Source organism: Rhinoraja longicauda, chromosome 9 (assembly GCF_053455715.1).
Source record: "Rhinoraja longicauda isolate Sanriku21f chromosome 9, sRhiLon1.1, whole genome shotgun sequence".
NCBI lineage: Eukaryota > Metazoa > Chordata > Chondrichthyes > Rajiformes > Arhynchobatidae > Rhinoraja > Rhinoraja longicauda.
In genome coordinates this window covers 70464468-70525415 of record NC_135961.1, presented here as the reverse complement: position 1 = coordinate 70525415, position 60948 = coordinate 70464468, and the positions used below count along the sequence as shown (strand labels likewise).

Below are 60948 nucleotides of genomic sequence, written 5' to 3'. Positions count from 1 at the left end.
TCCCGTTGAATTACTCCAGCTTTTTGTGTCTATCTTCAGTTTAAACCAGCATCTGCAGTTCCTTCTTATACAAGCCCGAGAGAACACAGTAACACAGGTACAAGTTCTAGAGACCACAGTAACCGAAGTCCAAGCTCTTGGGGACATAGGTATAAGCTCTAGAGACCACAGTAACACAGGCACAAGCTCTAGAGGACACAGTAACAGAACTAGAAGCTGTCAAGAATACAGTAACACAGGTACAAACTCTAGAGAACATGGTAGCAGAGGTACAATCTCCAGAGAACACATCAACATAGGTACAATCTCTAGAGAACACAGTTCAGAGGTACCCAGCGGAGAACATGAACAGGGGGCAACACAGGTACAATCTCTAGAGGACACAAGTACAATCTCTAGAGAACACGGGTACAATCTCTAGAGAACACAGGTACCCAATGGAGAAAAGCAGTCAATACAGGTACCATCTCTAGAGAACGCAGTAACCCAGGTACCATCTGTGGAGAACACAGGAACAATACAATATATCTTTATTGTTACAGGGGTACAACGAGATTGGGAATACAACTTTCATTCGATGCAATAAATTAATTAGCTAATCTTTAAACAGTCCAGAGAAACAAAATTAGAAACAGTATAAAGTGCAATTGTCGCTGTGCGACGTGACCATTCGAAAGAGACAGTTCATGGGAGGGCACTCAGCCGGACCGGTTCAGAGCAGCTATAGCTCTGGGGATGAAGCTGTTCCTAAGTCTGGAGGTGCGGGCGTAGAAGGCCTTGTAACGTCTTCCGGATGGTTGCAAGGACTATTGCAAGGGTGTGAGGAGTCTTTATGAATGCTGGTGGCTTTCCTGAGGCATCGGTCCTATCTCGAGAGAACACAGAAACTCAGGCATCATCTCTGGAGAACACAGGCAGGGAGCTACAGGGACACCTTAACACAGTGCTGGAGTAATTTAGCAGGTCAGGCAGCATCTGCGGAGGAAGTAGATGGGGAGCTACAGGGATTGCTTCACACAGTGCTGGGAGTAACGCGGGACGGAGCTGCAGGAACAGATTCACACACAGTGCTGGGGTAACTCGGGGATTGAGATATGCAGGCTTACACCCAGGTCTCAGATACAAGTGTTGAGGTTAACCTGGTCAATGTTTTTTCACATGGAAAGAGAAGGGCTGGTGGTGCAAGGAAGAGAAAACATCTGTGAAAAGTAAGTAGGTAAAAGTAAAATAAAAATACTCCATTTATAAATTGTAAATTGGTCATTTTTAATTTACAGTAAAAATGCCGGAACTCTGAGGAACAAACATCTGAATTTAAAATCCATATTCAATTATAAACCACCATGATTGAAAAAAACAATTAGGTCTTACAAACTATAAACATTAGACCATACCTGTAAATTTCACAAAATACACAGATCTATACATATTTTCTCAGTGCCAAGTGTCACCATTTATTGTTGCACAGAATTTAATATCCCATCCCTGGTGAAAGGTACTTAACAATGAAAAAAAAGAGTCAACTTTAAGGGTCCAAAAAGTTAGAAAATAGTTAAACGCTGAAGAAGGGCAACTTCAGCTATTGAAAAGTTTGCTTCCTTCTTTTCAAGTACTCAGTGTTAAGACATGGCCCATGCACAATGACACCAAGGCCAATCCAGTGCTATGAGACGAGTGTGACTGGGATGAACCTCTCCTGGTTCCAAGTGAAACAACTGATTTGTTTCTCTGTCTACCCTAGTCCACAGAAGGGATTATATATTCCCAATGTGCAGAATCTGCTTACCACTTATGCAGTAGTCAATCAAAACTAAAGCATATCTGTGCCCCCTGAATTGTGATTTTATTTTTTGGAAAGTAGGCTGGGGCAATGTTATCAACATTTAGACATGATTAGGCATTCAAAACAAATCTTTGACTGTTCTGAAAAATAGTCTGCTTTTCCACAAGTTTTCGAAACAATCCCTTGGAGTTTGTGAGCAGTTGCTGGTGTGGGCCACACTCCACAATTTTGCCCTGGTCCAGGACAGCAACAGCATCAGCATTCTGAATGGTTGACAAGCGATGGGCAATGATCAGTACTGTTCTTCCTTCCATCAATCGATCCAAAGCTTCTTTTACCAAATATTCATTCTCTGAATCCAGTGCACTGGGGTGGAAAAAATTACAAGGTGAACCAAATCCAGAAAATATTCTCAAGAGGTCAGGCAGCATCCAGAGAGGCATTTCATGGTCATACAGCATGGAACAGGAACTCTCATTCTACTTGAACCAATTACAGTAATCCTACATGGATTCCATTTCATTCTCCCTACATTCCCTTCGACCCTCCTCGGATTACACCACTCACCTTCACATTAAGGATAATTTATAGTAGGTAATTAACCCTAGCAACACTAAGCAGCATCTGGGGCTTTTAGGCTGGCTATCAGAATTGGCTTATTACTGTATCTTCCTGTTTCTGCAAATAGTTATGGATCTGAAATTTTAAGGATCTCTTTCTTGAAACAATGCTGAAATCATGAAACAATGCTGCCTTATCAGTAATTCCACCATTTTCTGCTTTTACTGGAGATATGCAGAAAAAAAGCGAAGGTTTCTTCAGATGTCTTAACTCACCAGATTCAGGTACAGTTTCTTCCCCTCTGTTAACAGTCTTCTGATCGGTCCTTCCATAAACTAGGGTACTGCCTGATTCACCTCTACCCCATTGCGGACATTGGCCTTTGTGGCGCTGATGCGCTGCAATGCTGAGAACTACATTCTACACTCTATCGGACTCGCGCTGGAACTGATTGTTACTATATACTAGACCAAGTGGACCCGTTGGGCCCATTCCTCGTAGAGGGGGGGGCAGGGAAGGGGAGAGGGTATGATTGAGTGAGGCCTAGACCCAAAGCCTCTCTTGTATTTTGGCACCCTCAATCCCCCACTCAATCCCCCCTACTAACCCACTCCATCCCCCCTAGCCACCCCCACTTGCCCCTCCCCTGCCCTCACCCGGGAACGCGGGGGGATGGAGTGGCTGAATGTTAGACCAATGCAGTAGAGGTTTGGGAGAGTTTCAAAGGGGGTTCAGGGGGGATGAATTGGGTGAATGGAGGGTGGAAGAGAGGGGGGGATAATGGGGATGGAGTGGGTGAGAAGAGGATAAGGGGGTGGGTTGTGGGGGGGGATGATAAGGAGTTGATGGGGTGTGAATGGAGTGGGTGAGTGGGGCTCGTAAAAAAAAAACCTGAAACCAATTTAAGTTAATGCAGCACAGGTTTGGGGGAGTTTTAAGGGGGGAATGGAGTGCGTGAGTGGGGCTCTGAAGAAAAATCCTAAACACAATTTCAGTTAATGCAGGAACGGTTTGGGGGAGTTTTAAGGTAGTTGGGGGGGGGGGGGGGGTTTGAGGTGGGAATGGAGTGCGTGAGTGAGGGGATGTGGTGGCTGAGTAAGGGTAGGGTGTTAGACCAATGCTGTCGAGGTTTGGGGGAGTTTTAAAGGGGGTTCAGGGAGGATGAATTGGGCGAATGGGGGGTGGAAGAGGGGATAAGGGGGCTGAGGGGAGGATAAGGGGGTTGAGGTGGGTTGTGTGGGGGATGACAAGTGGGGTTGAGGGGGTGTGGGTGAGTGCGGCTCTTTAAAAAGCCTGAAGTCAATTTAAATTAATGCAGCACAGGTTTGGGGGAGTTAAGGGGGATTGAGGGGGGAAAGGAGTGCGTGAGCGGGGCACTGAAAAAAATTCTAAACACAATTTCAGGTCATGCAGGAGAGGTTTGGGGGAGTTTTAAGGGGGGGGGTTGAGGTGGGAATGGAGTGCGTGAGTGAGGGGGGGCTGAGGTGGGAATGGAGTGCCTGAGTGAGGGGGGGTTGAGGTGGGTATGGAGTGGCTGAGTACGGGGAGGGTGTTAGACCAATGCAGTGGAGGTTTGGGGGAGTTTTAAAGGGGGATGAATTGCCTGAATGGAGAGTGGGGGAGGGGGGATAAGGGGGCTGAGGGGGATGGAGTGGGTGAGGGGAGGATAAGGGGGGTTGAGGGGAGGATAAGTGGGGTTGAAGGGGTGTGGATGGAGTGGGTGAGTGGGGCTCTTACAAAGGTTTGGGAGTTTTAACGGGGGGTTGAGGTGGGAATGGTGTGCGCTCCCCCCCTCCTCCTCCTCCTGCCCCCTCCACCCTCACCCAGTCCATCCCCCCCCTTCACCCACCATCCCCCCTCAGCATTGCCATCAGTCGGGCGGGTCCCCCCCCCCTTCACGGCGCGGGAGAGGCGACTCCACCTCCCTTCGGTCAGCGCGGCCCGATCTGAGGAATGGCAGGCGCGAGGCATGCGGGGATGGGCGGCTGTGCTCGGGGCGGGGGAGCGCATTAGTGAAAGGTCCGGGGGGGGGCGAATCAGTGAAAGGTCCGGCGGGGGCGGGGGCGGGGGGGAGCGCATCAGTGAAAGGTCCGGGGGGGCGGGGAGCGCATCAGTGAAAGGTCCGGGGGGGGGAGGGGAGCGCATCAGTGAAAGGTCCGGGGGGGGGCGGGGAGCGCATCAGTGAAAGGTCTGCGGGGGGGGGGGGGGGGGAGGGGAGCGCATTAGTGAAAGGTCCGGGCGGTGGCGAGAGCGAGCTGGTCTGTTGAAGACGTGCGGGTCGCATTGCATTGTGACGTCACACGCTGAACACCGGCGGGGAGCGCGAGCTGATCTCTTATAGGTGCACGGGTGCCATTGTGACGTCACACGCTGAAGCCCTTCAAGAAAAGGGTTAGAAATGAAAATTTTAAACTTTAATATCTCTCTAGCTTTAAAAATGTAGCTTCAATTTGAATGAAAGTAATTGCATTATATGGCCAGGATAATGGTGAATATGGTGGTGCAAAAATTGTAGCGCAATGGTGTACCGTTTTGGCGGAGTAGTCGTCAAAAGTTAAGCTGTGCACATACACACATACGGACATACACACGGACATCAGAGTTTTAGTAATATAATAATAATAATAGATAATAGATGGTATATCTGATCTGATTGGATAGTACGGAAAACAACGTTTTTCATTGTACCTCAGTACACATGACAATAATAAACCTAAAACCGGCCAATAGATCGGTGGACGATGCAGTCAATCTAGGCCTGCACTTCATCCTCCAGCACCTAGACCGCAAGGGGACCTATGCCAGGATTCTGTTTGTGGACTTTAGCTCTGCATTCAACACCATTGTGCCAGAGCTACTACACTCCAAACTCTCCCAGTTGACTGTGCCTGAACCCCTCTGTCAGTGGATCATCAACTTCCTGACGGACAGGAAGCAGCATGCGAGGCTGGGAAAGCACATCTCGGACCCGCAGACCCTCAGCATAGGAGCACCGCAAGGCTGTGTACTCTTCCCCTCACCTTTACTCTCTCTACACCAACGACTGCACCTCCATAGACTCCTCTGTCAAGCTCCTCAAGTTTGCGGATGGCACTACCCTGATTGGACTGATCCAGGATGGGGAGGAATCTGCCTACAGATGGGAAGTGACACAGCTGGCATCCTAGTGCCATCGCAACAACGTGGAGCTCAATGCTCTCAAGACAGTGGAACTAAAGAGATCCCCCACTCACCATCAACAACACCATAGTCACATCTGTGGAGTCATTTAAGTTCCTTGGAACCATCATCTCCAGGGACCTTAAATGGGGGGCCACCATCAATTCCACAGTCAAACAGGCCAAACCGAAGATGCGGCAATTGAAGAAACACAATCTGCCACAGGCAATGATGGTCCAATTCTATACTGCTATCATTGAGTCCGTCCTCACCTTCTCCATCATGGTCTGGTTTGGCTCAGTCACCAAGCACGACATCCGGAGGCTGCAATGGATCGTTCGCACAGCTGAGAAGGTTGTTGGCTGCAACCTTCCTCCCATTGACGAACTGTACACTGCAAGGGCCAGGAAGCGAGCGGGCAAGATCATCTCTGACCCCTCTCGCCCTGGCCACAAACTCTTTGAAGCACTTCCCTCTGGAAGGCGACTCCGGACTGTCAAAGCAGCCACAACCAGACGCAAAAACAGCTTTTTTTCCACGAGTGATAATTCTACTCAATAACCAAAGTCTGTAATCCCTTTTTTGCTCTGGTTTATTTTCACCCACATGTTTAGAACGTAATGTTGTATCCTTATTGTTTTGATGTAGTTATGCTTCATTCTTAATTGTTAACTGTATGTTTGTGTTGTCATTTGTGAGCGGAGCACCAAGGCACATTCATTGTATATGCATACTTGGCCAATAAACTTATTCATTCATTCATTCATAACGCTTGGTTTCTTCCACAGACCAGACTAATTGAACAGATCAGAAATTAAACCAAAATATGCCCAAGCGAGGGAAATGAAAATCATCATTCAGAATATTACGTGGCCAGGCACAGTTTAATAGATACCATAATTTTTGCCTTTAAATAACCAGAACATTGGAAGTAGTGAATGTGTTCAGGTTTCTGCTTGTCCCAAATTTAGGCTATATATTTTTTTTAAATCAGAATTCAGCCACCACTCCTTTTACACCGGGGGGGGGGGGGGGGGGTTACAATCTTTAAAAAGCAGTGCGGACCTCAAAAACCTGTAAATTAAACATTTACCCAAAGAATGTATGTAAATGGTACAGGTTAGGTGAAAAGTCATAACTGTTCACCTCACACAATAATTCTCAGCATTGTCTCCAATGCTACGAACAGTGCTCTCACTTAAACCAAACACACAGCCAACCCCGAAACGCCCTCCTCTCTGAAGGCAGTTGATCACATCCAATTTGACATCAATTGCGATTGCTTTTCATGCCTTTTTAGCTTTACATTCCCAAAATGAGGCAAATAAAGGCTTTAAAGATGGCAGTACGTTCCAGGCACTGACTACCCTCTGTGTAAAAAAAAACTTGCTCTGTCCAACTCCTGAAACCTTTCCCCCTCTGACCTTAAAGCGATACCTAGGGACAAGGGAAGGGAAGAGTGGGTGGGTGGGAACAGATGCATAAAAAAATGGAGTTGTGGAAGACGTTTCAACTCCCCAATTCCTTGGTTCACTTATCCCTTGACATCCAAAAATCACCTCCTCTCCAGGTACTTTTCCTTGCAACCACAGGAGATGTCACACCTGTCCCTACACCTCCTCCCTCGTATCCATCCAGAGACACCAGCAGCCTTTCCAGGTGAGACAGGTTTACATGGACCTCCTCTAACTTCATCTACTGCACTCAGTGCCCCTGACATGGCCTTTACATCAGAGAGACCAAGCTTAGACTGGGCAACCTTTTCCCTCCTCCATTCCCAGTGCGAGGCCACACGCCAACTGAAGAAACAGCACCTGATATTCCGGCTGGGTTGCTTACAACCCAAACAGTATGAATACTGAATTCTTCAATTTTAGGTAACACGAGACCAAGTGGACCCATTGGGCCCAAACCTCTACTGCATTGGTGCAGAGCCCTCTCCTCCCCTCTCTCCCCTCCCCTCTGCCCCCCTTCCCCCCCCCCCATTCCATCCCTCTCAACCCCCCTTATCCACCCTCCTCCCCCCTTCCCTAGGAGATAGATTTAAACTTTAAAATGTGAATAACTTTAAAAATATAACACCGATTTCAATTAAACGTCTTCCATTAGCACCAAAAGGATGATGGTGAATAAGGTGGGCCTAAAATTGTTGCGCTATCATGTACCGTTTTGGCTGTGGTTCAGGAACAAACAAACAAGAGTTTTAGTATATAGATAGATGCCATCGTTTTTTACCTCACTATGGTTCCTGGGCCTTCAATTTTGAGCATTAAACAACTTGCCAGTGATCAGAAACTCCACTATTCACATTGTGATCCGCTCGGACGTCCAACAACTCCATATTTTTGCACAATCACTTCAAATTTCTCGTCTTTATCTTAGATACTAACTTTTTGAAACCTCCAAATCAGTATATCAATGTTTGAATCTATTTTAAACCTCTAAGCTATTCAAAACATATTCTCAAACCGCTCCTTATTCACTTCTAAAGTGTTGATGAACCAATGTCATCAACCCTTTCTTTATACACGCAAAGTATTATTTTAATAAATTTCCTTTCTCGTTTGGTTTGTTAACTGTTGCGCAGGTATATAAGATTGCTAATAATTTGAAAGATTTTTTTTAAACAAGATCTTGCCAGCAAAAGATTTCACAGTAAAGCCTGCTCTCACCTTGTGGCTTCATCCAACAATAGAATTCTGGGGTTCTGGTAAAACAGAAAAACAATTGCAATCAGTTAACTCTCTCAGCACTGGCTACACAAGAAGTTGAGATGCTTGCAAGCAAATAGATATTCACCAACAGTGTTGATATTAGGGAAGAGTATGTTAAAAGATAGTGAATTGATGAGATTCAAGTTATTCCAAAGTTAAGATAAGTTAAGAATTTTGAAAGATCTGAACAGGGTGGAACTCTACATGTGCAGTTCCCGACACCCAACTACACGAAGGATGGCATTAAGCTTGAGGTGGTGCACAGGACATTCACCAGGACGTTCTCTGGGCTTGCGGGCTTCAGGAATAGGGAAAGATTGGATGGGCTCGGACTTTGTTCTTTGGAGTGTAGGAGTCCGAGGAGTGACCTTATTGAGGTGTACAAGATCATGAGGGGAATGGATAAAGTGAATGCACAACCTTTTTCCCAGGGTACAGGATTCCATACCTAGAGGGGATAGGCTTAAGATCAGAGAGGAGAGGTTTAAAAGTGACCTTGGGCAACATGAGGGTCCTCCATATCTGGAATGAGTTGTCAGAGGAAGCTATAAAAACATATAGAATAAAACCTTTAAAAGATATTTAGACAATATATGGATAGGATCGATTTGCCCGTATTTGGCATGTTTGCTTTGTGCCAAATGGGGGAATGGGACTCCCCAGAATGCCAACTTGGACAAGGTGGGCCAAAGGCCTGTTTCCATGTTGTACACTATATGACTCTGATTTGGACCCATTGTTGTTTAAAGGAGGATGAGCCTTACCTTCAGCAGAGCTCGAGCAATTGCAACCCTTTGCTTCTGGCCACCTAGGAGAATACACAGTTTTAAATATTCTTTCAACATAACGTCACAGCAAGCAATAAAGATAGCACGACCTAGTTAGCTCACCTGAGAGTAGGACTCCTTTCTCCCCGACCATTGTTTGAAAGCCTTTGGGGAAGGTGCGGATGAACTCGAAGGCATTGGCAACCTTGGCAACCTTTTCAATGTCACGCATCATTAGATCTCCGTCCTTGGTGGCACCATAAGCAATATTCTCTGCAATCGAGCAGGAGAACAGAATGGGCTCCTGAGAACCAAAAACATACTTAACATCAAAAACTTCATTATGAACCTGCTCAATGTACCCCACACCAACCTAATCTGCTCCATTGCCCAACACATCCAATCCCACCCCACCCCCTTCTCTACCTGACTCACTGTTTCTCCACTCTGCCATGTTCCAGGTTTATTCATACCCCAGCTCAACAAACCCTGGTTTACCTGATTTACCACTCCGATGTTCTCACGTAGCCAGTGTGGATTGAGACTCCGTATATTGTGGCCATCAACAGTGATGGTGCCTGAAATGGAAACAGTTTAATTACTTTGACTGTTTAATGCCACGGACTCCCATTGCTCACATCTTTACCCACAGTGCATTATTTTCCAAACTCACCCAAAGCTGGATCGTAGAGCCTGAGCAACAGGGACACCAGTGTTGATTTTCCTGAGCCACTGCTCCCCACTACAGCCATCACCGAGCCTGCTGGGATAGACAGGTCTAGCCCGCTGAATACTGAAAATTCCTGGCGGGTAGGATAGGCAAACTGGACACCACGGAACTCAATGGCTCCTTTAAACTCCTCTGGTAGCAAAACAATGCCCTCTAAAATCAAAAACAAACAGATTTTTTAATAACTAAGTACAAACAGGACAGATTCTAAAATCCTGTATTTCTATTGTTATAAATAAACACTTAAACCCTTTGCACAAGGTTAACATCCCAAAAGGAGTGAACTAAGGAGTCTGAAGAAGGGTCTCGACCCGAAAAGTCACCCATTCCTTCTCTCCTGAGATGCTGCCTGACCTGCTGAGTTACTCCAGCATTCTGTGAATAAATACCTTCGATTTGTACCAGCATCTGCAGTTATTTTCTTAAACTAAGGAACAAAGTTCTGCTCCCTCACAACCATCCACCAGCTCCACCCCTCCCAACCCCCAATCTAAGTGAATTCAAACTACAGCCCGCCTACAACATGTGCAAAAGAAGCTCAAATAACCAAAAGCTGGAGGCTGAAAGTCTCATTTTGCTTTCCTTTGCGAAAACATTGAGTTGTTGTGGACGTACGTTGGTATTGAAGCTTTAATAATTGACAATATTTTGAAACTTGCTACCAATTCCAGCCGGCTTCTATTGTTGAGCAGAGTCTCACTTTGGTCAGCGTGCCAGTCTCGACCCTGCTCCACATATCAGCACGTTGGCAACACTGGTGCACCTCTTCCGTTTCCTGGGACCCTCTCTACTCATTAAATTCTCCAAGTTGTACACTTGGCACATTTCAACATTTTGGGCCATCAAAGCAACATGTTTACAGGCTGTAGAACAAAATGCTGGAGTAACTCAACGGGACAGGCAGCATCTCTGGAGAAAAGGAATAGATATTCTAGACTGGGTATTGAGTAATGAGGAAGGGTTAGTTAGCAGTCTTGATGTGCATGGCCCCTTGGGCAAGAGTGACCATAATATGGTTGAGTTCTTGGATAAGGGAGAACCAGTGGATGTGTTATATCTGGACTTCCAGTAGGCTTTCGACAAGGTCCCACATAAGAGATTAGTATGCAAACTTAAAGCACACGGTATTGTGGGTTCAGTATTGATGTGGATAGAGAACTGGCTGGCAGACAGGAAGCAAAGAGTAGGAATAAACGGGTCCTTTTCAGAATGGCAGGCAGTGACTAGTGGGGTACCGCAAGGCTCAGTGCTGGGACCCCAGCTATTTACAATATATATTAATGATTTGGACGAGGGAATTGAATGCAACATCTCCAAGTTTGCGGATGACACGAAGCTGGGGGGCAGTGTTAGCTGTGAGGAGGATGCTAGGAGGCAGCAACGTGACTTGGATAGGTTAGGTGAGTGGGCAAAGGCATGGCAGATGCAGTATAATGTGGATAAATGTGAGGTTATCCACTTTGGTGGCAAGAACAGGAAAGCAGACTATTACCTGAATGGTGGCCGATTAGGAGAAGGGGAGATGCAACGAGACCTGGGTATCGTGGTACACCAGTCATTGAAAGTAGGCATGCAGGTGCAGCAGGCAGTGAAGAAAGCAAATGGTATGTTGGCATTCATAGCGAGGGGATTTGAGTATAGGAGCAGGGAGGTTCTGCTGCAGTTCTACAGGGCATTGGTGAGACCACACCTGGAGTATTGTGTGCAGTTTTGGTCTCCTAATCTGAGGAAAGACATTCTTGCCATAGAGGGAGTACAGAGAAGGTTCACCAGATTGATTCCTGGGATGGCAGGACTTTCATATGAAGAAAGACTGGATAGACTCGGCTTGTACTCGCTGGAATTTAGAAGATTGAGGGGGGATCTTATAGAAACTTACAAAATTCTTAAGGGATTGGACAGGCTAGATGCAGGAAGATTTTTCCTGATGTTGGGGTTGTCCAGAACAAGGGGTCACAGTTTATGGATAAGGGGGAAGTCTTTTAGGACTGAGATGAGAACGTTTTTTTTCACACAAAGAGAGTGGTGAATCTGTGGAATTCTCTGCCACAGAAGGTAGTTGAGGCCAGTTCATTGGCTATATTTAAGAGGGAGTTAGATGTGGCCCTTGTGGCTAAAGGGATCAGGGGGTATGGAGAGAAGGCAGGTATGGGATACTGAGTTGGATGATCAGCCATGATCATATTGAATGGCGGTGCAGGCTCGAAGGGCCGAATGACCTACTCCTGCACCTATTTTCTATGTTTCTATAAGCCATTCCTTCTCTGAATTGAATTGAATTGAGATGCTGCCTGTCCCGTCGAGTTACTCCAGCAATTTGTGTTGATCTGCGGTATAAACCAGCATCTGCAGTTCCCTCCTACACCTGTTTACAGGCTGGTTATGCTGCTGCATGTCAGAGTTTCATTGCCATATGCCAAGTAACCACTTGTCCCCCTCGACTCTTGACGTGTCATTTGCCATGTTGCTGCCAATTTTTGTACACCAGTTTTCATATTTTATCACCAGTATCTGCTATCAATGGGAAAGATGGGTTTGAACCCTGACAGAGAAATGGGCAGCCAGTGCCAGAGTAGAGCCTGTGGAAAAAAAATCAACACTACTCACCGTTAAGTGGCATTGCTGGTTTCCTTTCAAGTAGCTCCCACAGTCGGCTCCCTGCTCCAAGTCCCTTCATTAATACTGAGTAGAAGGAGCCAAGGCCTGGAAAAAGGATCAGACTGAAACTAACAGTGCCAAGTCAAACACACATTCAAAACAAATACATAGATTACCTTTCCACTGACAATTTAATTGATCATACTGAGCAAAGCAAGCCGGCCGAATGACAATTACCACTGCTGATAGATACTTTCCTTTTTCCAGTGTTTCATTTCCCACTCTTCCCTCCTCCTGGTACCAGTGACCCCATCAATAAACAATAATCTTACCCATGCTCGGGAAACAAAAGGCAATTTGAAAACACTTAAAACTTTAGCAAAGTTCAGTTTAAAAAAGTGTATTTACCTCCAATGCTTATTCCCACCCAGAAGGCATACATCATGAAAGAAGTGAGTCCCCCCACTGTCATGTGGGCTTCACCCATCATCAGGCCTCCCTTGTACAGCACCGTCAGAACAATCATGTTTCCGGTCAGCCCAGTCTGAAAAGATCAAATGACCTGAGATCAGTATCAGTAGAATCAAGGAAGAATAGACAATAGGTGCAGGAGTAGGCCATTCGGCCCTTCGAGCCAGCACCACCATTCAAAGTAATCATGGCTGATCTTTCTCAACCAGTACCCCGTTCCTGCCTTCTCCCCATACACCTTGACTCCGCTATCCTTAAGAGCTCTATCTAGCTCTCTTTGCAGATGCTGGTTTACAAAAAGAAATACAAGTTACTGGAGTAACTCAGCAGGTCAGGCAGCATCCCTGGAGAACATGGATAGATGACTTTTCAGGTTGGGAATCTTCTTTAGACATTGTGGGGCGAGGGGGGAAGAAAGCTGGAAGAAAGGAGGGGCAGGGCTATTTTCTATCCACGTTCTCCAGCAATGCTGCCTGACCCACTGAGTTACTCCAGTGTTGTGTCTTTTCTCGTACACCCACAACTGCAGGAGATGTAACACCCGTCCTATGCCTCCTTCCTCGACTCCATCCAGGGACCTCAGCGTTCCCTACAGATGAGGCAAAGGTTCATGTGCACCTCCTCTAAACTCATCCACTTCATCCGGTTTTCCTGTTGAGGGCTCCTGTACATCGGCGAGACCAAGCATAGATTTGGCAACGGTTTCACCGAACACCAAATGTTAGGTCTCTGCGAAACTGTTCCCTCCGTAATTCTCTGGTCCACTCGTCTCTTCCCACCCAAACCACCCCCTCCCCAGGTACTTTCCCCTGCAACCACAGGAGGTGCAATACCTGTCCCTTTACCTCCCCCCTCCATCCAAGGACCCAAACAGTCTTTCCAGGCGAGGCAGAGGTTCACCTGCACCTCCTCCAACCTCATCTATTGCATCTGCTGCTCCAGATGTCAACCTCTTTACATCGGCGAGACCAAACGCAGGCTCGGCGATTGTTTCGCTCAACACCTTCACTCAATCTGCCTTAACCAACCTGATCTCCCGGTGGCTCAGCACTTCAACTTCCCCTCCCACTCCCAGTCTGACCTTTCTGTCATGGGCCTCCTCCAGTGCCATAGTGAGGCCCACCGCAAATTGGAGAAACAGCATCTCATAGTTCGCTTGGACAGCTTAGACCCTAGCGGTATGAACATTAATTTAGATAGCTCCTGTCCCTCTCTTTCCCCTCCCCCTACCCAGTTCTCCCACTGTCTTCCTGTTTCCAACTACATCTTTTCTTTGTCCCACCCCCTCCCCTGACATCAGTCTGAAGAAGAGTCTCGACCCGAAACGTCACCCATTCCTTCTCTCCTAGCTATTTACAATATATATTAATGATTTGGGGGCAGTGTTAGCTGTGAGGAGGATGCTAGGAGGCTGCAACGTGACATGGATAGGTTAGGCGAGTGGGCAAATGCATGGCAGATGCAGTATAATGTGGATAAATGTGAGGTTATCCACTTTGGTGGCAAGAACAGGAAAGCAGACTATTATCTGAATGGTGGCCGATTAGGAAAAGGGGAGATGCAACGAGACCTGGGTATCGTGGTACACCAGTCATTGAAAGTAGGCATGCAGGTGCAGCAGGCAGTGAAGAAAGCGAATGGTATGTTGGCATTCATAGCGAGGGGATTTGAGTATAGGAGCAGGGAGGTTCTGCTGCAGTTGTACAGGGCATTGGTGAGACCACACCTGGAGTATTGCGTACAGTTTTGGTCTCCTAATCTGAGGAAAGACATCTTGCCATAGAGGGAGTACAGAGAAGGTTCACCAGATTGATTCCTGGGATGGCAGGACTTTCATATGAAGAAAGACTGGATAGACTCGGCTTGTACTCGCTGGAATTTAGAAGATTGAGGGGGGATCTTATAGAAACGTACAAAATTCTTAAGGGGTTGGACAGGCTAGATGCAGGAAGATTGTTCCCGATGTTGGGGAAGTCCAGAACAAGGGGTCACAGTTTAAGGATAAGGGGGGGAAGTCTTTTAGGACCGAGATGATAAAGGTTTTTTTCACACAGAGAGTGGTGAATCTGTGGAATTCTCTGCCACAGAAGGTAGTTGAGGCCAGTTCATTGGCTATATTTAAGAGGGAGTTAGATGTGGCCCTTGTGGCTAAAGGGATCAGGGGGTATGGAGAGAAGGCAGGTACAGGATACTGAGTTGGATGATCAGCCATGATCATATTGAATGGCGGTGCAGGCTCGAAGGGCCGAATGGCCTACTCCTGCACCTATTTTCTATGTTTCTATTTCCATGAAGCATGGAGCTATCATTGCTGCGATGTAGAGTCTGCTCACATTTGCTGCGTCTTTTTCCAGTTTGCTCACTGAATTTCAAGATCAAACTGAGAGAAATTTTACTCTATTGCTGTTGGTGGTAAGAAATGCCATGTGGCATAATTGGAGGTTGGGAGAATGGTCTTTAACTGTACAAAAGAGGTGAAAGAAAATAAACCAACATCCTAATAAGATTGTACTTACTGCCCAATAAAACCCTGCCCGGGCCACTGCTTCTTTCTTGGCAAGCTGCAGAACGTGGCTGATCTTGTTCATGTACAGCTGCAGCTCAGAGTTCTCTTTGGCAAAAACACGAACAGTCCTTATATTTCCAATGCGCTCTTCAGCAAACTGTGAATGAAAAGTCAAGGTAGCTGTAAACATTTGAAATATTTGATAATTAGCCAGTTCCTGCTGACTGTGCATAAAGCATTCTACACAGACCCAGGGTGTGCTATGCACAGTTAGTCACTTCAGCTGATGTGATGGGAGAGCTCTTATGCCAGCCTGTGGAGGGGAAGCCCAAAATCTTGTGATCATCTCTTCAGTAACCTCAATGGCAAGTACATGGTTGCGAGCACAAAACCAAGACTGAGGGTCCAGAGATATTCAACCAGTGAGAAATCATGCACTACTTTATTGGAACCATACACTAATTGAAAGAAAATGGAAATAAAATTGAAGCTCGCAAGGTGCCATTGTAATACCAGGCTGCAGCAAATACACTAGGAACCTCATCAGAAATAGACATTCTCCTTTTAGTATCTTTGGAAAAAAAAAAGAATTGCTAGTTAGATACAAGAATACAAAAAATATCAAAAATACACATCTTATATAGAATTTGCACTTAACCTGAATTGCGCGATTGTCACCTGCTAATGTTACTATGGAAGATTTAATCTTCTGTGAATATTTTTTGAAAGACAGCATCTTCCAATTTTGATATGGAAATGTGCTGGTTTGACTGCTTTGAGTTCAGCACAGAAAAACCTGGGGAAAAAACCTTTAGGAAAGAACTGATTTTATTCCTATTGAACCTCTGTGCAATCCCTCTACTGCTAGACCCTCCTGCCCTTGGGGGGGGGGAAACTGTATATCTTTCCTATCTACACCCCTCATAGTGTTATAAATCTTTATAAGGTCACCCCTCAGCCTCCTACGTTCCAGTGAGAATAAATGCAGTCTATCTAGTCTCTCCTTCTAATTACAGCACCACTCCAGGGAACATTCTGGCGAATCTCTTCTGCATGCTCTTTCTTCCTATCACATCTTTCTTGCAGTATTGTGACCAGATTGTATGCAATATTCCAAATGCAGGCTAACTAATGTTTGGTACAGCTGCAACATGACATACCAACCTTTACATTCAGTCCATGAAGGCAAGCATACCAAAAGCTTTCTTCACTACCCGATACACCAGCTTTGCCACTTTCAGCAAACTATAGACGTGCACTCCAATATCCCTGTGCATCAAAGCTCCCAAGCTCACTGCCATTTCCTCTATATTTCCGCCCAGTTTCACTTTGCAAGGTTATATCCAACTCCAGTCCTTCTGACCATCATGGGTTGGTCCAAGCAAATATGGCCTTGCCTTGGCACCCACATTTGGAGGACAATTTGGTATTAATTTACACAACTGACACAACAGGTAGATCCACTGATCAAATTCTTTGTTGTTCCCCTTGAATTACTGATTAGAAATGAATTAAATGTAATCTCCCACCACTCCGCACAACTTTCTAACTGATCTATGTCCCACTGTATCCTTTGAGAACTTTCTTCACTATCCACGACTTCACTTTTCATGTTATCTGCAAATTACTAACAAATGGTTGCTGACAATTGCTTCAGTTCACAAATAACTGCAATTTGATTGGTTTCTCAATTGTGAACATAAAGTGAATATAGAAAGCTATCATAATCAGGCAACTTGAAACATTTGGGACACACACTGTAAAGCAACTTAAAGACCATAATTTTATAAACTGCTTTAAATGTTCTTTTTCACAGAGTACCAAGGTGAAATCCAAGCCTTGGTGGGTCTAATCTTGGCAAGAGAGAGAGTTGGGAACTGGCAGGTTATAGATTAGCCAGTTACTTACTCAAGTAAGTAGGGTGGGCCTCGTCCAACCCTGTTTTCAACCACTGAGCTTTTATCAGTCGTGAAGCAATAATGTTCTCTAGATCCAACAGCTAAGTTTTTTTCTAGACCTGCAGAACTTGTTAATTCCTTAAGGTTTGGCTTCAGAATCAGACACTAAAGGTTAATGGGTTACAGGACAATTAAAAGCTCTCTGGCCATCTTCCCATTTGGGCATACCAGATGTCCAATGTTGAGCAAGTGTTCCTGTCCTTCAGGTGGGAAAGGCAGGATAACACATTTATGAGTAACACCTCATATTTTGCTTGGGTAGTTTGCACCCCAGCAGTATGAACATTTACTTCTCTAACTTCAGATAGCTAGATTCTTGATTAAACATAGAAAATAGGTGCAGGAGTAGGCCATTTGGCCTTTCGATCCAGCACCGCCATTCAATATGATCATGGCTGATCATCCAAAATCAGTATCCCGTTCCTGCCTTTTCCCCATATCCCTTGATTCCGTTAGCCCTAAGAGCCAAATCTAACTTTCTCTTGAAAACATCCAGTGAGTTGGCCTCCATTGCCTTCTGTGGCAGAGAATTCCACAGATTCACAGGTGTCAGAGGTTATCGGGAGAAGGCGGGGGAATGGGATTAGAAGGGAGAGATAGGTCAGTCATGATTGAATGGCGGAGAAGATGTCATGGGCCGAATTGCCTAATTCTACTCCTATTCCTCATGACCAAATGTCCTGGACCTACTTGTGTAAATTAACAGCAAACTGTCCTCCAAATGTGGGTGACAGGCAAGGCCATATGTGCTGCCAATTCAGGATGGTCAGAAGGACTAGAGTTAGATGCAAACTCCTGGGTTGTTAATGCTAAGCTTGACTATCATATAGACTTCCAGATATCATCCTGATGACAAAGGGAATCTATGTGAGTGAATCTATTTCTCATCTTTCCCACAATCCTATTTCACTTCTTTCAGGCACTACATTCCAAATCATATCAAGAAAGAAATGAAATTCTCATTGCTTCAAGTTCTTTGGAAATTCATTGCTTTCCACTGCCCACCACATTCTCTATTAATCCTTCAAAACACTAAAGCTCTTTAAAAGTCCCTCTTAACCAAGCGCAGACTCGGCGATCGTTTCGCTGAACACCTCCACTCAGTCCGTCTTAACCTACCAGATCTCCCAGTGGCTCAGCATTTCAACTCCCCCTTCCATTCCCAATCTGACCTTTCCGTCCTGGGCCTCCTCCATTGTCAGAGTGAGGAACAGAGGAGCAAATTGGAGGAACAGAGCCTCATATTTTGCTTGGGTAGTTTACACCCCAACAATATGAACATTAACTTCTCTAACTTCAGATAGCCCTTGCTTTCTCTTTCCATCTCCTCCCTCTTCCCAGTTCTCCCACCAGTCTTACTGTCTCCAACTACTGTACATTCCATCTTTGTCCCGTCCCCTCCCCTGACATTAGTCTGAAGAAGGGTCTTGACCCGAAACGTTACACATTCCTTCTCTCCAGAGATGCTACCTGACCCGCTGAGTTACTCCAGCATTTACTCCCTTAACTCTTCTCAGCTTGATGTGGAACCATCCCAGCTTTCAGGTTCCAAAGACAAAAGGTCTCACCACCTTTACGAGACATGTTGCCTCCCATGATGAACAAGTTGCTAAGTTTCCAGGAAGATGAACAAAGGGAGAGGCCAGGGTCTTTATCGTGTTTCACCCAACAATTAGAGACTAAAGAATACATGACACTTTACCTGTGTCGCATCAGCTAGTGAATCCTGAGTCACTCCAGAAAGCTTGCGAAGGTATCGTCCATAAAACACTGCTAATGTGGCGACCGGGGGAACAATACCCAGGACGAACATGGCCAACTGAGGTGACACCCAAAACTATTCATAAGAAACAAGTGGATAATTAAAATTTGCAACAGCACCAATGTTCACTCAAAAGCACACCAAGATTTTAAGTTATATTATTTTAGCAGACAAGTCTAAAACAATAAATAACAACAGATGAGATGTCACGTTCAGTGAAGGGTCAGATCAGGGTCCTGTTCATTCCCAGAAGTTGAACGGTTTCCTGTATTCCTCATTGGGTCTTTGAACATTTAAGCTGTCTTCAACACAGGTCACACTGTACAGATGATTTAAACAACCTCCTAAATTAGTAAATGGGAGACTATCTGTAGATTCATTCGTTACTACCACATTCAATATGTTTTAATTCAGTCAGATAATATCAAAAGGCTTTTCAGAAATAAAACAAAGTAAGATGAAAACATTCCAACAGCAGTAAAGGCTAGCGAAACAATTTACTTTACAGGATGCTTCACCAGTCTTTCAGAAGTGCTATGCTGCAGAATGTCCAAGTTTTACTTTAGATTTCCCGCATTTGCAGTGTTTTTCTTAACGGGTGGCGTAAGGCTTTCTGTTATGCTTTACGCAGCTGAATAGCCAACTAGCAGTCGCATTCGTTGGAATCAATGGGTCTGTTGCTAGTCAGAGTTCTTGGCTTCAGATGATAAGGGCAGGGGGAGATGGCACAGAGGGCCCAACTGAGCTGCAAAGCAGTTAGATGTACCAGCAACACTGCCTGCTATTATGTACAATCCTTGAACATTTCATGTCTCAGACAGCTGTTGTTGATCAGACACTACAAAACCATGTTTCACATCATAATTAACATAGAATGCAAATCTCTTCAGATTAAAAATTGAACAATTAAAATTATTGAATATATTCCAAGAACTGATAAAATTAAGCAATATAAATATATTTTAAAAATAAACAGAATGTGTTCTTTGGGTTTATCCCCACCTTCACGCACCATCATGCCAATGCCAGCTGATGCCTGGCCCACAGCTCTTAGTCCATCAGACAGGTTCTCTGTGACTGAGTTTCCAAGAACAACGGCATCAGATGAAAGTCGGTTTATCAGCTCTCCTGTGCTGGTCTTATCGAAAAACCCAACCTCCTGACAAAGAATCGAAGAAAATAGTCTTCCCCTCAAGCGCCTGACAATCTGCTGTCCTGTAATAAATACACACAAGGGCAATCAAATGACCTGTGTCAAATAGTAGAGGACGTGAGAGCCGTTAGTACGAATGCCTTTCTATCTTTGTCAGGCACGTTTCAGCAAATTGCACCTCAGCCTTCCCTGCATGTCAAATATTTTTCCAACTCACTACAGTTCTCTACATCTGCTTACATATCTTGCACTGATTATGTAGTTACATCTTTGTTCACCTGAGATCAGCATGAGGTAGACACGGGCACCATTGGCAGCAGCTCCACAAAGGAAGATGCCACTTAATACGGCACACAATGACGTCAAGTTCCCAGTCACGTCCCCTCCGGCAGGATTTGTGTAAATTGTATCGATAACCCTTCCGAGAAAGAACGGTGCAGACATGGTCACCATGCTGGATATGCCTAGAAAGCCCACGGCAGCTGGAGAAAAAACATAAGCAAAGCTGCAGATATGGGAGTAACACAATACAGTTTAACTGTACTGCTAAGATAAGAGAAAAGACTGACAGCATTTACATAGAACAAGCTTCAAAACAGGGCCAGGACAAAACCCTCTGAATTCTTACATGTTTTTCCACACATTAAGCAGAATGAATGCTTCCAGGGATTTGTTTTCAAAAACAAAAAACGGATAGGATAAAAATATGATAGGAAAAGAAACAACCTTTTCTGGAGAGCGAGCAGACAAAAAACACTTCTTTATACAAAAGTTAATACATGCTTTGAACTCTCTCTGTTTCAAAAAGCTGTCAAGAATGTAGGTGCCAAGCAGAGAGGACTGTTGGGGAAGAAAGATTAATTTATTCTTTTTAAGGTGAATGTATTAAGGAAGTTATAAAACTAAAACAGGTACAGATAAGTCATTAAAGACAATCTTGTACAGCTGAATTGACTGCTCTTGTTCTTCTGATTCCTGGGCGCAAAGGTTAGACAATAGACAATAGGTGCAGGAGGAGGCCATTCGGCCCTTCGAGCCAGCACTGCCATTCAATGTGATCATGGCTGATCATTCTCAATCAGTACCCCGTTTCTGCCTTCTCCCCATACCTCCTGACTCCGCTAACCTTAAGAGCTCTATCTAGCTCTCGCTTGAATGCATTCAGAGAATTGGCCTCCACTGCCTTCTGAGGCAGAGAATTCCACAGATTCACAACTCTCTGACTGAAAACGTTTTTCCTCATCTCAGTTCTAAATGGCCTACCCCTTATTCTTAAACTGTGGCCCCTTGTTCTGGACTCCCCCAACATTGGGAACATGTTTCCTGCCTCTAACGTGTCCAACCCCTTAATAATCTTATACGTCTCGATAAGATCCCCTCTCATCCTTCTAAATTCCAGTGTATACAAGCCTAGTCGCTCCAGTCTTTCAACATATGACAGTCCCGCCATTCCGGGAATTAACCTAGTAAACCTACGCTGCACACCCTCAATAGCAAGAATATCCTTCCTCAAATTTGGAAACCAAAACCGCACACAGCACTCCAGGTGCGGTCTCACTAGGGCCCTGTACAACTGCAGAAGGACCTCTTTGCTCCTATACTCAACTCCTCTTGTTATGAAGGCCAACATTCCATTGGCTTTCTTCACTGCCTGCTGTACCTGCATGCTTCCTTTCAGTGACTGATGCACTAGGACACCCAGATCTCGTTGTACGTCCCCTTTTCCCAACTTGACACCATTCAGATAATACTCTGCCTTCCTATTCTTACCACCAAAGTGGATAACCTCATACTTATCCACATTAAACTGCATCTGCCTTGCATCCGCCCACTCACACAACCTGTCCAAGTCACCCTGCAACCTCATAGCATCTTCCTCACAGTTCACACTACCACCCAGCTTTGTATCATCTGCAAATTTGCTAATGGTACTTTTAATCCCTTCATCCAAGTCATTAATATATATTGTAAATAGTTGCGGTCCCAGCACCGAGCCTTGCGGTACCCCACTAGTTACTGCCTGCCATTCTGAAAGGGACCCATTTATCCCCACTCTTTGCTTTCTGTCTGTCAACCAATTTTCTATCCATGTCAGTACCCTACCTCCAATACCATGTGCTCTAATTTTGCCCACTAATCTCCTATGTGGAACCTTGTCGAAGGCTTTCTGAAAGTCACAGTTCTCAAAGTCAGAGGTTCTCAGTAAAGCAAAGATTAAAGGCACAAAAAGTTTGGCTGTACTGCAAAGATAAGGGAACATGTTTTCCACAGATGCTGCCTGCTAAGTTACTCCAGCTCTTTGTCTTTTAAAAACTATATATACTAGCTCCAGCAGTTCCTTGTTTCTACAGATTATTGCCAACTGGTTATGAATGGTCTTTCTAGATACTGCAAATTCATCCCTCAATCACGAATTCAAGACCATGTAAAATAATAACAAAATTGGAAGCCTAAATGGAAATGTAATATTATATTAAATGTAACTCAATTACAAGAAGAACTGCCACTTTGAGCTCGTATTTCCATCTACAATATTAGGAACTGGTTATTGTTTGAAAACTGGGAAGATCCACTGGGCTCAGAAAATGCTGCTCCTGTCACTCACTTTACACATTCTACCTGATAATCTCACAAGCTGCAATGGGAGATAATTAACATATTTGGGAGAGATAGGATGAGAGTTGAAGCTCCCTTATCACACTGCCACATGACATTTCTTACCAGGTGCAGCTCCGACACATGAGATACAAGGAACTGTAGATGCTGGTTTACAAAATACTGGTATTTTATTTTAATTATATTTTATTTCAATACTGGTATAAAGCAGTATTTGCTGAAAGTAGTGTGACAGCTTACATTTCATACATTAGAAAAAAAGCATAGTTTTTGATGTGTCAAATCAAAAATGTTCCAAATATTTGATAAAACCGTCATTGGTTGTGGAACCAGTGAAATAGTTGAGATCCGTTTCAAAGAAATAATTAACCTTTTATGAAAACAAGAAAAATCGCCCTTATTAATTCTGACTTTTTTAATGCGACTTCAAATTCATGATTAACACATTCATGTTTAAAACATATCCACGTTTGACTCATTCCTTACCAACTTGATAAAAATCACATATCCTCAGCCTTAAAAAGCTCACTGCAAGTTAAGCCAACAGTTTTCACTGGCATCCAAGTTTTAAAAAATATTTCCTTCAAGTTTTTGAGGTAGATAAAGAACAAGTCTATTGGCACTCAACTATCTACTTCGTATAGAGGCACAATCAGAACCAAACAGATCATGAGCCAAAGAAGATACGAAGAATTCCAAATAAAGCTAAATAGGATCAGGCTAAATTGATAAACGAAGCACAAGGGTTTATGGAAGAAACTACAATACTTAGAAACTGTTGGCAAGACTCTCACTGATGAGGGAATTGGCGATTTTAACCAGAGAGGGCAGGTGAAGATAGAGCTCTTGAAATTGGAGGAAGTTAAAGAGAGACAGAGCAATCCAAAGTGTACCTGGGAATGGAAGTTTATAAATAATTCAGTTGAGGATTGAGAAGAAGTCATGAACCTCCTCCTAATTAGATCTTTGGAAAACAGTTGGTGTTCAAAAACAGCGGGAGAAATCTAGAGGCCATGGTATCAGACTGGGAAGGAAAGCCACTGCTAAGGATTCTCGGATGAAAATAATCTCCAACAGATAAGGAAAAGGAGTTAGCTGCAAACTATTGCGAAAGATAATGTAAAGGGATGTTTGTTACCGCAGGGATGGGGAAGTGGAATTGGGGACAAGGGAAGGCAGGGGAGTATCGGAAGACGTGCAGAGAATTTTTGGAAGAGGAGTGGCATGTTGACAGGGTGGAGATATATGAAAGGAATGAGGATGTCCAGGCCGGGTGCGAATGGCAGACATTTGGGGGAAATTGAAGATGCGCCGAGTCCTGATCAGCGCCTGACCCGCCCCGATCACCCCGCGATTCAGGACTGTCGTCGAACAACCTTCAGCCGCCGAGCGGTGTCTACGACACCCCAGCGCACTGTTCCGCCAGCCGGGGACACCGGTCCCAGCCCCCGGCCCTGGGCTTACCTGCGAGCGGCCACCGCTGGGGGTAGGCCAGAGCCAGCAGCCTCCTGACATCCGCGGCCCCAGCGCCGGCCTGGTTGCGCTCAGTCTCCCCGCGCTGCTGCTGTACGGGCCCGGGATCGGCGCCGTGTGCGAGCGGAGGCCGGTCCCCGGCTACAGGCGGCGGGGAGCCGGCGCTGAGGCAGAGGCAGCGGCGTGGGGGAGGCTGGGCTAGGCCGCGGTTGCCATGGTCACGGCCGCCGGGCCCGAGGGTGAGGGTGAGGGTGCGCGCCAGGAGCCCGGGGCTGCAGAGCGGGAGCCGCAGCTGCAAGATGCGACCCGCCATTCGCACAAGGCCGTGCCCGTGTCAGAGGGAAGAGAGCCCGGGGAGATGCCAATGCCGGGTCCACGCCTCCAACATTGCTCCAACCCAGCCTCTTACTCCGTGCGAGAAGTTCGCGGCCACTGCTTTTATTGCGTTGGGTGGAGGTTGCGCCGCCCCCGTAGGGTCAGCAGAGTTCAAACAAGCCCTCGGCTCAGCAGCCTCCAGCACTACCTGCAGCATTAACTCATCACTTGTAGGTTTAAACTTAAGGAACGCTATGCTGCTCATCATACAGCATGAAACAGGCCATTCGGCCCAACTTGCCCGTGCCAACCAAGACCCACCTGCCCACCAAAACCTATCCCTACCACCTCTATACACCATTCCCTCCACATTTGTTGCCTGACCCTCTGAGTTCCTCCAGCATTTTGTTTCATTCTAGACAGTTGTTCTCCTTTTCCTCTGATGAAAAGTTTTATTTTAATTTTATTTCAATATGAAACTTGATAAAACGCCAAAAGTGGAAAAAACACAAGATTCCTGCCTGAGGGCCATCGGGCTACCATGCATGTGACGGGAAAGATGCCATGGTGTTGGCTACTGTTGAGACAATTTTTCATATTTTTAATGCTGTGAAAATCATGCCCAGAATGCCATTAGGTGGAATTCCAAGATTCAAGAAAAAGCATTTCACGTGAGGATCCTGGAATTATTTTCCTTGTGGCAGACAGAGATCTTGATGTAGTTACCACTCCCTGATTTGGCACTTTTCTTGGAGACATCCGGCACGTCCTCTTTGTATGTATACAATACAACATCTTGTATTGTAATTGTACAAGTACAACGAGATTGAGAATGTCACTTCCATATCGATGCTATCAAATATATAAATAAATCACAGGATTTTAATATGTATGAATTTCTCTGACATTTCAGCAGGAAAACCACCTGCTTTTAACTCAATTTGTTTTCAAGCTGACATCCTTCCAGCTGATGGGTGCAAGAGTGGTCAAATTGGTTGCTATAGAATGTAGTCACAGTAGCAACAAGTAGTTCTGAAAATTATAGGAAGGAACTGCAGATGTTGGTTTAAAGATAGACACAAACAGCTGGAGCCTAACCCTAACCTCCTTCCAAGTGCCATCACTCATTGGTAGCCCTTAGAGGATGAGACCTTCCAACACAAATCATCCAGTGGTTTCAAACAATTCATATAGGTTGTGGTCATGGACAAGTTGCTGAATCTCCTGCACTCTTCTGACTCAGTGTTTTCCATGTCAGTTTTTTTTAACATTTGGCTTAGACCTTCTGCTGTTTTGTTCTCATTGATGTGAAATTTATATTCAGACACCATGTATTTACAGTTAATTAGTCCTTGGATCACCTGATAACTCTTATCTTCACTTTATGTGACAGCAAAGCCTTTGGCTGTCTGAACAAGGCTGTTTGAACATCTGACCTCAAATCAAGCACAACACTCAAAGTCAAACAGGGAGCAGTGATTCCCATTCTCTTGTGTACCTGAGGCGGCTCGGCCGGGGGGCCTTCCACCCCCTTGCGGGGGCTGTGCGTGTCGTTTGCCTCGGTAGGGGTCGAGCTGCCTGTCCGTGGGTGCGGGGGGAAGAGAGGGGAAGTTTTGTTGCCTCCATCACAGTGAGGGGGTGTTTGGAGTCACTGTGATGGATGTTTGTGTTGGGGTCGGGTGTCCTGTGTTCTTTTCTTTTTGCTGTATTCTGTGTGACTGCTGAAATTTCGCTCGGTGTTGTGCCGAGTGACAATAAAGTGTTGTTATGTTATGTTATGTTATGTTATCTTACAGCACACAATTCAAAACAGTTGTCACCGACACCGACAAAAACTTAAAATCCACTGGCAGAATAGGTGAACCAGAATAAACAATCTCCCGGGCTAACATCCTCTGCATTAATACTCTAATTGTGCAACTTGTCATAATCTCGTTGTACTTGTACAATGACAATAAAGGATATTGTATTGTATCGTGTTTGTTTCCTTACCGAACAAGTAATAGAAGGGTCTCGATGTGAAACGTCACCCATTCATTCTCTCGAGATGCTGCCTGTCCCCCGCTGAGTTACTCCAGCTTTTTGTGTCTATTTTAAGTAATTCCCAAGATCAGCTAAAGTCTTTCTTTGACTGGATAGCACGCCACAAAAAGCTTTTCACGGTACCTTGGTACACACAATAATAAACTAAACACTTTAAATAGCTTCACATTTACCATTATAGCAATGATTCAAGATGTTATCAAAATCTCCTCTGAAAATTTCAACAATCCCACACACACTTGGAATTCACTGGACTATTCTGCTCGAAATGTGAAATATGGGATGGCAATGGCAGAACTCTCTCTTAGGAATATTCTGAAGCTCAGTGAAAACAGCAATACCCAACACCACCGACCCACTAATTAAGCAGCATGGTTGACAAAATACAGTTTTATATTGGCCTTTGCAGTTACCCCAGAATCTGCAGAACTGGAGTGGAATCCCCCAGTGACTGCCTGAGAATACAGGTACCCTCCAAATTATCCAGCTGTAAATGTTGTTGTGCTTCTCACTGACAATTTAATTGAATTGTCAATTAAATTCAATTGAAATACAGGGCAATTACCACACAACCTCCAGTCATACAGCATGAAACCAACATTTCTGGCCCACATCTGTATCAACAATCAATAGCAATTTACATTAATCCCATTTTATTCTCCCCATATTCCCGCCAACTCCCCCACATATTCAACGTAATTTAGTGCCCAATTAACCAATCAACTTTGGGATGAGGGAGGAAACTGGAGTACCCAGAGAAAACCGATGTAGTTACTTGGAGAACATGCAAACTCCATACAGATAGCACCAGTCATGTTTGAACTTAAGTCAACCAAGTTGCGATGCAGTAGTTTCATTAGCTGTTATCATCCCCAAGAACCTGGCTCAATTACAATTTCTTTGAAAACACAAAAATCAGAAATTTGATTCCCCTGCAAACAGTAAGCGTAATTTTTGACTTCCAAACCCTCAAATCAGCAAAGGCAATGAGCAGTAGGTTGGTTCCTACCAAATGATTTACTTCTCAGAGTCATAGAGTGATAGTATGGATACAGGCTCTTTGGCCCAACTTGCCCACTCCGCGCCAACATGTCCCAGCTACACTAGTCCCACCTGCCTGCCCTTGGGGAATTTAATCGCGGTCATATTTCTAATTTGCCAACAATTCCCAGTCTGAAGGGACTCAACCTGAAACGTCACCTATTCCTTTTCTCCAGAGATGCTGCCTGACCCACTGAGTTACGTCAGCATTTCGTATCTAACTGTTCTCAGGAATGGAAACCCATCAAAAGCTGGGGAAGTCCTATACAGGCAACATGAAATTTTGCTAATCCAGTAGGAGGCGGCGCACACAGTTGCAGCGGCTCGATGTCCTCCCGGTCAGTGCTCGTGTTTTTTGTGTATGTGTATGTGTATGTGTGCGTGTTGTTTTGTGCCCTGTGTACTTACTGTCGGGCGAACAACGTCTACGGCCGGCAGGATCTTCTTAGGATTGGAGCCGGTCGCGAATGGGGGGTTACCGCCGAGTTTGTCCGCTCATACAAGATCCCGGCGGACATAGCGAGGAGCCCCGACTCTCCGTGGATCACCATCCCCGCGGGGAGGAGGCGAAGGCGGCGCAGAGAGAGAAGGCAAAAGCGAGGCGGCAGGGCCGGCGCTCTGGTCAGGCTACGGAGGCAGCCACTGAAACCACCGCTTCCCAGCCTGTTTCTAACGAACGCCAGATCCCTCGCTAACAAGATGGATGAACTTAGGCTGCAGACTGCAGCTAACAACGCCGTGAAGGACAGCTGTATCCTGTTGATCACGGAGACCTGGCTTCATTCTTTCATTCCGGACTCTGCTATCGAGCTAGCAGGCTACACAGCACAGCGTCATGACAGGACAAGAGACTCTGGTAAGAGCAGAGGTGGAGGGCTCTGTGTGTACGTGAACAACACCTGGTGTACAAACACAGTGATTGTAGACAGTCACTGCTCCCCGGACCTGGAGTATGTGACTGTTAAATGCAGGCCCATTTATCTCCCTAGAGAGTTTACTGTTGTCATGATAACTGCTGTGTACATACCACCGGATGCTAATGCTAACTCGGCTATCGGATATTTGTATGGTAGCACTAGCAGTCAACAGAGCATATATCCTGACGGTGTTCACATCATAGCAGGGGACTTTAACCACGCGGACTTGAAGAAAATGCTCCCCAAATTCTATCAGCATGTTAAATGTGCTACAAGAGGAGCTAACACACTGGACAAGGTCTACTCCAACATCAAGCTGGGCTACAGGGCTAGACAACTACCACACCTGGGTCAGTCGGACCATATGTCCCTGTTTTTAATTCCTGCATATGCCCCCCTCAGGAAAACCGCTCCTACCATCACAAAGACCATCACAACTTGGCCTGATGGTGCATCTCAGCAGCTGCAGGACTGCTTCGACAGGACCAACTGGGATGTGTTTGAACACCGGGACCTGGAGGTGTTCACAGACAGTGTACTATGTTACATTAAAAACTGCATGGACACTGTCACAGTGGACAAACGCATCCGGGTCTACCCCAACCAGAAGCCCTGGATGACCCGGGAGGTCCAGCGGCTGTTAAAAGAGAGGAACACTGCTTTTAGGTCTGGCGATAGGGCTTTATACAGCATGGCCCGAGCTAACCTGAAGAGAGGCATCAGAGAGGCCAAATTAGACTACAGGAGGAAGATAGAGGACCACCTGGACAGTAACAACAGCAGGCAGGTGTGGCAGGGGATCCAGTATCTAACCAACTATAAGACCAACCTTGGAGCTGCTGAAGGTGACGCCTCGTTGGCAGAGGAGCTGAACCTCTTCTTTGCTCGCTTTGAAGTGGAGCCACCCGAGACAGCCATATCACACCACATGGTCCACAGCAGCCTAACCCTCAAGATAGAGGAGCATGAGGTGAGGCGCACGCTGCGGGCCATCAATCCAAGGAAGGCTACTGGACCCGACGGCGTCTCTGGACGCGTGCTGAAGGACTGCGCTGACCAGCTGGCTGGAGTCTGTACGAGGATTTTCAACCAGTCTCTGGCCCAGTCCACTGTTCCATCCTGTCTGAAGTCCGCAATCATAGTCCCCTTGCCCAAAAAACCCCACATTTCCAGCCTCAACGACTACCGGCCAGTCGCACTCACACCAGTGGTGATGAAGTGTTTTGAAAAACTGGTCCGGGGTCATATCACATCACTCCTGCCCCGAAGCTTTGACCCCCACCAGTTTGCGTACAGAGCGAATAGATCCACAGAGGACGCTATAGCCACAGCCCTCCATGCTGCACTGTCCCACCTGGAGCAGCCGGGGAGCTACGTGCGGATGCTCTTTGTGGACTACAGCTCTGCCTTTAATACAATCCTTCCCCATAAACTGGTGGACAAACTGGGGGACTTGGGACTTCCACACTCCACCTGCATGTGGATAAATAGCTTCCTGTCAGCTCGCAGCCAGAGAGTCAGAGTGGGCCATCACACATCCACGGCCCTCAGCCTCAGTACCGGCTCTCCACAGGGCTGCGTGCTGAGCCCCCTGCTCTACACCATCTATACACATGACTGCACCCCCGCCCACCACAGCAACACCATTGTCAAATTTGCGGATGACACTACGGTGGTGGGACTCATCACCGGGGGGGACGAGTACGCCTACCGGGATGAGGCGGAGCAGCTGACAGTGTGGTGTGGAGAAAATAACCTGCTCCTCAACACCTTAAAGACAAAGGAAATAATAATAGACTTCAGAAAGAATAAAACGGACATGGTACCATTAACTATCAGAGGGGACTGTGTGGAGAGGGTGGCGGATTTCCGCTTCCTGGGAATCCATATTGAGGAGGACCTGACGTGGAGCGTGAACACCTCTGCGCTGCTGAAAAAGGTCCAGCAGAGACTGCACTTCCTGAGGGTGCTCAGGAAGAATAACATCACTCAGAGACTGCTGTTGTCCTTTTATCGGTGCTACATTGAGAGCATCCTAACATACTGTGTATGCGTATGGTACACCAGCTGCACAGCGGCTCAGAGGAAAGCGCTCCAGAGGGCCATTGACAACGCCCAGAGGATTGTCGGCTGCCCTCTACTTACCTTGGAGGACTTACACAGTTCCCGCTGCATCAAAAAATCCCAGAGTATTATAAAGGACATTTCCCACCCCGGACACTCCCTGTTTGAACTGTTACCGTCAGGCAGACGGTACAGATCTACAAGGACAAGGACAAACAGACTTAAAAATAGTTTTTACCCCACTGCTATAAAGGCACTAAATGTAGCCGCCAAGGAACGCAGGGGCGATACATAATAAGAGACTGTGAAATCGACAGAAGGATGTAGGGTTGGGTGTTTATGCGTGCTATTTTCATGATATTTATTTTAGTTGTTTATCTTTTTTAAAATATTTTACCTTGTATGTATCGTTAGCTTTTAGAAATGTTTGAATGGTGCACTGACTGGCTGACATTTTACAATTTCGTTGTACATGGCTCATGTTACAATGACAATAAAGGAACTATTCTATCTGCTTTTTATGGGAAGTATTAAAATATTATCTTGCAAAGTCCATAAATCAAACAACAAAATTAAATGGCTTGCCCAATTGTTTGTTTTTTTACTCAATTTGGCTTTAAATGAAAATGTATGTCTGTGCACATTTTGTCAAGATATCAATTTGCTGCCTAGCTACTGGTTCCAATTTTTTTTTAAATCCCATCAGCCATTAAAAAGTAGAGACCATGCTCCATGCTTAATATTGTCTCAAAACCAAGATAAAAGAACAAAAAAAGTGTGAACACAAACCCTAACAAGTTCCAATCAACATTTTATTAAGTTATAACAGTTTGACAGTTAGAGAAAAACAGACATGGCAAATCTACACAGTTGGTTATTTGCAGAACATGAGAAAAGGATGTCTTCTCGGTCAAGATTTGGTTGACATAGATGATGAGTGCACAAGGAAGTGGACATCTCTCACTTCTGCTGAACGCATTCCCGAACTTATCGTGCATTAACCTGCAAGAAGAAAGTAGCCCAATTTAGTTTGTTGCATTTGTGAATAAACTCATGCAGTTTTTCTTGCATTATTTTTCTCATGAAACTCAATAGAAATAACTTTGAGCAGTTGAGGTATCTGCCCAGAGAATATCAACAAATAGTACCCAACATAAACACATCCGTAAATAGTAATACAACATAAACAACACAAATAGAGTCCAACATAAACACACTTTTTTCAACAAATATCAACAAATAGTACCCAACATAAACACACCGTTTTTTTGTTTACATTTTGTTCAAGAAAATTAAACCTTTGGATCAATATAAAAGGTGAAGAAAATTCCTCCCCAACTGAATCTAGAAATGAAAATTACCACATCATCGATCTTCAGAATACTACGAACTGTTTCTGTAGCCAAGGTCAGGGCACTGAGGGAAACCAATAGAGGCTGAACAACCAGCTCCTCCAGAATGTTAGAAATACCACCCTGAAGAGACAAATTGCTGAATGAGAAACAATTCACAAATATAACACATTTGTCTTCAAATGTACCATTACAAAGATAGAAAAAGTAAAGTATATTTCACCTTTCTAACGTTAATTCCTGCAGTCTTTTCTCCTTGGGCATGTCTATTTCTTAGCTCTGTCACAGTAGAAATGGGATTAAGACCTGCATTTTCAGCCAAAGTAGATGGAATAACTTCCATGGCATCAGCAAATGCCCTCACACAGTAAGCCTCCATACCACTCAGCGTACGAGAGTATTCAGTCAAACGCAGTGCCAACTCAATCTCAGGAGCTCCACCTCCAGCAATCAAAGCCCTGTTTAAAAAAAGTTACATTATGAAATTTGTGATTATTTTCTTTTTATAATTTATTCACCCATACCAGTGAGATGCTTTCATACTGGCTGCAGTACCAGTTTCTTCCTTTACATTATATCAGACAGGGTCCATGGTAATGTTAATTTTAATATTAAGTTTCTGTCATAATTGGTTTCAGTAGGCAAGCCAGTCTTTCTCTCTTACCCGTTTTCTCCAGTATCTCCAATTTAGAATTCTCCTGAGCAACTCATGGCAGAACTCTCAAAGATATGAAAACTGAAGATGTCAAGCAAATGCACTCCATATTGTTAATCATCAGGCTCATATTAATAGGTGTTGCTAAGACTAACAAAAAAAAGTGGCCAGAGACCAAATATTCCGAGACAAATTTCTGAACCAGTATTTTAAAACGTTGCACCCTGAACAACAATTTTTAAAAATCCAGATGTGATTTACAAATTAAACAAAATGTGTTCTTTAACTACCCCTCCGTTCAATAGCCAATACCCATTGGAAAAGCATATTTCTAAAATCTAGACCCGAATTTTAAAAGCTTTGTTATGAATATTTAAAAGAACTTTATTGAAAAACTTCCAATTAACGCTCATCATAAAGGGCCGACGAAAAATTACCTTTTCTTTACCAAGCACCGAATAACACAAAGAGCATCATGAATGGAACGCTCTGCCTCTTCCATGACCAATTTATTGGACCCTCGAACTACAATGGACACCGTTTTTCCTGGATTGGCACAACCAGTAATCTAAAAGACAAGTTACCCATTTTAGGGTTGTTAAAGCAATTGCAATTATACCTAATATTATAGCTTTTGCTTGGCTTATTTGAAAATAAACAAATTTGTTTATGTTTGAAATATGTTCATTATTACCTTGACTAATCTGCCAGAACCGTTCAAATTAACCTCTTCTGCCAACTCTGCAATACCCAACATGTCTGGTGTGAACTGCTCAAAATGGGCAACTGGCTTTATGCCTAAAGTCTACAAAGAAAATATTTAATTGATTTTCAATAAAAATCATACAAATTGAAAACTGACAGGTGATTAATTTGAAAATTAAATCTAAGTAGCTTTACTCTCAATTATTTTATTACTCTTGTACCTTACAAATGAATTCAATATCTTCTCTCTCAATGTCCTTAATCACCATAATCTTCATCTTATTGAGGAAATGGAGAGCCAGGTCACTAAGTGCATCCCTGTAAAAAGCATCAATACTGTCAACCACAAACTGGACTAAGCAAACAAAATATTGAAAAGCTATTATAATATACAAATGCAAGATTTACAAAAGTAGTGCAAAAATTATAAAACCTTCCATTTTTGGAACAAGTCCTTGAAAGAGACAATTGATTAGGAAGGGAATATCCTTTTGAAATAATACATCAATGTCATACTTTTTCCAGTGAAGCACCACTGAGGCTTCGTGATGTAAATATTTCCTCTTTTAGCAAGTCCTATTTGAACATTATTGTAAATTTGTAAACTGCTTGCACTCAAGACTTGCGTCAACTGGAAGCAAGATTGAAAGGGTTCAAATTTACAAGAATTTTCCTGGCAAGTTTATATTGCAAATTTCATAGGGGAAAGTGAGCAGTCAGGTCCTAATTAACTTCCCCAATAACACTTCTAATTCATCTTCAATTTGATAAAATGATTCCCAATCTCCAGTTCCAAATACTGGCTACAATGCATGATTTCATAACATGAATTGCATACAACACAATTAATGAATTAGGGAACAGTTTTAGTATTATGCAGGTTATAACACGATTTTGATCGGGAACTTGAGAACTTGAGTGATTTTGGAAACTGACAAGCAGAAAAATAAAGTTGTTTATATGTAAGTAGTAATCAGACACCATTATCTCTGAAGAACATAGGCCACTAGTTTCATCGCGGGAGACCATGGGTAATTGAAAAGCAATCACTTTTATTGATACTTGAACAACCACTCACTATATTAACCATGTAACATATAGTCTTTAGTATTTTTAGCTTGCTGTGACAAAACGTGTAAAAATCTAGCTATTAAAAACATCTTTCTTTTTTGAAAATCCTGAAAGATAAAGAACTGTTATAGCGAGGCTGAAACACTGGCTCCCAACTCCTTTTTACATTGACATAACCTTTTAAAATAACATGATTATCTATAATGCAAGCTTTCTTAGGAATGCAACTATCAATTACTACTGCTTGTCACATCTTCCCATATCCACCCCTTTCTGCTTTCCACAGAGACCTCTCCCTCCGTGACTCCTGGTCCACTCTTCCCAAACCACCCAAACCACCCCCTCCCCAGGTACTTTCCCCTGCAACCGCAGGAGATGCAACACCTGTCCCTTTACTTCCCCCCTCAACTCCATCCAAGGACCCAAAAAGTCTTTCCAAGTGAAGCAGAGGTTCACCTGCAACTCCTCCAACCTCATCTATTGTATCCGCTGTTCCAGATGTCAACTTCTCTACATTGGCGAGACCAAACGCAGGCTCGGCGATTGTTTTGCTCAACACCTTCGCTCAGTCCGCCTTAACCAACCTGATCTCCCAATGCACCAATAAATCATCTGATAATCTATGTTGTTTTTAAATCCAGCCAAAAAAAACCCATCTTGTTTAAAATTAAAATACCTCAGCACTTCAACTCCCCTTCCCACTCCCAGTCTGACCTTTCTGTCATGGGCCTCCTCCATTGTCATAGTGAGGGCCACCACAAATGGAGGAACAGCATCTCATATTTCGCTTGGGCCGTTTACATCCCAGCAGTATGAACATTGACTTCTCTAACTTCAGATAGTTCCTCTGTCCCTTTCTTCCCCCCCCCCCCAGTTCTCCCACTGTCTTCCTGTCTCCTACTACATCCTATCTTTGTCCCGTCCCTTCCCCTGACATCAGTCTGAAGAAGGGTCTCGACCCGAAACGTCACCCATTCCTTCTCTCCTGAGATGCTGCCTGACCCGCTGAGTTACTCCAGCATTTTGTATCTATCAATTTATAGCAGTTACTCTACCTATTTCTCACGCTGATGCCAGATCAGAATATTTCAATTAATTTGAAATAAAATTTCCACCAATTGACTAAATGTAGTGTTCACTTGAACTAAAATAATATTTTACACTCAGAATGAAAACAGTAATTAGAAAGATAGTCATAAAAGTGAACTTGTTTCTTTTAAACATTCCCTTCCCAATAATTTCAAATGACCCAATCAATTGCAAATACTTTTCCATGTTACCAGAAATTTACCCCGAGTAGCGTCAAGTATGTACAGTATGTATTCAAGAATACATTCTGTGCAAGTCCAATGCACCAATAAATCATCTGATAATCTATGTTGTTTTTAAATCCAGCCAAAAAAACCCCATCTTGTTTAAAATTAAAATACCTCAAAATTGACTTTTGTATCAGCAGTACATTACAACCAGCTTTTTTAATCTGCTTCACCAAGTTCAAAATGTAGGCTCTCTCCTCACGTAAAACACGGTCCATCTGAGCATAGTCAGAAACTACAATCTGATTTTCCATCTATAGATTAAAATGAAAAGGAACTTAGAAAAGAAACAAGAAGACAGTTTTATAAACAAGAAAGGCCAGAAGATACTGGCAATCATAGATAGATGCATTTTACAGAACTATCCTAATCCAATCACGTTGGCATAACTCGTGCTTCAATCCCTGGTCGTTTCTGATGTGGCTGATCAAAGCCAGAGTTCAAAAGAGAGACAAAGAAAAAACTCGAAGACTTGAGAGTGCATTACATAAACATTGATTGATGAGAAAAAAAAAAAGATTCCTCTAATTTGCTCTTTCATTTATATATCAAACCTTCATTATCTAGGCTTGGTTGACAAATAGTAAGAGAGGCAAAGTAGAAAAACAACATTTATGGAAAATAAAATCATTAGTCATAAATATCTCTCGGCAATGTACATCTCAAATAAACAAAGTTCTTTCGTATTGTATTGTAAACCAAATTACATAAATAATTCTTGATGTGCACAGCAACCCTTCCCTCTAGAAGATCATGGGTTCAAGTCACACTCTGTAAATCTGTACACACGTTGTTCACTGACTACAGACAGCAACACTAATATTACGTTTTCTATTAAATTTATGCATAGCAAATCAAATACAGCAGATGGTTTCTAGAATGAGTTTAAAACAAAGTAAATATATTACACCCTGAAGTTTTTCAAGCATAATCTGTCCGAACCATACACCAGCAAGCAACCCAGTGTATCAAAGGATAATGAGTAATAGCGCAAAATCACCATCTAGCAGGCTAAAACAGATGTAAAGTACACAGTAAAATGCATGAAATTCCTGGATATGCAAAACACTTTCATGGGGAATTTGATGTATTTATGCCCTATACGTACAAATTAGAAGGGGTAGACCCCTTGGCCCAGCTGTTGAGAAGATAACTCATCCCATTAAACCACAAAATTGTATTTCCATCTGTGGTAACCTTTCACCCCCCCCCAGTCTCCACATTTCTCAATTATTCAAATATTTATAATTGTGTTATGTAATCTCAAAACAGGAACAATGCATCGCAGGCAAAGTAATCCATTAAATGCACATAACAGTCCAATTAAATTTAAAGGATTGGAAAGTGGTGAGTAGGACAAATGGCACATGAAGGATGTGCAGTTTTACACAAGTTGCATTTTAAGAAGACAATAAGGATATTGAGGGAGTGTTGGAGCTTTAAGGTGAAAGGTGAAAAGTTTTAAGTTGTGCGGAGCGAACTTTTAAAGAGCTGTGCACGGTAGACATTTTTCTTCACACAGGGTGATAGATGCCTAGAACACACTGAAGGAGGAGTGGTGAAGATAGACACAGTAGTGGCATTTAAGATGCTTTTAGATAGGCACATAAACATGCGGGGAATGGAGAAATATAAATTACATGCAGGCAGAGCATATTAGTTTAACTTGGCATCATGTTCGGCATGTTCCTGTGCTTTACAGTTCTATTTAGTCATATCAATGACTGCATGCATGTTGCTAACTCATGAATCAGTCATAGAGCATGGAGACTGGCCCTTCAGTACAGCTTGTTCATACTGACCTGGCTGCCCCATCTAAGCTAACCTCATATTCCACTAAACCTATTATATCCATGTTCATGTCCAAATGGCTTTTAAATGTTATTGACCTGCCTCAACAACTTCCTTAAGTTCTTTTCCTTCTCGCCTTAAATGTACCCCTTGATTTTCCCCTGGGAAAAAGACTGTGCATTCACCCTATCTATTCCCCCTCATGATTTTATACACCTCTATAAGGTCACCTGTTGAGCTCCTGGACTCCAAGGAATAAAGTCTTAACTTGCCAAAACTCTCCCTGCAGCTCAGGCCTTCAAGTCTTGGAAACATATTTGTAAATCTTCTCTGCACTCCCTTTCCAGCTTAACGACATGTGAATAAAACTGAATAAAATACTCCAAGTGAGGCCTCACCATGTCTTGTACAGCTATAACAACTTTGATACATAACTGCCTGACCGATGAAGGCCAGCAGGCCGAAAATCATCTTCCTATCTACCAGGATGCTACTTTCTGGAAACTATGTACTTGTACTCCTCGATCCCTCAGCTCCAATGAGCTTATTGCTCTGCAAGGAGGCGCAGACTTGCTGAGGACCACTAAATGACAAGAATATTCTTTGTGCATGAGTGAAAAATAGCACTCCATATCTTGTAGTTATTATGCTAAGTAAAAAGAGAAAGCCACGGCTTAAAAAAGAAAGGTTAGCAGTCAGATGCAGCTGACAGTAACATAATATGTATAAACCTTTGCAAGCCAGATTTCACTCAAGCAGGGGATCTCCTACACTATGTGGCAGGAGTGAATGCCATGATAATAGCATAACTTAAGCAAAATAACAAGCCTGCTTGCAAAGATATAATCACAAGACAGACACAAAAAGCTGGAGTAACTCTGGAGGGCAGGAATGGGTGACGTTTCGGGTCGAGACCCATCTTCAGCCTATGCAAAAATATAATTACTGTTTAATACTTCACCTCATCTATACCAGGGCAGCCCTTTGCATTTTACGACTTGAATATCAGTTGACACATGCCACCTTACCTCACAGATCAACCTTTTGGAAAAGCAATTTCAATTGAGGATTGCAAGTCAGAAGTCCATTCAGGCACTGAAACATTGACAGTTTATCTCAAACTGCCACCATTTAATATAACAACCATGCAAGGCCATTCAATGTCACCATACATCTTAAACATGCCATCTCATGCATTTCCCCAAGGGATGTAATGCTGAGGTTCTATAAGGCGCTGGTCAGGCCGCATTTGGTATATTGTGAGCAATTTTGAGCACCATATCTGAGGATATGCAGGCCCTGGAGAGGGTCCAGAGGTTGTTTACAAGAATGATCCCTGGAATGAGTAGGTTAACATATGATGAGCGTTTGATGGCACTGGGCCCATACTCGCTGGAGTTTAGAAGAATGAGGGGGCAACTCATTGAAACGTACAGAATAGTGAAAGGCTTGGATAGAGTGGATGTAGAGAGGATGCTTCCACTAGTGGTAGAGTCTACGACTAGAGGTCATAGCCTCTGAATTAAAAGACTTTCTTTTAGGAAGGAGAAGAGGAGGAATTTCTTTAGTCAGTGGGTGGTGTATCTGTGGAATTCTGTGGAGGCCAAGTCATTGGATATATTTAAGGCAGAAATAGAGATTCTTGATTAGTACAGGTGTCACAGGTTATGGGGAGAAGGCAGGAGAATTGGGTTAGTGTAAGGGCTCAAATTCAGCGTAGCCATGTGGGTTTTATTGTAGGGGTGTAAAAAAGTGTAAAAGCTCCAGCTCGATTATGTTGCCAGGACATCCTGTTTATGGCTAAGGGTATCCTTTGATATCGGCAACTGGCTTTAAGGCTTTGATGGTTAGCCATGCTTTGAAGTGTTAAGAAGAACTTGCCATATGGACTGCCCTTTGTTCCCAAGAAAGAAGAGGTCACGATGGACACAACGGACACAGAGGTCCCGAAAGACACATAAAGATTTATAGGACATTGTAAAACTTGCCATATAAGGTAGCAACAGGAAATGTACTGGCACATGTATTTCGGGTATAAATATGTGTAATTGTTAGCATTCGGAGAGAGAGACTACACTAGCTTCCTAAGCGTTTCTAAACGCTTCGGTTTCTAGACTCTCTCCCACCTGGGTGAGTAGAATAAAGAGGTTAAACAAATTCGGTTGTCTGCCTGTTTTTTCTAATAGGCCACAGACTACAACATTAGGAGGGAGTGATAGAACATACATGATTGAATTGCGGACTAGATTTGATGGGCCGAGTGGCCTAATTCAGCTCCTACCACTTATGAATCAACAAAACAGCCTAACTTCTTTACCATTGTTAATACCATGTGTCCTGGGGACCTGGAGGGTCAGGATGTGTATTGTTTTGGATGGTTCAACCAGTCAATAAATAGTTTTTGCACTAAGTTAGCATGCTAACAATAAGGGAAATAATTTATCCAAAGTTAAATTCCTACCCGATTTGAAAAGCAATGTGATCTATCATTTTTGAGTTGTTCTGATTAATTCTTAACAAAAACTGAATCTGTCATTAGCATGTACTTGCAGTATTAATGTGTTTAAAGATCAGAAATACAGTGCATGGTCTGCACCATTAATATAATAGATCCATTTTCGCCCTACATCTCAGATCCTTCAAGCATGTGGTCACGTTTTTGCTCCAAAGAACTGGAAGTTCAAATAAAAACAGAGTCGCGCATGGCCCTTCCCATGGCACAAGAATGGCATGATTACTGCATTCACGTGTACGCATAAATTTAAAATTTTCACCAGAAATACTTTGATGGAATCCTTGCTTCCTGTGGATATTATCTATTACATTAACAAATATATTCAAAATGTATAAACACAACTAAAAACATCAAACATTTGGCAACATGAAAGCTTCAAGCTAATCTATTGCAGATCAAGAAAAATAACATGGAAAATGAGATGAAAACAGATCACGCAAATTTAACCATCCAGTACCAGACACCACATTGCACCTTTGGGGAAACATGGTTCTGGACTTCATTCCTCTATCATTTAATAAGTTTGTAAATGATGGGAGCAGAATAGGACCATTCGACCCATCATCTCCTCTGCCATTCAATCATGGCTGATCTTTATGAAAGTCTGTTTCTGGGTTTGTCAGTCAACACACTGTCAGATCAATTTACAAAAGATTCCACCATCACGAAAAATAAAATAAACCCAGAAACCTGCCATCATCGCAACAGTTATCTAGTTTTGAAACCTAAAAAAAATAATCACCAATGTCATAATTTTTTCTCAGAAATTGTTTCAGGAAATTAATGGCCGATGGCATGGTTTCTTCACACTAAATACAAAAAACAATAACTTACATCTGTCTTTGGAGCAGACAAGCAGAACTGGATCAGCCCAATCTTAGCTTTTTCTACACGACTAACACCTGTATTGACAACTCTCTGAGTCAGAACCAATCCATTCACCAATTCACAGTCGTCAATTGTTCCTCTGCAAAGTAAGTTTTAATCACTGATTAACATTCATTTTGATGCAAAAGGTCAGCTTCAAACAAAGCACTCAAATCTTTATGTACAGTGGTATAAAGATTGTTTTAGACAAGATCAGTTGCGCTATACTAAAAATTCAGATGTAAAAGTTCAAATCCCACACAGAACCAATAGAATTTAGTATTATCTGGACTTTTAAGTAAAAGTTTCAATAACTAACATCATTCAAGAAATACACGTCTTAAAAGCACAGAAGATCATTGGTTCTTAACTGACTTTTAAAATAGCCCAACAAAACACTCAGTTGTATTATAACCATATGATGAAAATTTAAATAGAAAGAGCACATGGCATTGACTGAGGCATAGAATGCAGCTTTCATTGTTATTGTCCCAGTGCTGGGCCAAACTCTCTATCCAACAGCAATGTGGCTTTCACTGCAGGAGAGCAAAATTTCAAGGTTGCAGTTCACCATGTTCTCAATGCCACTCTTGTCTGTGAAAACCAAATCTCAAATAGTAAAATAGAAACATTTAAGTTCTGGGAAGTTATTTTGGCTTTTCTTCTCTCCAGTGACATCAGGCGACTCGAAGATTACTGATATTTGTCCTCCAAGAATTACAACACATTCTTCTAAAAAGATTTGAAATGTAGTATACGAATGATTTTTTAAATCACCAATATTTAATCTCACCCCAGTTTCCTGACAATTTTGATATCTCTGAGATCCACACTTGTTGCAGTTGCAGGATCAATTACACTCATTACTGCACCAACGCTCATTGGAGCAAGAAGACTGGCGTATTGAGAAACAACCTATAAAATAAAGAGTTTTATTTGAGTTGAGCATGACCATGTCCAAGAACAAACCAATTCATCCCACTTCTAGAACCCCACGTCCCTCTATATTTCCCTTTTGAGCACCACAATTACATCTCACTGTCTACACGAATACATCATCACCATCTACTTGACACTGCATTCAGATCATAACCACTAAATAGACAAAAATAAAATCCCATGTCACTTTCGGTTCTTTTCCAAAACATTTTGTAGCTCCCATTCATACCTGGAACACCTCCCTTACATTTACTTGGGTCTAGATGTTTCATAATTTTGAAATATTTCTCAAATCTCCTCTGTTACACAGAGAACTCCCACTCTGCAATCTATTCAACTCCTAGTGCTTGAAAGCATTCCAGTGAACTTTCTAATAACAGCCCTTCACATCTTTATTAAAAACATTATACTCAGGATTAGACAGATGCACTCCTTCTGTTGAGGCCAAACCAGCGTGTCATAAAATACTAACCATAACTTCTTGCACTGGTACCCCAGGATTAAGTATGAAGCCCAATTCCTATGTGTTGTTAAAAGTACAGTATAACCCACTTCGTCACCATCAGTTTTATATATCAGATCTCTGCTCCTGAACCCATTTTACAATTGGACCTCCTCATTTATATTGCCCCTTTTTGTTCATCATTCTGCATTAAACTTAACCATTTATAGAAACATAGGAAATAGGTGCAGGAGTAAGCCATTCGGCCCTTTGAGCCAGCATCGCCATTCAATATGTGGTGTAAGAAAATAACTGCAGATGCTGGTACAAATCGAAGGTATTTATTCACAAAATGCTGGAGTAACTCAGCAGGTCAGGCAGCATCTCAGGAGAGAAGGAATGGGCGACGTTTCGGGACGAGACCCTTCTTCAGACTGATGTGTCTGAATATTTCAATATGATCATGGCTGATCATCCAAAATTAGTACCCCGTTCCTGCTTTTTTCCCCCATATCCCTTGATTCTATTAGCCCCAAGAGCAACATCTAACTCTCTTGAAAACATCCAGTGAATTGGCCTCCACTGCCTTCTGTGGCTACCCCTTATTCTTACACTATGACTCTTGGTTCTGGACTCCCCCAACATCAGGAACATTTTTCCTGCATCTAGCCTGTCTAATCCCTTAAAATATTTTATTTGTTTCTATGATCCCCTCTCATCCTTCTAAATTCCAGTTAATAGAAGCCCAGTCGATCCATTCTTTCATCATATGTCAGTGGTGCCATCCCTGGAATTAACCTGGTGAACCTACGCTGCACTCCCTCAAAAGCAAGTACGTCATTCCTCAAATTAGGAGACCAAGACTGCACATAATACTCCAGGTGTGGTCTCATCAGGGCCCTGTACAACTGCAATAGGACTTCCTTGCTCCTATACTCAAATCCTCTCGCTATGAAGACACACATGCCATTTGCTTTCTTCAGTGCCTGCTGTACCTGCATGCTTACTTTCAGTGACTGATGTAAAAGGACACCCAGGTCTCGTTGCACCTCCCGTTTTCCTAATCTAATACCATTCAGATAATAATCTGCCTCTTGTTCTTGCCACCAAAGTGCATAACCTCACATTTATCCACATTATACAGTGTCTGCCCACTCACCCAACCTGTTCAAGTCACCCAGTAGCCTCACAACTTGTGCCCTCCCATTTCAGTTCTGCTAGATTCTCTTGCGACTTACACAGATTCCTCTCACAGGTCATGCTGACCATCATTTCTAAAGTTGAAATATGTGCTCTGAACACCTAGATTAAAATAATTAATTCTGAATAAAGCAGTTCAAGTACTAACAACTGGGGAACACAATACACTTCCCTCCAGTTAAAACATTTCATTCCTATTAATTCCAGCCACAATGACTAAACTTTATCGATAGTATAAGAAAATAACTGCAGATGCTGGTACAAATCGAAGGTATTTATTCACAAAATGCTGCAGTAACTCAGCAGGTCAGGCAGCATCTCAAGAGAGAAGGAATGGGTGACGTTTCGGGTCGAGACCCTTCTTCAGATCTTATCGATATTACTGTTGTGCCTTTATTGCATGGACTTCAATCTTGCTGATGTCTACTTTGCTAATTTATGAAGTGACCGTTGCATGTGGATACAAATCAAATTAACCAAACAGACCAAACTGTCAACAATCAAAGAATAGCAGCATGGTTAGTATTTGAATAATCTTCACCCAACTAACTTCAAAATCTTTAGCACAATCCAGACACTGGCTTTCCCTAACCCAAATGCTTTCCTCAAATAGACTAAATAACTTTTTTTTAAATCTCATCAAGCATTATTATAACATGGTCCGTTATAACAGGGATTTAATGTAAACGGGAGTGGTGTCCTTTATTGGCGGGGAGGAGGAGGAGGCGGTGGTCAAGTGGGGAGTGGACCAAGCCACCGCCAAAAGCAAGCAAAACCGCAGCAGGTGAGAGGGGCTCACTGGTGCACCTTGCGAGTCAGGAGTGAAACATAGAAAATAGGTGCAGGAGTAGGCCATTCGGCCCTTCGAGCCTGCACCGCCATTCAATATGATCATGGCTGATCATCCAACTCAGTATCCCGTACCTGCCTTCTCTCCATACCCCCTGATCCCTTTAGCCACAAGGGCCACATCTAACTCCCTCTTAAATATAGCCAATAAACTGGCCTCAACTGCCTTCTGTGCAGTTTGAGAATTTTGTAATCTAAAGTTGAACTGTAAATGTAATTGAATAATCTTGGTTTTTGTCGGAAGTCGAGGCTCTAAACAGCCGGGGATGATCAACAGGTCATCCCCACATTTTAGATTTATTATTTTAATTTCTGGATCTCCATGGTGCTTTAGCGACACGAGAGGGATGTTGTTGGCAGGCCAGGGGTGTATTGTTGTTTCATTATAATATGACCTGTTGGTCTGGAAAAATCAGTGTTCAACCTGTACCTCATGACAACATCCTTTTTTAATATTTCTACTTTTCCATCGGTGAGTTGGAGAGAAGGAATGGGTGATGTTTTGGGTCGAGACCCTTCCTCAGTCTGAAGGGTCCATTCCTTCTCTCCAGAGATGCTGCCTGTCCCACTGAGTTACTCCATCTTTTTGTGTCTATTTTCGATTTAAACGAGCATCTTCAATTCCTACACATTATGAATTAGATAGTTTGGCAATCTTCAACTAAAACAAATTAGTGACAGAATTCAAATGAAGAGAAATTTGCTAATTTTTTTATAACATCCAAAAGCATTTTGAGTACAGCCATACAAATGTAATCAAAAATGCCTTTACTTTGGAGTTCAAAGCCGTAGTTGCACTGTTCAGGAGCGATTCTCGGTCACTTAGTTCTACGGGTTGTGCAATGCCATTCAAAATCTCAACTCCCTTTTCCACAGCCTTTTGGAAAGATTCAGATATGATTGTCGGATGAATCCCTTCAATAAAAAATAGTTAATTAGCAAATTTTTATATAACAAAAACCAAGATTATTCAATTACATTTACATAACTTTACTAATTGAGGAAAATAGGAGTAAAAAATAATAAATATTATTTTTAAATATGAAGTAATTAGTTAAATCAACATCAGGCTACTTACTGAATAAGATACATTTATTTGGATGATTTAAAAACAAGGGTGAAAACAACCTGGATAAAGAGGTGAGTGCAGAATGGACAGAGGGCTCCATCATCATGGTAAGAACAGCCTTTTTTAAAGACTCAGACAAAAGGCTGAGGCAGTGAATGATCGAGGAGTGGAGATGGATCTTCACCATTAACTGTTTCTAAAGTGCTTTGAGTTTTTGCCAGTTGTATGGATGGAAAATGCACTATTTTCTAATTGTCTTCTACCTTCAGCAAAATATTTTCAGGTGTCGTGGCAGTACTACAGTCAGGAAGTTTGATAATGATAAGAAGGCAGAGTCTAAAATTCCAAAGTGGCCATGGTGATTTAAGGAATTGGAGAAACTGATATGGCTACGGATGGCAGTTTGTGATACAAGAATGAAAAGAAGGCAGGGAGACACTAGGTTAGATTTACAAACATAGTTGGGCTGGTCAAGACATTATCAAGAGAGGATCATGACCAAATTGGTGACTACAATATACCTTTTTGAAGTAGTTTAGCGCAATAATCGAGCAAGGATCCTGCAATCACCACAACTGAAGTGGTCCCATCACCAGCTTCAACATCCTGGGCCTTCGACAATTCTACCAGCTTAGTTGTATAAAACAAACATTTTTAGTTTACAAGCGTTAAAGCAGTAACAGCTGTTCATTATGCTAAATAATTGCAGTAAACAGTATTTGAAAAATATTTACCCATTACACATGAATTTGACTTGTAATCAAAAGCTGGATATCACAATCTTGAGAGAAAGCATGCAACGTATAACCATTCCTCTTATTTGATCCGGACAGAAAAATACCAGCTTAATCCAAAATGACTTTGAACTCTTACCATTTTTGCTGCTGGATGTAAAACCTGCATTTGCTTCAAAATAGTTGCTCCATCATTAGTAATGGTCACATCTCCTTTTCCATCTTGGATCTATTGTGATGACAGGGGCAGAATCATTAAAAGAGTAACAGAAGTTTGGAGCAACATTAATTGGAAAAACAACACGCACCAACAAAATACCATATAGAGCCACAGTATGCACAATCACAAAAAGCTTTTCCAGCTTATAGTTGAGATACAATCATAGAGTCATACAGTGTGGGAACAGGCCCGTCAGCCCAACTTACCCACACCGACCAACATGTCCCATCTGCATGTGTTTGGCCCATATCCCTCTAAACCTATCCTATCCATGTACCTGTCTAAATGTTTCTTAAATGTTCCAATAGTACCTCATACGACATGTGATAGTAGAATTAAGCCATTCGACCCATCAAGTCTACTCCGCCATTCAATCATGGCTGATCTATCTCTCCCTCTTAACCCCATTCTCCTGCCTTCTCCCCATAACCTCTAACACCTGTACTAATCAAGAATCTATCTATATCTTCCTGAAAAATATCCACTGACTTGGCCTCCACAGCCTTCTTTGGCAAAGAATTCCACAAATTCACCACCCTCTGACTAAACAAATTTCTCCTTGTCTCCTTCCTAAAAGAACATCCTTTAATTCTGAGGCTATGACCTCTAGTCCTAGACTCTCCCACTAGTGGAAACATCCTCTCCACATCCACTCTATCCAAGCCTTTCACTATTCTGTACGTTTCCATGAGGTCCCGCCTCATTCTTCTAAATTCCAGCGAGTACAGGCCCAGTACAGACAAGTGGTCATCATAGGTTAACCCACTCATTCCTGGGATCATTCTTGTAAACCTCCTCTGGACCCTCTCCAGAGCTAGCACATCCTTCCTCAGATATGGTACCCTGAATTGCTCACAATATTCCACATGCAGCCTTACCAGCACCTTATAGAGCCCCAGCATTACATCCCTGTTTTTGTATACTAGCCCTCTTGAAATAAATGCTAGCATTGAGTTTGCTTTCTTTACTACCAATTTAACTTGCAGATTAACTTTTGGGAAATCCTGCACCAGCACTCCAAAGTCCCTTTGCACCTCCGATTTCTGGATTATCTCCCCATTGAGAAAATAGTCTATGCACTTATTCCTACTACCAAAATGCAGGACTCCAAATTTTGCTACATTATATTCCATCTGCCACGTCTGCCCAATCTCCCAGCCTGTCCAAGTCATTCTGCAGAGTCCCTGCTTCCTTTACACTGTCTGCCCCTCCACCTATTTTTGTATAATCTGCAAACAAGGCCACAAAGCCTTGAAATTACTTGTCCAAATCATTAATATACAATGTGAAGAGTAGCAGCCCCAGCACCGACCCTTGTGGACGCCACTAGCCACTGGCAGCCAAGTAGAAACAACCCCCTTTATTGCCACTCTTTGTCTTCTGCCATCCAGCCAACCTGCTGATATCTGCCCGTTCATACCATGGGCTCCCATCTTCCTGAGCAGCCTCACATGTGGCACCTTATCAACGGCTTTCTGAAAATCTAAGTAAACAACATCTACTGACTCGCCTTTGTCTGTCCTGCTATTTACTTCTTCAAAGAATTCCAGCAAATTTATTCGAGCAAGACCTCCGCTTCACAAAGCCATGCTGACTTCGGCCGATTGTAACGCCAACTTCTAAGTACTCTAACCTCATCTTTTTTAATGGACTCTAAAATCTTACCAACCACTGAAGTTAGACTAAACAGCCTGCAGTTTCCACTATTCTGCTTTGCTTCCTTCTTGTGCAGCGGGGTAATATTGGCAATCTTCCAATTATCTGAGACCTCTCCTGTCTCTGGTGATTCTTGAAATATCACTGTCAATGCCTCCACAATCTCTAAACCCTAGGGTGCAGTCCATCTGGCCCAGGTGACTTATCCACCATCAGCCCTTTCAGCTTCCCAAGCACCTTCTCCCTAGTAACAGCCACTCCACTAACTTCCACCCACTGACTCTTGAATTTCAGGCACGTTGCTGGTGTCTTCCACTGTGAAGACTGATGCAAAAAAGTTATTCAACTCCTCTGCCATTTCTTTATTCCCCATTATCATTTCTCCCGAATCATTTTCCAGCGGCCCAACTTCCACTCTTGCCTCTTTCTTACTCTTTATATAACTGAAGAAAATCTTGCTATCCTCTTTTATATTCAGGCATGTGATTGAGGTTAAAAAAAGAGAAGAGCCGAGCGCTTGCGTGAGGCCTTCAACGGGGGTTAAAAAATTGGAACATTTACACACAAAATTACTAGTTTCAAGCCTCTTTTAGTACATTTCAAAGTAAAAACAGACATTACAAAATAATGTGAATATGTTATATAACTAATAACATTTTGAAGTAAATTCGCACATTATTTGATAATCAGCAATTGGCTTTTCTGCTGTGTTTTATATTTTAACCCTGTCTTAATTAATTTAGTTATATAATCTTGCACTTAAATTAAAATATTTACTCATTACAGTTCCACCACTGATTTTCTGGCACTCTTGGTACCAGAGCTTTGCTGGTTTATCCAGCAGGCCAAGGAAATCGGCTATGGGGATAGATTTACTGGCTCAGCTGGGCTGGACATCCAGAGCACCGGCCGCAGGTTGTAAATTCAACCTACCGATTGGCCGTGGAAGTCCCGATGAGGACGAGATTGGCTGCCTTGCCCAGCCTAGGTGCCACATTTTTGGGGAGACTTCCAGGACGCAGGGGATTTCTTGCAGAACTCCTAGCGACCTCTATCAGAACCCTGGTTTTCATTACAAGCCTATACATCGTTTTTTGTTTTTTTTTCTTTTTTTCGATCCGATTTCTCCATTTATTTGGCAAAGTGAAAAACGCGAAAACCATGCAAAAAGCACGGAAAATTGATTTTTAAAACACAGAAATCTGCGGAAATGCGGAAAATTCACATGCCTGTATATTATTGGCTAGCTTACCTTCGTATCTCATCTTGTCTCCCCATATTGCCCTTTTAGTTACCTTCTGGTGTTCTTTAAAAGCTTCCCAATCCTCTGGCTTCCCACTAATCTTTGCTATGTTATATGCTTTCTCTTTTAGTTTTATACTGTCCTTGACTTCCCTTGTCAACCACGGTAACCTCACTCTCCCGTAAGAATCTTTCTTCTTTGGAATGAAAAGATTCTGCACCTTCCGAATTATTCCCAGAAATTCCTGCCATTGCTGTTCCACCATCACCCCAGCTAGGGTCCTTTTCCAGTCAACTTTGGTCAGCTCATGCCTCTGTAGGCCCCTTTGCTCAGCTGTAATACTGACACATCTGATTTTACCTTCGCCTTCTCAAATTACCTAATGGTTTCTTTACCTCGAGTTCCCTTATCAAATCCGGCTCATTACACAACTGCCTCAATTACCTCCTCCAGCACCTCGTTCCATACATCCACCACCCTTTGTGTAAAAAACATTACCCCTCAATAGACAATAGGTGCAGGAGTAGGCCATTCAGCCCTTCGAGCCAGCACCGCCATTCAATGCGATCATGGCTGATCACTCTCAATCAGTACCCCGTTCCTGCCTTCTCCCCATACCCCCTCACTCCGCTATCCTTAAGAGCTCTATCCAGCTCTCTCTTGAAAGCATCCAACGAACTGGCCTCCACTGCCTTCTGAGGCAGAGAATTCCACACCTTCACCACTCTCTGACTGAAAAAGTTCTTCCTCATCTCCGTTCTAAATGGCCTACCCCTTATTCTTAAACTGTGGCCCCTTGTTCTGGACTCCCCCAACATTGGGAACATGTTTCCTGCCTCTAATGTGTCCAATCCCTTAATTAGCTTATATGTTTCAATAAGATCCCCCCTCATCCTTCTAAATTCCAGTGTATACAAGCCTAATTGCTCCAGCCTTTCAACATACGACAGTCCCGCCATTCCGGGAATTAACCTAGTAAACCTACGCTGCACGCCCTCAATAGCAAGTATATCCTTCCTCAAATTTGGAGACCAAAACTGCACACAGTACTCCAGGTGCGGTCTCACCAGGGCCCGGTACAACTGTAGAAGGACCTCTTTGCTCCTATACTCAACTCCTCTTGTTACGAAGGCCAACATTCCATTGGCTTTCTTCATTGCCTGCTGTACCTGCATGCTTCCTTTCAGTGACTGATGCACTAGGACACCCAGATCTCGTTGAACATCCCCTCTTCCTAACTTGACACCATTCAGATAATAATCTGCCTTTCTATTCTTACTTCCAAAGTGAATAACCTCACACTTATCTACATTAAACTGCATCTGCCATGTATCCGCCCACTCACACAACTTGTCCAAGTCACCCTGCAGCCTTATTGCATCTTCCTCACAATTCACACTACCCCCCAGCTTAGTATCATCTGCAAATTTGCTAATGGTACTTTTAATCCCTTCATCCAAGTCTTTAATGTATATCGTAAATAGCTGGGGTCCCAGCACCGAACCTTGCGGTACCCCACTGGTCACTGCCTGCCATTCAGAAAGGGACCCATTTATCCCCACTCTTTGCTTTCTGTCTGTCAACCAATTTTCTATCCATGTCAGTACCCTACCCCCAATACCATGTGCTCTAATTTTGCCCACTAATCTCCTATGTGGGACCTTGTCTCCTATGTGGGACCCTCAGGCTCCTATTAACTCTTCTGCCCCTCACCTTAAGCCTATCTCCTCTGGTCCTCGATTCCCCTACTCTTCGCAAGACACTCTACGTTTACCTGAACTATTCCTCTCATGATTTTGTACACCTCTATAAGACCATTCCTCATCCTCCTGCACTCCAAGGAAGAGTCCTTGTCTGCTCAATCTCTCCCTCTCGCTCAGGCCCTTAAGTCCTGCCAACATCCTCGTAAATCTTCTCTGCACCCTTTCCAGCTTGACATCTTTGCGATAACACGGTGCCCAAAATTGAACAGAATACTTTAAATGTTGCCTCACCAATGTCTTATATATTGTAACATGACCTCCCAACTTCTACTCAACAGGTAGACACAAAATGCTGGAGTAACTCAGCGAGTCAGGCAGCATCTCTGGAGAAGGAATCTATATTCAACACTTTGTCTGATGAAGGCCAGTGTACTGAAAGCCTTTTTTGACCACGCAGTTTCAAGGAACTATGCACCGGCACTCCTAGATCGCGTTGCTCCGAAACACTCCCCAGAGCCCTACCATTCATTTTGTAGGTTCTCCCCATGGTAAGACTTCCAAAAATGCAACACCTCCCATTTCTCTGTATTAAATTCCCCATCAACTATTCCTCAGCCCACCCGCCCAACCGATCAAGATCCTGCTGCAATTCTTGACAACCATCTTCACTTTCTACAATATCACCCACTTTTGTGTCATTTGTAAACTTGCTAATCAAGCCATGTACGTTCTCATCTAAATTATTGATGTAGATGACAAACAGCAATGGGCAGATGAGAATTTACATTTTCCTATCTGAATAATTCACTGGGATGTCTCACCAAAAACTTCCCAGGCAGCCAAATACAGTAGCCAAAGAATGCCCTGCCATCAATTGAGGAAGCTCCGAGTTCCAGACTTAGGAAATCATTGCTCAGTTTGTGGTTTAATCTTAAGCACACTGATTATCAGTATGCCTATGGACACCAGAACATTCTTAAATTGTTCAAAATATAAGACATGGCATGAACTACAAGTAATGTTTGAATATTATTGAACAATTGCCTCCAGCACTGAGAATTATAAAATGTAATTCATTCACCAAAATACTGTCCACTGACAATTTAATAAATAAAAGATTCATAGAGAACCCATCCAATGCTACTCAACCAGTCAACATTTGAATGAATGCAAGCACAAAGACTTCCTCTGTTAGAGTATTTGCTAATAGATTAGAGACTGAAGAAAAAATCACTATTTTCAGTTCTAAATGCATTGTCCATACCATTTTATCCATGCCCTTTGGGCCAAGACTTGTCCTAATGGCATCAGCAACAGCTAGAAGAGAAAGACAGGCATTTCTTATAACTTAATATTGTGTTTCATTAAACCCTACTTTGGCAAGTAATAAAAGATAACATTAAATCCACACAAAAAAAACAAAGTGCTGGCATAACTCAATAGACAATAGGTGCAGGAGGCCATTCGGCCCTTCGAGCCAGCACCGCCATTCAATGTGATCATGGCTGATCATTCTCAATCAGTACCCCGTTCCTGCCTTCTCCCATACCCCCTGTGCATCAGGCAGCATCCATGGAGGACATGGTTAGTTGACATTTTGGATTGGGATCCTCTCTTCAAATCAGATCACTGCAGTGTTTCAAAAATAATTGCCCATATTTGTCAGTTGGACAATGGAACCGAATGACTTATAAATGATCAGCAATGAACAAGAACAAATCCTTAATGAAATCCAAAGCAACAAATCAAAAACATTTGCCTTCACGATCTGCATTCACCACGCCCCCACCCAAACTAAGCACACCCTCACCCCACACTACACATGTCCCCCTCACATCTAATGTGTACCCCTCACCTTCAACCTCAATCACTCTCCCCCCACCATGACCCTTATCTTCACCCCCCTCTGTGTCACCCTCACTCCCTTTACCCCATCTCATCCCTCCGTTTTTACTTCATTCCCCTTGTTTCCAAATCACAAACTCACCCCCTCCCCACATCTCACCCCCCCATCCCTCTCTCACACCCCCCCTCCTCCCCCACCTGTCCACCCCATCTCACCCCTCCCCCTCCCTCCCTCACCCCCCCCCTCCACTCACCTCACCCCCCCACCCTCACCCCCCCTCCCTCCCACCCACCCCCCCCCCCTCACCGTCCCCCCCACCCCACCCTCATCCCCCCTCCCCCCCACCCACCCTCATCCCCCCTCCCCTCCCTCCCTCCCTCACCCTTGGCTGCCGAGATGTTGAAGCGGATCTGCGCCGGTTTTGTCGCGATCCTGGTAAACGCCCTTGGTCATGTTGCCGGCGGTAGGTGATGGCGCCCTCACCCCACTCCACTACACATGTCCCCCTCACATCTAATGTGTACCCCCCTCACCTTCAACCTCAATCACCCTCCCCCACCATGACCCTTATCTTCACCCCCCTCTGTGTCACCCTCAGTCCCTTTACCCCATCTCATCCCTCCGTTTTTACCTTCATTCCCCTTTTGTTTCCAAATCACAAACTCACCCCCTCCCCCCACCTGTCCACCCCATCTCACCCCCTCCCTCCTCACCCCTCCCCCCTCCCTCACCCCCCCCCCCCCCCTCCCTCCCCCCCCCCTCCCTCACCCCCCCCCCCTCCCTCACCCCCCCCCTCCCTCACCCCCCCCTCCCTCCCTCCCTCACCTCCCTCCCTCCCTCCCTCACCCCCCCCCCCTCCCTCCCTCCCCCCTCCTCCCTCCCCCCTCCTCCCCCCCCTCCCCCCCTCCCTCCCTCCCCCCCCCTCCCTCACCCCCCCCCTCACCCCCCCCCTCACCCTCCCTCCCTCCCTCCCTCCTCCCTCCCTCCCTCACCCCCCCCCCCCCTCCCTCCCTCCCTCACCTCCCTCCCTCCCTCCCTCCCTCCCTCACCCTTGGCTGCCGAGATGTTGCTGAAGCGGATCTGCGCTGGTTTGTCGCGATCCTGGTAAACGCCCTTGGTCATGTTGCCGGCGGTAGGTGATGGCGCTTTCTTCGCTCGGGTAATGGCGGCGGGGAGACGGCGGATGGCGGCGGATTGTCCGGAGCTAGGAGCGAATGGCAGATGGAGGCGGGTGACGAGCGAGGAGGGGAGCGCGACACTGGGAACCGAAGCTTCTAGAAAGCGCTAGGACCCCAACCGGCGCTGGCAGTGACGTCAGCGTTCGCCCAGCCAGTGCCTGACTCCACGCTCCAAATACGCGCCAAGCGGTGGCGTTGACGACATGGACCTTCGGCCGGGAACATCTGGCGGCCGGGCCCGGAACATCTGGCGGCCGGGGCCTGTTGCTGGGCCGCAGGCTCTGTGCAGGATTGCTGTTGCCACAATAGACAACAGGTGCAGGAGGAGGCCATTCGGCCCTTCGAGCCTGTACGCACCACCATTTCAATGTGATCATGGCTGATCATTCACAATCAGTACCCCGTTCCTGCCTTCTCCCCATACCCCCTGACTCCGCTATCATTAACTCTATCTAGCTCTCTTAAAAACATCCAGGGAATTGGCCTCCCCTGCCTTCTGAGGCAGAGAATTCCACAGATTCACAACTCTCTGGGTGAAAAAGTTTGTCCTCATCTTCGTCAAGTCAAGTTTATTTGTCACATACACATAAATGTGCAGTGAAATGAAAGATTACCCACAGTCCAACAACAAGAGAAATAAAAATAAGCAATAACACACACAATCAAACAAAAAGAAACATCCATCACAGTGAGTCTCCTCCATCACCTCCTCACTGTGATGGAAGGCGAGAATGTCTTTTTCTCTTCCCTGCCGTTTTCTCCCACGGTCAGGCTGTTGGAGTTGCCACGTTCCAGGCCGCGCCGGACGGTGAAAGGTCCGCAGCGGGCCGACCCAAGCCCGCGATCTGGGGCGGGTGAAGACGCCGCCACTGCCGTTGCTACTGCACGTCGGGGCGGCCGTTCTAAATGGACTACCCCTTATTCTTATACTGTGGCCCCTGGTTCCGGACTCCCCAACATCGGGAACATGTTTCCTGCCTCTAGTGTGTCCAATCCCTGAAGAAGGGTCTCGACCCGAAACGTCACCCATTCCTTCTCTCCCGAGATGCTGCCTGACCTGCTGAGTTACTCCAGCATTTTGTGAATAAATCCCTTAATAATCTTATATGTTTCAATAAGATCCCTTCTCAGCGGCACGGTGGCGCAGCGGTAGAGTTGCTGCCTTACAGCGAATGCAGCGCCGGAGACTCAGGTTCGATCCTGACTACGGGCGCCGTCTGTATGGAGTTTGTACGTTCTCCCCGTGACCTGCGTGGGTTTTCTCCGAGATCTTCGGTTTCCTCCCACACTCCGAAGACGTACAGGTATGTAGGTTAATTGACTGGGTAAATGTAAAAATTGTCCCTGGTGTGTGTAGGATAGTGTTAATGTGCGGGATCGCTGGGCGGCGCGGACTTGGTGGGCCGAAAGGGCCTGTTTCCGCGCTGTAGAATCTAAATCTAAAAATAAATAAATCATCCTTCTAAATTCCAGAGTATACAAGCCTAGTCGCTCCAGTCTTTCAACGTACGACAGTCCCGCCATCCCGGGAATTGGCCTCGTGAACCTATGCTGTACTCCTTCAATACCAAGAATGTCCTTCCTCAAGTTTGGAGACCAAAACTGGACACAATATTCCAGGTGCAGTCTCAACTAGGGCCCTGCACAACTGCAGAAGGACCGCTTTGCTCCTATACTCAACTCCTCTTGTTATGAAGGCCAACATTCCATTTGCTTTCTTCACTGCCTGCTGTACCTGCATGCTTCCTTTCACTGACTCGTGCACTAGGACACCCAGATCTCATTATAAGTTCCCTTATCAAATCAGGTTCATTACACAACACTAAATCCAGAATTGCCTTCTCCCTGGTAGGCTCCAGTACAAGCTGTTCTAAGAATCCATCTCGGAGGCACTCCAAACTCCTTTTCCTGAGGTTCAGTACCAACCTGATTTTCCCAGTCTACCTGCATGTTGAAATCTCCCATAACCACCGTAGCATTACATTTGCGACATGCCAATTTTAGCTCTTGATTGAACTTGCACCCTATGTCGAGCTACTGTTTGGGGGGCTGTAGATAACTCCCATTAGGGTCTTTTTACCCTTACAATTCCTCAGTTCTATCCATACTGATTCTACATCTATGTCACCCCTTAACCTTTGGCATTCCCTTCTTTTTTTCAAGGTGTCCTGGCTTTTTCTCAAGATGAAACCTAATAGAAGTATGGTACAAACTTAACATTTTGTCGTGTAGGAAAAAAAACTGCAGATGTTGGTTTAAATCGAAGGTAGACACAAAATGCTGGAGTAACTCAGCGGGTCAGGCAGCATCTCTGGAGAGAAGGAATGGGTGACGTTTCGGGTCGTGCGAACTGAGTTGCGATCCGTCAACACCAGCTGCAGTCTAACCTCATGACTTCAGGTGGTACAAGTATTTATGCCAGCTGAAACCAAACTCCTCTTTCTGCTGACACAGAAAAAAGATGGAGTTCTAGCTAAACTTAAACTTAAAATTATGCTTATGATACTGTGTGGCACCAGGGCTTGATCTTGAAGCTCCACCGAACCATCCCTTACCGTCATTTAGTGCGGTTCCTTGCCAACATCCTTCCCAACCACAGTTTTGTACTCAAGACCAGCGACGGATAATCTAGCCGACTGCGACGCTTAAGAAACAGAGTCCCCCAAGGCTCGGTACTGGCCCCCATGCTCTTCAATCTCTATCTCAGTGATCTGCCACGCACGACCTCGCGCCAGTATGGATACGCAGATGACTTGGCCCTACTGCACTCGGACAGGAGTTGGTCAAATGTGCTCTCGGCGGATATAGAACTGAGTACGGCAAAAACCACCACAACAGCCTTTCACCTGAACAACAAGGAAGCTCAACGCCAGCTAACCGTCACCCTCAATGGGTCACCCCTACCCTACAACCCATTTCCTACATATTTTGGGGTGAAACTAGATCGGCAGCTGACCTACAAGCAACACCTTGAAGCTCTCCGTGCTAAAGTCTCGGCACCAAACAACCTCCTGCGTTGCTTGGCCGGATCGTCATGGGGCGCCAGGACATCTACTCTTCGAACCAGTGCTCTTGTATTCGTGTACAGAGCCGCTGAGTACGCCGCCCCAGCATGGTGCCGCAGCGCTCATACCAGCAAGCTAGACGCCACCCTCAACAACACCATGCGGATCATCACTGGCTGCCTACGCCCTACTCCGACGGATCTCCTGCCAGTGCTCGCAGGTATCGCACCCGCTAAGCTTCACAGAGAGTTCTTCACTCATAGGCTGGTGTGCAAGGCCCCATCGAACGCTAAACATCCTTTGCATCACCTCACCCTGGATTCACAGCAACTGGGACTTCAATGCCTATCATCTCGTCACCCTTTCTCCCGTCATGCAGCGACCCTCTGTGACTCCAGTTTCAACATACTAGGAGTATGGAGAACCAGCTGGGAACAGACATCGCGACCTCCTCAATTCACTGTCGCACCGAACACCACAGCCCCACCCGGCTTGGACATGCCCCGCAAAGAGTGGGTCGCCCTGAACCGGCTCCGCACAGGGGTCGGCCGGTTCAACGCCAACATGCATCGTTGGGGGTTGTGTTCATCAGCAGCCTGCGTGAGTGGAGCAGACCAGCAAACAGCGCAGCACGGCATTTTCGACTGCAGTCCTCCGTCCCCCTGGTGGAGGGGCAGGCCTCACGGCCCTCAACAACAGCACATTGCACTGCCTACAGCACCTGGAGGGCGTTACATAATTTCTGCTGCCTCAAACGCAAGAAGAAGAAGAAACTTAAAATTGAACGATTGTGTATTGAATCGTTTTCAGAGCTCAATGCAAATAAATATCATTGGCATGCATCCATCCTGCACTGGATATATGGACTAATATATGTTTAATGCTGATATTTAGCAGTTTAATAAATGGGTTTACTTCTATGTGGAAAAATAAAGGCTGCTATTTTTAACATTTTTAACATTTGTGTCAGTCTGAATCATTTACCCATTTACAGATCAAGACTTTTCTGAATTGTCCTTCCATGAGCCTTCATCTCTAACCCTTTAAGGACATCGGACTAAGGAATGCCTAAGAAATTGGTGCTGAGAACAATATTCTGCACTCTATCTTCCCCTTTGCTCTATCTATTGTACTTAAGTTTGACTTGATTGTATGTATGTATGGTATATCTGATTAGATAGCTGGCAAAGCAAAGCTTTTCATTGTGCCGTGGTACATGCGACAATAATAAACATAAACCTAATTATTTACATATGTACAACTGATTTAAACCCTTAACCCTCAAGGAGCAAACAAGTTCTTACTACAATTTGGAAAATGAAAAGCAAACAGTTAAGAGAAGCTGCTGGAAATGCCTGCAGATGTGGTCAGCTGCACCTGTGCTAGAGAAACAGCAAATATTTTAGGTTGAAGACCCCTTATTAGATACAGATGCGGTCTGGACTCTTGAGTATTTCCTTCATTTTATTTTTATTTCAGATATTCTGCATTACAGATTTTTATTTTTTTTCAGTAAATTGGTAACATGAGTAAAATATTTATAATTCAGCCCTATAGATAGATGCAAATGTTAATGCTCCATGCATCTTCCAAGCTTCAGTTTATAAAATGTGTTTAGCAGCTGTGTTTACAAACCTGTTTAGCTGCTGTTGCAAGTAAGAATTTCATTCTTTTTATGTCATCTGTCCCCAAAATAGAACAATCTCTTTACTCCTAGTACCCTGATTCCTCTCACCTCTTCAACAAAGTGAATTCACCTACAAAAAATTGGCTAAATGGAGAAGGAATGGAGATAGTTTTACACAAAAGGACACAAAGTGCTGGAATACTTTAGCGGGTCAGGCAGTATCTCTGGAGAAGATGAATAGGTGATGTTTCAGACAGAGACCCTTCTTCAGACTGATGTTGTAGAGCAGAGGATCTAGGAGTGCATGCACATAATTCCTTGAAAGTGGCATCACAGGTAGACAGTGTAGTCTGGAAGGCATTTGGTACATTGGCCTTCATCAATCAGGGTATTGAGTATAGAAAATGGGATTTATGCTATAGTTGGAGAAGATGTTAGTGAGGCCGCATTTGAAATATATTATGTTCAGTTTTAGTCACCCTTTCTATAAGAAGGATGCCATTAAGCTGAAAAGAGTGTAGAGAAGATTTATGAAGATGTTGCCAAGACTTGAGGGGCTGAGCTATAGGGAGAGGCTGTGCAGGCTCGGACTTTATTCCTTGGAGCGCAGGAGGATGAGGGGTGAACTTCATATGTTCTAGGAGCAGAATTAGGTCATTTGGCCCATCAAATATACGCTGCCATTCAGTCATGGCTGATCTACCTTTCCCTCTTAACTCCATTCTCCTGCCTTCACCCCATAATCCCTGACACCCTTACTAATCAAGAATCTGTCAATCTTCAATCTTGTAGAGGAGTAGGAGAATAACTGCAGATGCTTGTACAAACCGAAGGTATCACAAAATGCTGGAGTAACTCAGCAGGTCAGGCAGCATCTGGGAGAGAAGGAATGGGTGACGTTTCGGGTCGAGACCCTTCTTCAGACTGATGTCAGGGGGGAAGGACAAAGAAAATCCTTTGTCCCGCCCCCCTGACATCAGTCTGAAGAAGGGTCTCGACCCGAAACGTCACCCATTCCTTCTCTCCAAGATGCTGCCTGACCTGCTGAGTTGGCATGGGCAAGTTGGGCCGAAGGGCTTGTGTCTGTGCTTTGTGACTATGTTTCAAGCTTCTCAAAGATCGTTCAAACCATTTGGTGGGTCGGTTTTCATTCTCATACAATTTTAGAGACAAACGTATTCTTCCATTGTTTTTGTTTTTTCTTTATGTTAATTCTAAGAATAATGGGGAGGCCATTTAAAACTGAGGTGAGAAGTAACTTTTTCACTCAGAGAGTTGTGAATTTGTGGAATTCTCTGCCACTCATCTAGTGCAAGCCAATTCACTAGATGAATTTAAAAGAAAGTGAGATGGAGCTCTAGGGGCTAGCGGAATCAAGGGGTATGGGGAGAAGGCAGGCACAGGTTACTGATTGTGGATGATCAGCCATGATCACAATGAATAGAGGTGCTGGCTCGAAGGGCCAAATGGCCTCCTCCTGCACCTATTTTCAATTGTTCTATTTAATTCTTGTTACTAAAGTTCTGCTCTGCAGATTGGGTGCAGTGCCAGCTGTCGGCTGTGGGGGGCGGCAGCGGCGGCTGTGAGCAGCAGCAGCTGTGAGCAGCAGCAGCTGTGAGCAGCAACAGCGGCGGTGCCAGCCAAAGATGCCAGTTGTCGGCAGTGGGGGGCGGCAGTGAGCGGCTGCCGGCGGTGGGGGGCGGCAGTGAGCGGCTGCCGGCGGTGGGGGGCAGCAGTGAGCGGCGGTGGGGGGCGGCAGTGAGCGGCTGCCGGCGGTGGGGGGCAGCAGTGAGCGGCTGTCGGCGGTGGGGGGCAGCAGTGAGCGGCGGTGGGGGGGCGGCAGTGAGCGGCTGTCGGCGGTGGGGGGCGGCAGTGAGCGGCTGTCGGCGGTGGGGGGCGGCAGTGAGCGGCTGTCGGCGGTGGGGGGCGGCAGTGAGCGGCTGTCGGCGGTGGGGGGCGGCAGTGAGCGGCTGTCGGCGGTGGGGGGCGGCAGTGAGCGGCGGTGGGGGGCGGCAGTGAGCGGCTGTCGGCGGTGGGGGGCGGCAGTGAGCGGTGACGGGTGACGGCGATGGCGGGCGGAGAGGAGGAGGCCGAGGCCTTGGCGGCGCTGCTGGGCGGCCTGGCCCAGATCACGTACTTCCACAACCCCGCCGTCACCGAGGAGCAGCTGAAGGCCGAGCTCTGCCACCACCTCCCGCAGCACGAGTTCCGAGCCCTGGTGGAGAAGATGACGGGAATCCTCCGGGTAGGTGCAGGGTGAGGGTGATGGCGGGCGGCCCCGCACCCTAGACCCCCCACTAGACCCCGCCCCCCACCCCTCCCCCTAGACACGCC

The 60948-nt window shown here is 44.5% G+C and overlaps 3 protein-coding genes across 8 annotated transcripts in view; 1 reads left to right on the top strand and 2 right to left on the bottom strand.

Moving 5' to 3' along the window:
* Nucleotides 1-564: 564 nt before the first annotated feature.
* abcb10 (ATP-binding cassette, sub-family B (MDR/TAP), member 10) lies at nt 565-28259 on the bottom strand. Of its 4 annotated transcripts, none has more exons than XM_078405713.1 (13): nt 24243-24706; nt 20441-20644; nt 20022-20224; nt 18950-19084; nt 15300-15446; nt 12721-12856; nt 12322-12417; nt 9658-9867; nt 9483-9562; nt 9108-9288; nt 8982-9025; nt 8176-8210; nt 567-2149 (listed from the first exon to the last, which is right to left on the bottom strand). In XM_078405713.1, exons 1-13 carry the CDS (start codon nt 24562-24564, stop codon nt 1894-1896), a joined length of 2049 nt encoding a protein of 682 aa, XP_078261839.1. In that variant the 5' UTR covers nt 24565-24706; the 3' UTR covers nt 567-1893. The 4 variants fall into 4 exon arrangements, with proteins under 4 accessions (XP_078261842.1, XP_078261839.1, XP_078261841.1 ...); XM_078405715.1 differs by lacking the exon at nt 24243-24706 and adding an exon at nt 28059-28259 and having other exon boundaries at nt 568-2149; XM_078405714.1 differs by lacking the exon at nt 8982-9025 and having other exon boundaries at nt 2015-2149.
* Nucleotides 28260-31431: 3172 nt separating this feature from the next.
* On the bottom strand, nt 31432-54089 carry cct4 (chaperonin containing TCP1, subunit 4 (delta)). 2 transcript variants are annotated; one of them, XM_078405711.1, is made up of 14 exons: nt 53854-54089; nt 52223-52275; nt 46276-46365; nt 45924-46032; nt 45106-45248; nt 41697-41818; nt 40871-41003; nt 35845-35984; nt 33565-33661; nt 33333-33443; nt 33076-33206; nt 32207-32441; nt 31993-32106; nt 31432-31633 (listed from the first exon to the last, which is right to left on the bottom strand). In XM_078405711.1, the coding sequence occupies exons 1-14, from the start codon at nt 53924-53926 to the stop codon at nt 31619-31621; spliced, it is 1566 nt and encodes a 521-aa protein (XP_078261837.1). In that variant the 5' UTR covers nt 53927-54089; the 3' UTR covers nt 31432-31618. The 2 variants fall into 2 exon arrangements, with proteins under 2 accessions (XP_078261837.1, XP_078261838.1); XM_078405712.1 differs by lacking the exon at nt 53854-54089 and adding an exon at nt 53187-53279.
* A 6557-nt stretch (nt 54090-60646) lies between these two features.
* The window catches only part of commd1 (copper metabolism (Murr1) domain containing 1), a 58005-nt gene continuing 57703 nt past the window's right edge, over nt 60647-60948 (top strand). For both annotated transcript variants that reach the window (XM_078405710.1, XM_078405709.1), the window contains exon 1: nt 60647-60859. In XM_078405710.1, coding sequence (XP_078261836.1) covers nt 60683-60859 — 177 coding nt within the window. In that variant the 5' untranslated portion in view covers nt 60647-60682. The remainder of the gene's footprint in view (nt 60860-60948) is intronic.

Bases quoted from the DNA above. Each gene is read 5' to 3' on its own strand.
- abcb10 (XM_078405713.1), bottom strand. From the start codon at position 24,564: ATGGCGGGTCGCATCTTGCAGCTGCGGCTCCCGCTCTGCAGCCCCGGG. The intron at 15,447-18,949 runs GTAAAGTGTCAT...TTTCATTCACAG, and splicing joins CACTAGCTGATGCGACACAG to TTTGCTGAAGAGCGCATTGG. The intron at 9,868-12,321 runs GTGAGTAGTGTT...TTTTGATTTTAG, and splicing joins ACCAGCAATGCCACTTAACG to AGGGCATTGTTTTGCTACCA.
- cct4 (XM_078405711.1), bottom strand. From the start codon at position 53,926: ATGACCAAGGGCGTTTACCAGGATCGCGACAAACCAGCGCAGATCCGC. The intron at 46,366-52,222 runs GTATGGACAATG...TCATCACAATAG, and splicing joins CAAAGGGCATGGATAAAATG to ATCCAAGATGGAAAAGGAGA. The intron at 33,444-33,564 runs GTACAAGAGTAA...TTTTCTTTGTAG, and splicing joins ATATTGAATTCATTTGTAAG to ACTTTAGGCATAAAGCCAGT.